The 60,948-nt window shown below is 35.7% G+C and overlaps 1 protein-coding gene across 1 annotated transcript; it reads right to left on the bottom strand.

Annotated features, from left to right (window-relative positions):
* Positions 1-449: 449 nt before the first annotated feature.
* On the bottom strand, positions 450-22,208 carry CALB1 (calbindin 1). Its single transcript, XM_004766982.3, has 11 exons — positions 21,885-22,208; positions 21,296-21,372; positions 17,282-17,356; positions 8,952-9,035; positions 8,785-8,841; positions 5,799-5,876; positions 3,152-3,207; positions 2,816-2,855; positions 2,634-2,687; positions 1,714-1,785; positions 450-1,377 (listed from the first exon to the last, which is right to left on the bottom strand). Exons 1-11 carry the CDS (start codon positions 21,961-21,963, stop codon positions 1,264-1,266), a joined length of 786 nt encoding a protein of 261 aa, XP_004767039.1. The 5' UTR covers positions 21,964-22,208; the 3' UTR covers positions 450-1,263.
* Positions 22,209-60,948: the final 38,740 nt, after the last annotated feature.

The following is a 60,948-nucleotide window of genomic DNA, read 5'->3' as shown; positions in this document are numbered from 1 at the left end:
ACAATCAAAGTGTCAATTTACCACCCATTACATGTCAAGTGTAACCAGTAACAGGATGTTCTAGCTACAGATCTATGAAACTGACTTGGATGTAGGTCAAAAGACCATAAAATCTCCCTTGCTAAATAGGTTAAATGATTACATTAGTATTTCTCTTCAGATGTTATTTTTAACTCATTTGAAACTATTTGCAGATAGAAATAGAGCTATCTTGAATGCTGATCACAATACGAAATATATAGAATTCACAGAATACACAAAATTATTGATGATATAACATTCAACAATCAGGGTGCTATGAATTTTACATTAAAATTTAATTATGTAGTAAAAAATAGAGTTGTTATAGCTAGAAAAAAATATTTTCAGAGGCAGCAGATACCCTTGATGGAAACGGACAGTCCTACATAGGAAGAAAATCCAGGAAGTATGCAAAGTAGACACCAGGATACTAGGCATATATAATTTAATCATAGATCACACAATATGACATAAAAACAGCAGTTGACTAGAATAATTATAATCTGCAACACGTGAAAACAGTTTAGAAAATGGATTAAGGTCATACTCTCTGACAGTAGGCTTCTTGGAAATACAGATGTAGAATCAGACAGATTTGTGTCATCTGTGCTACCTTTCCTTGTCATCAGATTAACTTGAACCAATAGCTTGGTATGGATTCAAGCATAGACGTGTTGTTGATTAATTAACTAAGTCTTGTCTAGTGAGACTGTTAACCTCATAGAGCCACGAATAACTAACTATTGATTGATATTTTGGTATTTTAGATGCAAAAGCACATTCTTCCTAATAACTGGAAATACAGCTTAAGACTATTTTGTGGGACAGACCTGTGATTGTCTGAAATGGTAACTTGTTAGATATAATTCTCCTCATTAGTGACAAATGTGCATTTACACATCAGAGACTAGAATTTTAGAGATTAATCCTAGTGGAATTTTCAGGGAAATCTTGTCCAACTATATTTATGAAAGCAAGAATATGTTCAGTTATTTTTTTGTTCAGTTGGGTCTATTGACTGGCTTAAGCCGAGACTTTCTCCTTTTTCAGTCATGTAGTTACAAAAACTGTACATTACAAACAGTGTAGAAACAAGCTGAAAAGAATGTGCCACACATCCTGGGTAATCATCTAAATGCAGTTAAATTTACAGATACAAAAGAAAATACAGCCTACTCCCTTACAGTGCACAGTTATTGTTAGATACAATGTATCGCTAGTAAATGGTCATGGTCACCAACTCTAGTTGTCTCCAGCAGAGAGAATGAGAGCAAGATCCGTTCGGTACAGCTTCCCCCCATCTGATAAAGCCATTATGCTTTTCTTGTATGTTGGAATATTATTAATATCCAGATCCTGTATAGAATATAGATAGCATTGTTATCCAGCTAAATATGGAAGTTAATTAACCACTGTCAAGTGATAAAATGTAGGATGAAAACTTCTTGTTACATCAATCCATTAAGAGGTAGATTAAATTCTTCCACAAATATGAAAAATCGCAAGGTTGTTTAAAAATCTATTTATCACAGTTACACAGTTTTAGGCCAGTACCAAATCAGGTTAAGAATTGAATTCTACTTCTGCCGCTCTATAAATCTTTAAAGTAGATTTCCAAAAACGGATGTGTGGTGCTTCTAGATGGATCCTTATAGTCTGCTTAAAAAGTGAGTGGCATGGTAACTAGATTACCTGTTTATTCTTCTCACACAGATCCTTCAGTAAAGCATCCAATTCGTTTTCATCTATGTATCCATTGCCATCCTGAGGGAGCAGAAATAAACCAGTATACAACCCACTGCACAGTAACAGGGGGTGTAAGAAAACGGAAATAACTGATTCTTCACAAAGTCTCCCTACTGCATACTTGGCAGATATTCCAACATCTTAATGTCAGACCCTCCAAATTCTTTATTGCTCCAAAGGTCCAAAATACATGTGAATTGCCTCTCATGCAACAACCTTACATTTAAAATATACTTTGAACTTTTTGAAGTACTTTTACATATAACATCTCACTTTATGTTAACAGTATCCCTTCCTGTTGAAGTTATTAGGTTGTCGTTAAGTATGTTCACGTGAATATGGACTCTGAGGCCTGGGGAAGCTGTGTGACTAGGCTGATATCACACCAGGTAGTGGCAGAGCTGTGCCAGAGCCCACAGAGGAGTGATTTGACCCAGGAGTAGGGAAATTAGGAAAAAATAAAGGATGGTAACTACTGACATCACAAACAGCCTTACCTCATATACATGATGTTACCATCTATTATATGGGGAGGATTCTCCTGGATATTTTCAACTAACTTAACCCTCATCCCACCCTGGAAAGTGATCTCCTGTTTACAAATGAGGAAACTGAGGGTTAGAGGAGTTTGGTATCTTATTCAAAGCCTCAAAATAGATCAATTGTAGCATGGGCCTTGAATCAAGAATCACCTAATTGGGAATACCATATGACAAGATACTATGACAAGCGTAAATTGGCTGAGTAATTTTAATCGCTCATGTTTCTTGTAATATGGACCTTGAGTTTTATTTAGGGTTTCTTCCCTGTGAGCATTTTCTAAATTCTTCTAAATAACCAAATTATAGATAAGAAAAAACTTTTACCTGATCGTATAACTCAAAAGCTTTATTGAACTCTTTCCCACACATTTTGACTCCCTGGATGATAGAGAAGGGAGCAAAGGTTAAAGTGTTACTATTCTATTTCAGTGTATTTCCCTTGGCAAATCTCCCACAGTCTAACTTTGCAAGGAAAATATTGTTTATGGTAGGGAAAAGAGAAATACCTGAAATTTAAGAAGAAAATTCTCCTGTACAGGTAGTAACCTTTTGAGAGAGAAATAATAATAGATTAGATTTTTTGGATAAGGATCAATTCATTATAACACCTATGTACTTTTTTTTTCTTTTAAAAAAATGTTCTATTTATTTATTTGACAGAGAGAGATCACAAATAGGCAGAGAGGCAGGCAGAGTGAGAGGGAGGAAGCAGGCTCCCCGCTGAGCAGAGAGCCCGATGCGGGACTCGATCCCAGGACCTTGAGACCATGACCCGAGCTGAAGGCAGAGGCTTAACCCACTGAGCCACCCAAGTGCTCCATCTGTCTACTTCTTAAACTCACCTGGCCATCTCAGTTAATTCCAGCTTCCCATCATTATTTGAATCAAATAATTTCAGCTGAAAGACAGAAGGTTATTATTGTAACCACTGAAGAATGATTTATTATAGGAAAGAGAAGAAAATTCAAAATAAAGTATTTGGAGTTATCAATTACTCATATAGACTGTAAAATTCTAGAAACTAGCTTTTATTAAACTTCTAGTGCAAATTTTCAGTTCTATAAGTTGGGTCAATTGCCAAAGTTTATCAGGATAATATAGAATAGTCAAGGTAATAAAGATCTTAGCTAGATTATGGAATACCGTAATTTATTTTTCTTGCAATTATGTGTATGTGTTAAGATGTGGGAGAGTTGGTGTCTGGCAGTGTAAAGTATATTCTAAAACTTTCCAAACAATAATATGAAAATAAATATTGGTCTCCCTCCTTTATAGCATAAATCATAAAGAGAAGCAACAGGCAGATAGTATGAATAAATTCTTAAGAGAACAGAATTTTTGACTAATTTTCAATTATTTTCCTTGGATAGTAGATACCTCCTCACCATACTTAAATTCACATCATACACCAAGACCCATTCAGATATAAATACACTCATACTCTTATTCAGGAAGCATGAATGTTTTTAGAAAGTAGCAACTATTGTACATGGAGGGCCTATAGACGAGATATATTAAAATAAATATATAGTTTACATGCTACATGCTATTATATATAAATATAAAGTTTACATGCTACATATGTGAAAAAGCAACATTATTTTTGTTTTTTCAAAAAATGTGATCAGGTCATAATGGTTATAGGTTTAGTGAAGTCTCTTTAAGGAGAAAAAGAACAGTCTCTGGTTTGAAATGTTCTAAGAATGCTTTGTAGGAGGCAGATTTTTTCAGAGTCTGATACTGACACATTTTATAAATTGTTGACCATAAGTTCTGATATCACCAAACTGTCTACCAAGACACTGGACACCTGAGCACACAATTTAGTGTCCATAGGGGACTATTTCCCTACATATATATTTAAATCTTAATTAGTACTTGATTAATTTGCCTCTCAGATTTGAACTGGTTTATGACATTGAATCAGATATGCCAGGCCAGTCCAACAGGGGGAAAACTCCCATCTGAGTAGTTTTTAAAAGACTGCTTCAAATTTCTACCTGAAAGGAGTTCTTACTTTAAATAGACATCCCATAAGACTGGCACAAAACAGAAAATTGATAAATGTAGGTTATTGTCCATTTCCCATAAGCTATTCAGAGCTTAGATGTCCCCACTGTGACACATTCATATGCTAGTGCTATGGATTAAAGAAGATGCTTTCTTGCAATGAAAAATTTTTAATTTGAAATTAAAGATTAGTCCCGCTTTATAATATCATTCTATAGTGAATAAGACAATAGTAAAGTTCTAGTGTTTTTTTTTCCCCCTCTGCATAAAAGTAGACTCCCAGTTTGAAAGTAAACCTCATAACTGAGGTTTATAATCAAGACTTGTATAAGATGACTTCCCAGGGTAACTAAAAAGCCTAATTCCTTTATCAATCTAATAGAACATAATTTTTATAATATGCACTATTGTGGGGGTATTTATGTAAATCTGTAAGGTAAGAATTCACTGTTCCTTTACAGTACTTAAAGCATGTATAAATATATGTACTGATTTGGACAATTTTAAAAATTTTGCCTGAATTTCAAAAATTATAATGTTGCCAAAATACTGATCCACAGCTGAATCAGTTTGGCAAAGACTTTTCCTCATAGTTCTAATGCTATGCATCAAATGAGGAAACTACCTACTTGAAATTGATGAACTTCATGGGCATTGGATTATTCTATCCAGAACTTCATAAATTTGTTCATTCCTAAAACATTAAGGGTCTATGTGTGAAGCAGTTTCCTTAGCTCATTATCAACGTTTTATAAGATATCTTGGTTACACTATTTATCATAGCATCAGGCTCAGGATACATTTGGAACTTCTCAAGCAAGCACCAAGACCATATTCTAAAATACCCATTTTTTTTTAGTCACCCAAAGAATAAAGTAGTTGTAAGTTCTGTTTAAACTCTTACAAAATTAATGATTTTGTGGGTCATGATAAAAACAAATTCAGAACCTTCAAAAAATGTTTTTAGTTATCTAATTTATGTATCTACAATGTAACTTACATGTGTATAAATTATATAATTACACTGGCTTTGTAAGAAAAATGATATATTTTTTTAAGATTTTATTTATTTATTTGTCAGAGAGAGAGAGAGCACAGGCAGAGTGGCAGGCAGAGTCAGAGGGAGAGGCAGGCTCCCTGCGGGGCAAGGAGCCCAATGTGGGACTCGATCCCAGGACGCTGGGATCATGACCTGAGCCGAAGGCAGCTGCTTAACCAACTGAGCCACCCAGGCATCCCAGAAAAATGATCTTTTGATAGATATAAATTACCTCCACAAGAAAGGAAATGCTCATGTGTTGAGCCTTAAACCAATGATGACAGCACTCACTTGGCCTTACTTTTCAAGGGAAATGATACCTAAACGCATGTGATGCCCACATGGTTTATTTATCTCATCCTCCATAGCCTTGAGAATTAATAAGAACACAGTAATACTTCATAGGTTCTTGGCTACTATCTCTCCAAGATCAGTCTTACCATTAGGTCTGTATATTCAGCTAGCTTTGTATCATCAACAGTCTTGTTTGCTTTTTCCAGCAGGTCCTTTAGAAAGTTCTGTTAAGAAAAAGAACACTCAGGTAAGTGTCATAAATAACCTATAATCCATTTCCATTTCAGCCTGCCTTGAAATGGAATGTCCTGAGAATGCAAAGAAAGCCTCCTTTGGAGGATAGAACTGGGTGAGGAGAGGACCTCGGAAGGGAGATTATGGCACTCGGTTCACTTGGCATTCCAGCCACGATGCTGCCTCTGACAGGTAAGATATATGCATTTTACTGAGACCTGATCTGTTGTGGTCTGTGTTGCACTGCTTTTATGACTTCAATTAAATGTGTATCTGGATTGTACACTGTGTAGGAATCTGAGTACAAGCTTGTATACCAGCCAGCCCAATGGGTGCATTTCTACATAATGATATCTTCATAAAAGCTCATATGGCTTTCCTGTAAGAAAGCCCCCTTTTCTGCCATTGTAACAAGAGTGAAAATTATTAGCAAGCCAGATGTAGAGCTACCTATCATTTGAAGTGCATTTTCTGTGCTCACAAACTGTGAGGTTTATATAGATTGTAGGAAGCTTGTTTCTCTGAAGGGCCAGTCACGTAGCTTTTGGGCTGGATGCAGTCTCAAACACCTTGGTTAGAAAGCTTCAACTGGCTGTTCAGTCAAAGACAGTTGGCCACAGATGATGTTCTCTAATCCTTGAAGGGTATGTGAATCACATTAAAATAGAGATTATTGTGGGAAGGATGAAAAAAGATCATTATTAATTTGACAGTTGGAGGTTAGGAGGGAGTTAAGTTTTTTTAAACAGAAATAAATCAAAAGTTTTCTAAAAACCACATAAATGACAGTGTGAACACTTAGGCATATAATATTCATTTTGTCTAGAGCTGTCCATTTACGACTCCTTTATTTTTTTTCCAAAAATGAATTAATGCAGTTATGGAAAACTAAGCAGGTACTGTGTTTGGATATATTGAAGGATTGGGTTTCTTTGGTTCTGCAGTGGTTTATCTTCTTCCCAAATGTATGAATTCTGCTGGGCTGGTTTAACTTTATTCTTTTTGAGGAAGGAGACCTTTTTCTTGGTTTGATTAAATGCATTTTCTTTTCAAGCATTCCATTTCAAATCCAAAGTGAAGCATGGAAAATTCAAAGTTATGTGTTGGGGGTGAATTTTATTTTTGAGCCTTAGGAGTCTTTTGTCAGAGATTAATTGGGTTAAAAAGCTTCATCAGAGACTAAAATGGTGGTCACAAAAATAGCCTGGGAGAAACCTGGGGCCGCTGAGATTCAAAGTCGTGTCTGAGAGCAAGTGATGTTTTACTCTATTATGGATCTTAAAATTAGCTTTCTTGAAAGATCCATTAAAAAAGAATACCAACTTATCTTCAAAATTCCCCAGAGAGGAGGACTTCTATTTAGAATCTCTTTCTGAGAATAAAATGTAGAACAAAGAAGGTCAGTATTAGAAATGAGCTAAGGTTTTCATGGTGAATTTGAAATGATTTTTAAAAGATTGGTTTTTTTTTGTCCTATAGAATAAAGACACAATAGCTTAACTGTTACCTCATGAGCTCTAGGTTGTTGTGCTGCAAGTCTGTATAAAACATATTGTTTTCATGTTAGAAATGTTTATATTTCCAAGAGGCTGCTGTTGACTGTGTTTGAGCAATTTTACAGTGGTGCAAATGTCCTAGTTCCATCTCCAAAATTGTCTGTGACTCAAGCCACGTTAAACCATGAGAAGGAAACTGAATTTGATATTCCTATTTCCACACTTGACAAGAATCATTATCAGATAGTCTAGATTCTTTCATGAGCAGCTAGGTAAATTTGAAAAATTGACTCTCTCTAAATTTCTGTCTCTCTGTATAATGGAAATGATAATACATGCCTTGCAGGTTTTCTGAGAGGATTAAATCTTAAAATACATTTCAAGTACCTAATACTATACCTGCCACATAAGTATATTAATTTGCCTCCTGTTTAGTTACTCTCTATCCCGGAGACTGATAAAATAGGGTCTCTGGACTGAGAAATCTTGGGGTCAGTTTAAGGAAATGACAGAAAGAATGTAGCCATACTTCTGAAAGACTACTAAATTATTGAGTTAATGAGTAATACAATGTATTGTGCCATGTGTATTTCACAAAATCTTTCATATACAGAATTTCACTCGAGCTTCACAGTAAATCGGAGTGAAAGGTATTATTATCCCCATTTAAAAGAAGAAAAAAGTATCAATAACTTGATTTTAGATCTCTTTGGCTTCTCCTTCATATCTTTTCCTCCCCCACCAGCTCTTCTGTACACCTGGGGGAGATGAACTGACAAATTCAGTTTCAAAGTTATAATTTTTCAGAAGTTTGATTATAGTAGGACTTTGTTGTTGTTCTTGTTGAGAGGCAGGGGGTTTTATGGAATGGGTAGGGAACCTGGAGGCAGAGGAGTTTGGGTTTAAACATTGCAACCCAGCATCGTCTTTCTGTGTGGCCTCACTGTATCACTAAACTCTTAATCTTTTTCCTCATGAAGGTAGTAGTGATTTCTGAACTCACATGAAGATTAGATAAAATAATGTGCAACAATTGTTTCCTTGTCTTTCTCTTGAGAGAGAAATCTGTTTATATTCGTTTAATTTATAAAATAAAATGGCAAATTTCAATGAAAAGGAGCATTTGGCCTAGAATATTATTGTTCTATCTGTCTATCTAGTATAACAATTTGTTTATATCACAGAAAATGCTAATTTTTTTGCATTCCTGAATAGAATTTGAAGAAGTACTTGATGTCTCTTTTTTAATCTGGTACTTCATTAACGATGTGGAAGAGTGGGTGAAAATGTGCCATTGCTCAATGTAAGTTTCTTTTGTGGGAAGTTTTTTAAAAAGTTCCTAATTAAAAGAGTTCATAATTCTATTCAAGAGGAAAAAAACAACAGGTTTTTATTTGCTTACCTTAAGTTCCTCAGTTTCTATGAAGCCACTGTGATCAGTATCATATTTTCTCCATGTCTGTAATAATTTTGGATAAGGAAAACCAAATAGATTAAAAAATACACAACAATTTTCCTACACTAAGTAACTTTCTGAAGACCTCACTCATGGGCAGAGCTCTATTTTACCTTCATGAATTCCTCACAGGACTTAAGCTGCTGGCATCGGAAGAGCAGCAGGAAGTTCTCTTCTGTGGGTAATACATGAGCCAACTGAAAAAGATTGAAAAAGTTGTAAGGGAAGCAACCCTTATCATTACTTCCTGCTCAGTTTTCTTGAATATATTAGAAGAAGTTTTATTGCCTAGAAAACCAGGAGAGGAAAAACGCTAGGACTGACCTTCCCTTTTTAATAGTTTGTTCCCACAGAGAAGCATTGTCTTCTCTAATGCGTGGGTGTCCCTGAGTGACAGGGCTGCCTGGTCTGTGAGGTGGCTGCAGCAGGTGTGTTCAGAAAGCTCAGATAACACAGGTCTGACCATTCCTTATCTGCTGGACATCCAAGTAGATTCATCCCGGTGGCTTGAAGCCTTCATCTCTTCCGTGCCACAGAGCACTGCTGCTCTTTTCAGGGTGCACAGAATGTGGTATGTGTAGAGATATACATGACACGGAGAGGCAAAGAAAGTATGAAAAATGCAAATGGAGGGTAAAGGAAGGAAGGAAAAAAAATGCATCCCTAGATCTGAGGAGAAAGCCCAAGAGATGCAGGGAAGATAAACTGAAGACAGGGGCGCCTAGGTGACTCAGCTGGTTAAAAGTCTACCTTCAGCTCAGGTCATGATCCCAGAGTCCTGGGATCACACCAGTGTCAGGCTCCCTGTTCAGTGGGGAGTCTGTTTCTCCCTCTTCCTTTCCCTCTACCCCCACCCCAATAAATAAATAAAATATATATATTTTTTTAAAAGGATAAACTGAAGACTATTGTAAGGCAGTGGAAAGAGAGGGGGAAAAACCATTCACAATGAAGAGTGAAAATGGAATAGTAACAGGAAGAAATAGTTCTCACATTGTTGGTTTTAGCTAAGAGGATATCCACTTCAGATCCAGGGCTTGGGTTTAAGACCCTATTTATGACCCTATGACCTGTCTCCTTAGATCTCTTTAGAACCCTCTTCCTCCTCCTCTTTTTTTTTTTTTTTTTTTTAAAAGGGTTCCAGATCCCATTTTAAGATGACTGTAATCTGTTATGTGTAGGAGGGAGGGAGCTGGATTGATGGCCTCACTGCGGGCCTGGGTTCTATTCCTGGCTCAGCTGCTAATTAGCTGTGGTCCCCAGCAACTCCCTCAGCCACTTCTGGAACTTAGTACCTTCATCACTAAAATAAGGAGTTATGAAGTAGAAACCAATGTCTCTTAAATGTACTGGGTTCAAAATGATTTTGAGACTTTGTTAGAATCACTACATCTTCACCATTAAAGAATGAAAGTACACATACAATGTTTCACCTAATTTCCTTGAAGTTCAGGCATGGACCCTCATCCCTGGACTTTAGACCAAGCACCTTTGGTATGGATATACCTCAAGTTCAGTATCTGTTCCAAAATTTCTACCAAATTATAGGAAAATCTATCTCCTCATGTCCCTTTAAAAAAAATTTCATCCATTTAGGTATATTAAAGCTTTTTAATATAAAATGTATCTTTTCAAATTTATGTGTTTTTATGTCTTTAAAATAATACCTCAAATTAGATCCATTCAGCTTATGAAACTGAGGAACGGAGCCATATATCTTATTAGAATGTCAATATGACTCCTCAGAAGACCTTTTCTTATTTTGAAACAAAGGTCACTAGTATAGTTGTTCATTTACATAAGCATTCATTTTGGAAATAGGAAATAGCTAATGCCAATTCTTTTAGTTATTGGTATGTAACTTGTCAGATACCACTTTGTAAGGTGTTGTTGGCCCATCCATTTCTGGAGGGCAGGGACCATGCTTTGTCTGAATCTCCTATATGCCTAGGGTGGTCCTCAGTGCATTATATGCCTGACCTAAATGCTAGGCATTGGTTGATAATTTTACTTCATTAAAAATACCTACTTAACATGATTTGTAGTATTTGTTTTTACTATCTTCATTGCAATTTTCTATATTGCTTGAATTTTAATAGCTGTGTTTTCAACGAAATCTAACTTTTCTTTAAAAAATTACACACAGAGGGCGCCTGGGTGACTCAGTGGGTTAAGCCGCTGCCTTTGGCTCAGGTCATGATCTCAGGGTCCTAGGATCGAGTCCCGCATCAGGCTCCCTGGAGCCTGCTTCCCTCTATCTCTCTCTCTCTGCCTGCCTCTCCGTCTACTTGTGATCTCTCTCGTTCAATTAAATAAATAAATAAAATCTTAAAAAAAAAATTACACACAGAAAAAAAAAGAATGAACTAGTAAGTAATTACTAAGTGTAAAATAAGGGAAAATTTAACCATCTTTGTCTCAAAAATTAAAGTTCATATAACTGGCATAAAATTTAGAGGTCTCTAGAATGTCAAATATAGAGATGGTAAAATTGTTCTGCATATATAGTAAAAATGTGTATTTTTTTTCCCATGTCATTTTGGGACATGTTTCATTTCTTTTAAAACATTACAAACTATATTTACATGCACATTTTGAATCTGTAAGTTTGAACTGTTAATGTTAAACTGAATATACAGCCATCCCATTTTAACCATTAGAAAAGCATCTCAAATATGTAAAAGATTATAATAAAACAAGCTAACCATTAAAAGAGAAACAATGAATATGTGTGGATAGGATGTAACTATAGTGAACATAAATCATCTTTTTAAAGGTGTGTTTCACCTTTGGTCCTTCTGTTGATGCTTCCATCAATATACTGGGAGTCAAAGTTCAAATATCAGAGCTGGGTGCAATAACTCTCCAGCACTAGTGTCTTAGAGCATTTCTACAAATAGGAGAGGTCTTTTATTGAAGATGTCAAGTAAGGTGGCTTTATTCTCAGATTTGTTAAGTCCCTGCTGTCCATGGAAATATTCAGTATTGCCTGATCCAAGGTTACTGGTAATTTCTTAATCCTTGGGCTGCCTCACTGTTCTTTTATGAACTCACAAAACTTCGTTAAGGTTTGGAAAAGAGGGAAGAATATCAAGGCAATAATTAGAAGGCAGATGATAGTAACCAGAATTCCTCAGCTTCAGGTGTAAGCACTGGTATCTGTCACTCAGAGTGGGGAAGTAAAATTTGCCGGTCTCTCCTAGATACATAAAAACTACACACATCTTGAGGATAGGGTCTGCGTCTTATTACTGTTTCTTTGCCCAGCACCTGTAAAAATGTCAGTAAATACCTTACTGAATTTATGAAAGAAGGCAATGGTATATGGCCTAGGGTCCCCGTAAACTGTAGCTAAAGTTCCTTTGGAGAGAATTCAAATAACTTATTACTGAATTGTGGGTAGATTTGGGGTGGATATTGTGATCCTCTACTCAGAGGTTCCTTTAAAAGGTGCTGGGAGTGTTACTTTGGGAGAGCCTCTGGGGTGCCTTTGGGAGATTATCTAGGCTGAAGAGCACTGCCTTCCCAAGGATACTGTCTGGGGGCCATTGCAGCTTTCAAGTCCGCTGTAGGGTCGACTGAAGCCTCTACTATATAGTCCGAGACTATATCATGGACCACTGTCTCCCTCTGCCCAGTCCTCTCTTTTTATTTCCCCTCAACAGGTATTGGTCCTAAGAGCACCCCCCAATAAATTTACTTATTGCTCATTTTTGGCTTAGATCTGCTTCCCAGGGAACTGAACATGTCACAGGGTTTTTACACTTTTGTTCTATTCCTAGGCATAATGTAGAACCCTCTTCTTATGTCTTAGAGCAGGCTGAAATTCTTTGCTGTAGCTCACAGAGCTATGTTTCAGAACCTACTAGGCACTGGGCTAGATACTGGGGATTCATAGTCACTGTGGGTAAGAACCTTCTAGAGAAGCAGATAATTTCAAACATTATTTCCCACAATTTCAAAAAAGGAGATGTAGTGATAAATTTCAATATTAGTTACAAAGAGAGCACACACAATGGGCAATTTTACTAAAAGCATAAGTGACTGAGCTACGTAAGTCAAAGCACACATGAAGCATAATTCTTAAAGACATTGGTGGTGCATGTTAACCTCCTTCAACACATATTAACAGAGCATTCACTTCTTTCATTTGGAAACCAGAGAAGTATTCTTCCTAGGCAATTAAGTGATTCCAAGAAATTGGGAAAGCAAATAATCTTACATAAATTTAAGGCCAGTTGAGTTTAACAATTTTAATATGAAAAATTATATAAGAAGTTGTTAAAAGTTTTGGTTTTCAGAAGAATGGTGTAGATTTTCAGTTTTTTAAAAAATAATGATAGCAACTACTACAGTGTGCCAGGTTGATGTATTTGTTTGATGTTTCTCACATTTGATGTTGGTACTTATATACTATCCCTCTTTACAAAGAAATAGGTAGAGAGGATAAATGAATTGCTATCATTTAGTGTGAACCAGATTTGAAAAATCCGACCATCTGACTTTCTTGACTTTTGAAGCCTTTGGACCATCTGACTTTCTTGACTTTTGAAGCCTTTGTCTTTAACCATCATGCTCTATTAAAATCTCCAATCAAAAACCTTTTCCTCATTATTGAAAATTATTTATCTGGAGGGAAGTTTTTAATCTGATTTTACTGTTCATAATTTCCCCAAATTCTGAGGTGAAAAAGTAGTCTGCTATGAAAAATTACATTCACTATAGCTAAACTTACATGCTCAAATCCTACTGTGGAAGAAAAGAGGGAAAATAGTGTCTGCCTCCCTGGGAGAGATGTTACAGTTTTAGGATTAAAATAGCTTTTAGATCTATTTTTTTTTTTCAGTGTTATGTACTGACCTGGACAAATACAAAAAAAAAAAAATTGAAGAGGATGGTAGTTTCCCACACGTTGCCCAAGGGATTAAGTGAAAAACTTAGAGTTGATATCCTACTAAGGGAGATATCTGTACTTACTAGAAATTTCTTTTCTGGCACTTATATTATCTGCTGAATCATTCAGTCTTCCTTTCTAATTATTTTAACCAGCCTTCCCTGCAATAAAGCTATTAGCCTGAATAAATTTAGAACATTTTTCGACTGTCATGGTGTTTGTTAAAGTATCTCAAAATTTCAGTGCTCCTGTTTTGAGTTCATATTAACAACCTCTTTATAACTGTATTTATGTGAATTTTAAAATCTAAAGACATGAAATTTTAAAAGTTCAGAAGAACGACATCTATATACTACCCTTCATTTTACGTATTTCTGGATCTCAAAAGCAAGTTATTTGCAGGGTCAGTCCATTTCAGGATAGAACTCTGAAAATTAATCACTACATTTTTCTGATCTTTTGAACAACACATTTCAATTAAAGTCAAATCACTTTAGCTCATTTCCATAGGAAAGCAGACTACCACATGAATATCATTTGGTTTGCCTTAATTAGGTTTTTGAGGATCCCATCTGTATGCCTATTAAATATATAGGAACAACTAACTTCTTCTCCCTTTGATCAATAAAGTGACATTATCTTGATGTGACTAGGTAGATTATCATAAATTTTGGAAAACATGGGGTTTCCCATTCGATCATGGCTGGCTGGAGTGTGTGTATTTGTGTCCCATGTTATATATAGGATTTCTTAGCAAGTGATATATGTTCAGTTGGGGGAAAAAAAAAGATGAACTTCATTTTATTCAACTTCCTAGTGGACACACCAGGATGTGTTATAAATTTGGGCATTCCCACTCTTCCTCTCCTCGTTTAGGACACATAATCTCTAACTTTCAATTTCTTCTTTCCAGTGATTTTCAGAACCTCTCTTTACTCTCTTCACTCCTACTTACCCACTCTAGACCTAATCAGCATGCCTATGAACTCCTGCAGTGATCCCTCTTTCTGCTCTCCCATTCTAATGTTCTCTCCAACCAATCCCCCATTCTACCCCTCCTCTTGCCTGTGGCTGATAACTCAGATTAATGAAAAGAATTCTGGAATCATGGTCAGACCTAGGCTTGCATACACCTGTTGTCACTCCCTGCCACTGGGGCCATGGACACAGCATTTAAGCTTTCTGGGTTTCAGTTTCTTCATCCTTAAAATGAGGAGTTTTGGCTAGTTTTCCCCAGGAGTCTCATCGGGCAAAAAATTCTGTGTCCTGGGATAGTTAGTTAAGTGAGACACATAAGAATTTATTTGAAAGTTTTTCTCCCTTTAAACTCTGTCTTCTTCAGCTGTTCTGCAAGTTGTGCTCAAATCACGTTTCAAATGCTTTGGCTAGATAACTCCTCTATGTTTCATGCATCCTGTTCAGCCAAGCTAAACATAAAGCCTTTCCCTAAGTAATCAACCAACTGAAGCTTGGAACTATTTTCTTTTAATGTAGAGATGCACAGGTTATATATTATTTTAAAAAAGTAGAGTAGTTTAGAGGAACATGATTGAATTCTGGCTGTTTCACCATTTCTTTCTTATTTTTTCTTTGGTCAAATTCTATTGAAGCCACAGATTCCCCAGCTATAAAATAGGTCCTTCTACTATAAATTAGACTTCCTTTATTTTGTCACAGGATCAAATGAGAGAATGCATTTTATAAATTGTATATTGTCATACAATGTAAATTTTCTTACTGTGATTACTATAAAATTTCTCAATTCTTCATTTTAGCCTCCATTAGCTTCTTTATCCTCGACTATTACCTGTCTTTACTCACACATAAAACTTTTCTATAATAGTTTATTATCTCAAACTTCTAGAGAAATTTCTTTCCTCAAACTTCTAGGACAATGCATCTGCTAGTGGCCCCCAGGCTCTCATTCAAATATGGCTTCAAATTATAATTCGTAAGTGGTGATACTCTACCCTGTATAGTAAAACCTGGATTCAAAATGGATTCATTGAGTCCTTTTAAAAGTGTGAAATGCATGTGAATTGGATCATGATTTTTTTAATACTATTGTTTAATTTACTCTCACTGAAGAAATTAAGTAAAATAAATAGCTGAGACCACTGGAGTCCTTTAAGGTAAAGTATGTTAAATATCAGATGATGGTCCTTCCTCTACTGGAATTATAAAATATGTCAAGCTTTGAAATAACCGCATCCATAATTTCACTGATTTTAGATTTTCCAATTCATTTTGAATAGATTTACCTCATCTCATTTATGGTCTTTTAAAAGTTATTTTCTTTTCTTTAATGATTTCGTATCTTGATGAGTTTACATCTATGTGAATCTGTAAGTCCCAGTACCGTTAATTTATTATTTATATTGTAATGAGTTATACAAAGGCAAAGGGGAAAGTGTATACTCCAGGGAAATGTTTTAATTACAAAGGTAATAATAGTATGTCCTTTCTTAACTCCTTTTGTAGGTAGCTGCTTAAAAATAAGCATTTCACATTGAATGACAGATGTCCTATAAGATCAATTAATTGAAAGCCAAGTTAATTCTCTGAATCGAAGGTAAATTATGACTACATGTTGTTGATGGCCAGACTACATCACAACCTAATACACTAAGAATATTATAATAATATAATTATACTTTTGGTTTGGCATATTTTAAAATATCACCTATTAATTTTTCTGGACAAAGCTGTCCACTCAATTTTTCTAATAGGTTGCAGAGATCAAGTAGCTGAGACACCAGAGCTTCAGAAAGCACAAGTAAGGAAAACAACAGCTCTTGTACAAATCTGAGAATGCTGAAGAGCTGATGCATAGTCAAAGTCTGGCTGCCTTAACTCATAAACAAAATTTGTCCTCCATAGGAATAGTCCTCATCAGAAGATAGGATTTGACACCCACAATTTTATCTTTCAGAGACTCAGAAGAAATCCTTACCTATAACACATCATAAAATATTCATTAACTTTAGTTCTTTGTTTTTACTAAGGTTAACTGCCAATCTTTAAAATAGAATTTCAGGAACCAGGATGCAGCTTTCTGCCATCGTCATAGTGATGACAAATACACAGAAAACTGTATGCTGTTAAGTAAGAAATACCAGTGAACCATGTACTTGGTAGGTGTTTTATCCAAGTGAGGCAGGGTAATGTAATGGCAAAGGTACTTTGCCAGGTGTCTGGGACCTGGGCTTCTAACTGTACAGCAGGTGTCTGGGACCTGGGCTTTTAACTGTACCGATGCCAGCAAAAAGGCACATAACCAAAGGCAAATCATTTCACCTCTCCACATTTTGGTTTCATAATGTATTATATTTAGGCTCTGGATTAGGCAAACTCTAAGGTCTCTTTCTTAGCATTTTGATTTTATCATTTTGAATAGAAGATAACATTTTACTTAGGCAAAATAAGCCTCTCCAAATCAAATCAAATCAAATCAAATATGATCTTGTCATATCCTGTCTGAGTTGGATTCAAGTATAAAATAAAGCTCATTTATTAAAAAATATATCAGAAAAATACTAAGTTCCTTACCTCTACAATTCCTATTTTTCCATCATCTCTCTGCCCATACTGATCCACGAAGGTTTTCATCTCTGGTGATAACTCCTAAAATTATATCAAAAGGTAAGAAGTTTATTTAAAAAAAACTACCAGTTATGCTTCTGATATGTTAATAACTTCTGCAAAGAAAAACTGGAATTGAAACCATTTAGAATTATGCACACTGATGAACTATTCTCATGAAAACTGAAGATATAACTGATACACAGTATTTACTGGTTTCAAATGAAAGGGTTACTATTATAATTTCTTAATTAATTACTGATTTATCTTCTTTAGTTTTGAGAATATGCTATCCTTTGAAAAGGTAGTCAGAATTACTGAGTTCATAACTGTTAGTGAATTTAAATATAATGTACTTTAAACATTGCTTCCTTCAGGAAATATTCTTGTTCCAACTAATTGCCCTATAACATTTTCCTTATTTTAACATGTTTATCCATGGGAAGTAATAATAGGTGTTTTCAGTTTGGACAAGCAAGAAATGTGAATGTTGGAGTGCCTCACATTGTCACTCTTCAATGTTTCTAGTATCTTCAGGTTCCCAAAACAGAATGGCATTTACTGATTAAATACATTGAACAACTAAATTAAAAAAAAAATTCAGATAAAAAAATGACTTTACCAATTTGTACTTTCATTAGAGAGAAACAATTTTGATGATCTTATTGAAAGCTATTGGTTATATGTTCAGGATCTTTGCCTCCCAGAATAACTTAGAGAGTAATTTTCCAGTGTTTCCATTTTTTCCTGAGATGTTTTCTCTCCCATGTATTTTAGTACAAGAAGATATATTTAAGAGGGACAAAATGAATGCTTTCATCTCATTTGAACTATTTTGTCCAATCTATTCTATTGCTTACATAATCTCTTCACATATTGACAGATTAGAGGGCTATGAACTGTAAACTAGTGATCTGAATATAGACCTAGTATTCAGGAAGTTGAATTTATACCCTTGGGTCTCCAACATAGCCCATTTTAGATAGCCCTGTTGCATCAACTGAAGCCAATTTAAAATAGGTCAGCCTTTACTAATATCCTATTCTATTCTATGTCCTTGGAAAAGTGTATTAAGGTCTCAGTTTTTATCATAACAAGATGATGGTATTATCTAGCCCATGAGTTTGCTTTAGAGATAGGTAGGTTAATATAGTTCGAGACTCATATTGAAGCTGAATATCATTACTACTAGTTATTGCAGAATTCTTTTTGAACCAAAGTAAATATTTTTAGAACTGAATTAACAAATGGTAATCAAGCAATTTAATTATAAAGTAGTCTTTGAAACAAAACTCTTCTATGGTTTAATTATAATTTGCGTTTATTAAATTTTATTACAGCAGTAAGAGAAGGAAAGAGTTCATCCCTTGGCATTAGTGGGATCTTCAGTTTAGTTTTTTGCACATACCTTAAAGTAAACAAAAACAAATTATTTGATTTTAAATCTCAAAAATCACATGTACCACTAGTTTAACTAGCAGACATGACATTTAGTTTGTGAACTTCTTGGGTGGTAATTATGTCAAAATCTAGGTTTTAAACAGTACAAAATGTAAGGACAATGATAATAAAATCAAGCTTTATAAAAATGCAAATTTAAAGACAAACTACCATGTTTAGTATAAAAGGGTAGCTTTGAAAATCTTTTGGGTTTTTATATTTCATTAACGTTATATTCAGTTGGAGTATGTGGGTGGCTCAGTAGGTTAAGCATTTGCCTTCCACTTAGGTCATGATCCCAAGGTCCTGGGGCAAAGTCCCATGGCTGACTCACTGCTCAAGGAAGCCTGCTTCCCCCTCTCCCTCTGCCAGTCCTCCTGTTTGTGCTCTCGCTCTCTCTCCCTTTCTTTCAAATAAATAAAATCTTTAAAAAAATGTTATATTCACTTATAATTAGTGAAATTTTCAAAATTTCACAGTAATAATATGACAACCCAAATAGTGCTTCCATTAATACAATGAAATTTGTTATCCTGTGGCCAGAAATGAAAAGAAACCTGGTTTTTAAGATTAGTCTTTATGTTCTACAAAAAAAGAAGAAAGGGTTTACTACAATGACGCCAGTAGTATAGTGATGATTGTCCAGTACATGAACCTCTCAGTCTAGATCTCAATTTAGATTTTAACTATCCGAAGCCTATACACATAACCCAGAAAAATACTCAGCAATCAACATATTAAGCAACTTGATATAATCTCATACCTGTGCTCAAGTCTGCTATTTTTGGATTAATACCTAATAATCAGAATTTCCAATAGTTTAAAACTGGAACCTGGGCAGTAGAAAAAGACTTTTAAATCTTTAGAACTCTAACATGAAGTTATTTGTTTACAAAACAGTACAAATATTTAAATGGGAAAAGAAAAATCTCAAAAAATATAGTTTCTAAATATCTGAATTTCTAAACTGAAAATAAATCACAATATTAAAATTCTAAAAAAATAAAAATATAATCATTTAGCTACTAGAAGTGTCTTGCAATGTTTTAATTTGAAACTGTATGGCAAGTAAGATTATTCCAAACAGATATTTTAAATGAAACAAGGAATTGTTTTTGCTTTATTAGTCAAAGATATATAGAACTATAATATTACATGAATTTATTTATGATAATATATAAGGAGGGGAGGGTGTAGAGAGAGTGTATAGAGCATTTCCTATTTTATTTGATCCTTCCAGGTTTATATAATATCAAATCTGGGTATAACAATCCTCAGAGTGTTATCTGGTTTTAAATTCATTCGGTCCATGATTTTAGAACTGATAGCTCTGTAATATATTATAATACATTTTAGAGTCCTCTGGTAGTCTTTTGAATATGTTGTACAGAGATGTGTATTACACAATTTTCAATTTAGTTAGAAAAAAAGTAACTGTGTTAGTAACATATTTATAAAATATCTATACATACATCAGTGCTTAAGGTGATTTGCTAAATTTCACATACATCTGTGTTTTTCTCTAAAGACATAAAAATTATATATAATATGTAATGTAAAATCTCTAGCCAGTAGTTAGTTAAAAGGCCAAAATCATTAAGCTCTAACTAGCCCAAATCCAACACAGTCTTCTGAAATGTAGTCTTACATAAACCCCAGTATACTAGTAAAATTCTTGTCCTATTTTCCTCTGTACAATCATCCCATCTATGTTCTAAGCCCGGGTATACTTTATTTTTATGCTGAGAACATCTTAACAGGTAAATTTAAGCCCACAGGAAGTTATTCATAATTGGTAAAAATTGTCATTTATTTAATTACCTAATGGCTTAAATCACAAATATACCTTGCTTTCAAGACCCCATTAGTTGTTTTCAATCAGAGTATAGCTTTGCTTTTTAAAAATATATGAAATTCTTAAAATTGTTTTACTTTTTACATCTCTGACTTTTGGGTTACGAACATCTTTCTTGTTAAGTTCTTGCTCATTATTATGTTACAAATTTTCCAACTTTCCCCCAGTGAGAAAGGTCAAGATAGAACATTTTCTTATCTGTCCAACCACATCAAATCTCAAAATAAGTAGCAATAAAACAAGAGATCCATAATCTGCAGATCTGTTTCCTGACCACCAAGGGGCAGAAATGTATTTCTCCGCCCCCCCCACCCCCCACTTCTCACGCAGTTAAAGAGAAGTTAAAAATTACCTTGTAGAACTCGATCGAAGACGAGGTGATCTGCTAAAAGGACTCATGCACACTCACTTTTAAGCATTATTAAAGCAAGTACAAGTACAGAATCTATATTTTAAAAGCTCTAATTTCATAGTGTAAGGTTTTTCCCTTTAGGGGATTTCTTTCTGTCCCCTTTTCATCCCCCCTCCCCCACAGTTCGGAAAGGTGCTTTTCCTCTCCTTTCTCAAGTCAATAAATCTGCATTCCCTGGAAGCCACTTGATCTCCGATGGCTCATTATGAAAACTTCAGAATATTTATGTTTTAAGGCTGAAGGTCTTTTTCCTTGGTTGCAAACTTAAACCTACCAATCCAGCTTTCTTCCGTGCTTGCTGGAGTTCCTGAATCAAGTTCTGCAGCTCCTTTCCTTCCAGGTAGCCACTTCCTGAAAAGACAAAGAGCCACCCAGGTATCAGACATGAGTTTCTTCCCCTTTCAATTTCCATAACAGCTAAAGTTCTGGCAACCTGCAAAGCTCTCTCCCCCCGTACATTAATTAACTCTGAAAGGATGCGGAAAGGGTAGCGCAGCCCTCTCCTCGCGTCAAAGTTTGGACCCCCTAAGGGAAAGAAGGATGGTACGGATGTGAAGTATAGCCAGAGAAACTTTAGGGTGTGGTGTCCCCTTACTCTGCTCCTTCTCTCTCACTCTCCCCCCCCCGCCATTAGCATTCTTGGAGAGAAAAAAAAAGTTGAAGGTTTTGGGCTAACATAGAAAAACATATAAACTTTCAAGTTGATGGTTTGAGAGGAAGCGGGAGAGACAAGATTAGGGAGGTGGGGGAAGAAGTAAAGAAACGAGGGAAAATAGGATTAGGAGGCTCAGCGGAGGGGAAAAGGATAGAAAAGGGCAGAGACAGGGGGTCTTCAAACAGTTAAAAAGAGAGGAGATAATCACCGTCTGCGTCGAAATGAAGCCAGATCTCGAAAAACTGTGAAGCTGTGATCAGGGAGGATTGCAGGTGGGATTCTGCCATTGTACAGCCGAGTGTGTGCGTGTATGAGTATGCGTGTATGTGTGTCAGTGCGAGTGTGGGGTGAGCAAAAACCTTAGGGTGTGTGTTTGTGTGTGTGTGGTGTGTGTGTGTGTGTGTGTGTGTTTGTGTGTGTGAAAGAGATCTGCGGAGGAAGACGGGGGCGGGCGCTGCCGGGAGCTGTCCTCGGTGCTGCTCTTCTCAGGCGGTCTTCCCGAGTTCTCTCCACACCCCGCACCCAGTTCTCAGTATTTATCCTGACAGCGGAGCTGGGCCACGCCTCCTCCTGCCTCCCATTCCTCATTCCCGCCTCTAGCTCGCATCAACCTTTTTCCCCTCCCAGTTTTCTCCTCTCCTCGCAGGAAAGCTTGCTGGAGCAGGAGTTTTAGAGTGTAGGAAGCAGCAGGTGGTGGGAGATCCTTAGCTCAGAGACTGAAGCCTAAAAACAGACACTCTTTCCCCCACATTCTCCTAATCCATAAACTATCTTCGTTCCTGAATAATATAGTGAAATAACATAAAGAGGTTTTGATTTTCAGATGCAAGGGGAAAGCTGATAAACAATACCACCATACAGATGGTGTGTGTGTGTGAGAGAGAGAGAGAGAGAGAGAGAAGAAAGGAGACTTCTCTGAGACATTTTGGTATTTGAACAAAGTCAGGTGAAAGTATTAGGCAAGTATTTGGCAAGTATTAGGTTACTTTGATTAATGTGTACAATTAATTTATTGCTATCAACCACTCTATTTTGTACTGGAGCGTCATCCTAGGAATGTTTCTTAAGATGGTTTAAATGAACAAGACCTGCCAACATGATGAAGTAGGATTATGTGGGTTTTTTTTTTTTTTTCAACTTGAAGTAGACTTATAACTGGAAAGTGATAAAATTATAAAATCTTAAAATGTTAGAGAAAGAAGTGATCTTAGAAATATTATGGTTTACTTCCTATGAGCTTAGAAGGAACAAGCCCAAGCAAAAAGAAACCAAGATTCTGGTCTAAGTTTATACCTAGGTGAGTTACTGACACAGCTAACACACTATTCAGGGCCTTAACACATATATCTCTTCTTTCCATGCCAAGCAATATTTGTTGAAGATTTTTTTGGGAACTGGAAGTGACCATTGGAGTTGGAAAAAAGAAAAACCTACCTAACTGAATACATGTTACATTTTTAATATGTAATAAGTATAGATAGTTTATTAAATAAATACTTCTAAAGTGTTTGGTTTTGAATCTTTTGAGATCTTGAGGTCCTCTAAAGGCATACCCTATGTATCTGATTTACAATGGTACAAAAGCAAAATGGAGGAACAAGAGAAAATCCAAATGCAGCCAATGTAGACTTAAAGTGAATTAAAGTGAATTTACCAAGCTCTATTTTTTTAACCTTCTGAATTAACCATGAGAACCCTCAAATTTGTGTTTCTTGAACTACAATTCTACCCAGTAGTGGATTTATGGAATATTTTATGTGGATCCTTTTCAGAGACCCATTATTTGAAAGTTGATCTCTTTCAATAAACTTCTCAATGGAGTTCTCTCTTCTATAATACTTGGCAGTACACAAATTATTTTCATTTTAGTTATTTTATCTGATTCTCACTTTTAGTGACTGAGAGTGTTATGTGGAACAATAATATTATTCTTATTTTACACAAGAGGAAAATAACTATTCTTGGAGTAAATAGGGTACATTCAATGCTCAGTTATTTGTATTTATATTCATCCAGTGAGCTTTTATTAATACTTGCTATGTCAAGCACTCTGCTGGACATTGGAAACCAAAAGACATGGTGGCTGCCTTCTTGAAGCTTAGACTTATGGGTATATGGTTACATGCATACAGATGACTGTTCATACGGATATAATAGAAGAATGCATAAGTTAATATGTCTGCATAAGCCTCCTTGTTTTTCTGCTGTGAGAGTTGAAGCTTACGTTTTCTAGCTTTACTTAGATAAGCACAGAGAGAACTTTCTTCCATGGAGGGCCCTTCAGGTTGTAAGGTGAAATGGTCATGAGAGTGAAAGACCAATTAATTGATGCAAGCAGTTGATAACTCCTGGAAAACTAATTCTAAGAAATGTCCTGGTTGCCACCATATTAGCAGCAGAATCTTTGTATGAAAAATATGGTATGTAATCTTGGAAGCAAATACTGGTAGATAAATTTTGAAAGGGAAGTGAGAAAGTCTTGACTATGGAATGACTTGAAGAAGCACTCCGATCCTTCTTGGTATTGATACTAACAATGTCTAGACTCTGGGGTACAGCTCTGAGACAAAAAGGCTAGGAAAAACCCCCACATGAATTAAACAAGCCAATGAAAAGAAAACTAACGTTTATATGCTTTTTGTTATTTACGACTAATCTCCTTCCTGAAACCCACTTCTTAACCCCCTGATGGGTGCAAAGGCACACACATGCACACACGGTAGCATAAATTCTTCAATAGTTCCACCACAACTTTTTTTTTATGAGTTTCATTTAAAATATTACATGGATTTTTAAAAAAGATGTACATGAGAAGGCCATCTCTTTTCCATTTCATTTCTCTAAAGCTATGATGACTTTAGAATTTCCATGTGGCAATGTTTAGGTGCGGTGATTTCAGGGTGGGAGGGTGAGAAAGGAGTGGGTGTCTTTCTTGTAGCTGTGTACAAATAGCAAGCACACTTTTTACTTTTTATGTTCATGTGGAGTGGCTTTTAAGGGAACTAATGTAGATTATGGAGATCTAAAGCTCCCTTTTAAATCACCTCTTAGTACTGTCACTACCCTGAGGTAATCAGTATTAAACGCCATATGCTTATACAAACATCCAAATACACATATATGGGTTTGTTATTGTTTTTATTTGGTTTCACAGAAAAGAGGCTATATTCTGTATATCACTCTAAATTTCACTACTAATTCAAGGACCTCCCTCTTATATTAACATCAGCATCTAACTCATACTTTCCTAACAGTCTAATATTTTTAATTAACCATAATTATAGATGTTTAGGTTATTTCTATTTTTTTTTTACTGTGACAAATAATGCTGTGACAAACACCTCTATCCATTTATCTTAGATACATGTGTTCGTAATTACAATAGGACAGAGTCCCCGATAGTAACATTATTAATGAAGCAGTGTATTTAAATTTTTAACACATTTCCAAATTATTTTCCCCAATTTGTAGCAACTCATAGTCAAATGAATAGAGTCTGAGGATGACTTAGACTCATTTGTAATGAGCGTTATTGCCTTTTAAATTTTATGCTAATCTAATGGGTAAAAATAGGTTATTATTTCTCTTAATTTGCATTCACTATTATTAAAATTTACCTTCTGTTTTTCTAAGGGATAAAAATTCCTCTCTTGAAAAAAAATCCTCTCTTGTACATGTTCATGCTCACTATATATATATATAGAATTTTTTTGATAGGAGAAATATATAATTCCATAGACAATATTTTTCCTTGGGACTATTATTGGTTTAAGGTCCCAGACTATCACTTCAAAAGAATATCTCTTTTCAGACTATATTCAGCCATTTCTAGATTAAATTCTACTTTATAGTGCCAGTAAAGTATATATTTTGTATAGATTTGAAGAAATGAGAAATTCTTTTTACTACTGTTCCCAAATTCTTTGGTTCCTTAATTAAGGTAAGACGGATCTTCTAAGGGGTGCCTGGGTGGCTCAGTGGATTAAAACATCTGCCTTCGGCTCGGGTCATGATACCAGGGTCCTGGGATTGAGCCCCATGTTGGCCTCCCTGCTCAACGGTGAGCCTGATTCCCTTCCTCTCTCTCTGCTGCCTCTCTGCCTACTTGTGGTCTCTCTCTGTCAAATAAATAAATAAAATCTTTGGAAAAAAAAAAAAAGAAGGATCTTCTAAAATTCATGGGAATCCTTTCATGTCTAGGATTTTTGAACTACAAATGATTTTAATAGTAAGAGATTTTTCCATAAGATTGGGGTTTCTAAAGTCAGCATTGCTCACAAAGCATTTTTATGACTTGCTTTATAGTCCTGTTACCCAACATTAAGGTGAATGAGTTCGTGATCCGGTATTGTCATAAAAGTAGAAGTAATTTATTTGCAAAAATATTCTCCAGGGTAATTAAACTGCATTTCCCATTTCATGTTACTGAATTACCTCATCTCCATTCATATTCAGGCTACTGCAGTTCCAATTCACTATGCAGATTGGAATACTCAGAACTTCCCAGGTTTAATGAATGTACTTAGCTTCCATTCAGAAAAGAAAATTCCCAGAAATCTTTTAGTGTAGATCCAGTTGCAAGGGCAATATCACTTTCTCTGCATTCTACCCCCTCATAGAAGTGTCTTTAATGAATGAATTAAACCTTCTTGCAGGGAGTTCATGGTTTTACCCACTTATATTCTCTGAAGGACACCTTATCAGCATCATCTTGCTATTTGATGTGCTGTCCCCAAGTATTGCAGGATTTTGCGTAGATTTAGTCATGGAGAATTCTGTACTTTGGGTTAGCTAGGCGACAACGGGAAAGAAGTATATTTCATTCTGGGTGCCGCAGTTTTAGAAAAAGAAGTGATCTGAAGTAGCTCATATAGGGGACAGTAGAACGTTTTGGAAACCATGGCATGTGGCAAATTGTGGAATGAAATAGCAAAGTTTGGCTGGGAGAAGTCACCTGTAAGTATTTGCAAGGCTGACATAAGGAAGAAGGGACAGACTTTACCAGAAGGTACCAGAGGTGGCTTTTAGTGCAGTTTCAACAGACTTCTCTTTCGATTGGAGCTCTCCCCCAAAGATGGGCACTGGTACGTGGTGGCACAATTCCCCCACAATAATGCTCACTCACTTGTTCAGAAATATTTCCTGACCTCAGTATATGATTTAAGAGGCTACAGTGGTAAGGCAGACAGTGTCTGTTTTCACGAGGGTTGCTGTGTAGCAGGAAAGAATGTGCCGGTGGAAACTGAATGGCAGCCTGTGAGGAGGGTTGTCGAGGGGATATATGCACTGGGGAGAATTTTACTCTATAACTTCTGTCATCCTTCCCAGCTCTCTCATTTGTTCATACTGTGCTTCTGCTTGGCCTGTTGTTTTTGTGGTTAGTAGTGTGCATTTTCAAAATAGATACCAAGTGGGAGTATAGGCTATGGCCTTGAGCAAAAATGATTTTTCTTAGTGATTAACTGGCCTACTTAGGATAATGCTGAAGTCCATGGCCTCATTAAACCCATTATTTAACCTCTTGAGCTACAAATACTAGTAAATACCATTCAAATATTTTCATTTTCTTTAACAGTCTTTTTACCTTTTCAGACACAGAATCCTTTGATTTATGAAGAGAAAGGGATATAAAACATAGAAGACAGATTTTATCAAGTTTTTTTTTTCCTACCTAGATATCTAAAGTTATCAGGCTTCAGCAATTGATAACTTACATCAGTTCTAAACTTCATATTTTTTTACATTTTAATATCTCTGCTGGTATTCCACAATTGGCAAGTTGAGACATGATAATCAGGTATCTTAAACCAAAGGTATTTTAAAATTGATGCAATTTAATTTCCATGACGCAATTTTAGTGGGTACCTATTTACATGAAGGATAGAATTTAAATCCCTCAGCCTAGAATACAAACATCTCTACAATATACTCGGAGTCTTATTTCTAACACCATTCCCATAATATCTAAATTCTACAGCCACAAAAATCTACATAGCTGCAGCGTATCTTTACTCATGTTATTCTCTTTTGAGGGGGCAATCTTTTCCCTTCTTCAGTATTTCCCTGTTGGAGTGCTGCCCATCAGCAGCTCCCCACGGCTGTACATCTTGCTGGGCTGCTCTGTCCTGGTCTCTCACCAAGACATAATACTTCTGTCTGTAAAGTAACTTTGAGTAGCTTACTGTTCTCTATCTTCTCTGCCTGGCCTCTCAACTGGATTAAGCAGTTATTTATAAAGTGGTTTTAAAGGCCCGGATAAAAGGAACTATATTCAGAAACTACATTTGGCTACTAATAGGCAGGAAATTTATCACATCTTGATTTTAATCTGAATTAATACCTGACTAGAAGAAAGCTATTATATGTTAATATCTTTGAATTTATAATTGTACTTTTTCCCCCAATGGACCTTTGTAACATTTAAAAGTATGCAAGGTGGAAAGTTCTCAATACATGCAAGGAATTAAAAAATTAGCCTTTAAAAAATGTCCTAGGAAATTGAAAATGGATAACTAGTTAATCAATGAAATGAGTATGTACTGTTCAAGAATTTCAAAGTCATTAACAACATCTGATATCTGACTTTTTTCCTAGAATAAATTTCTTTCCAGCACACTTGTTCTATTATGTTTTGTGCCCCATCTGTATTGAATCCTTTTTAGTTCTTCAGGACCCTTTTTCTCTAGGATATTTGCATATGTGCTTCACTTCCTTTGCACCTTTCCCTTTCTTCTCCTTTTCTTTTTTTTTTTTTTTCTTTCTTTCTTTATTTATTTTTTTAATTTTTATAAACATATATTTTTATCCCCAGGGGTACAGGTCTGTGAATCACCAGGTTTACACACTTCACAGCACTCACCAAAGCACATACCCTCCCCAATGTCCATAATCCCACCCCCTTCTCCCAAACCCCCTCCCCCCGGCAACCCTCAGTTTGTTTTGTGAGATTAAGAGTCACTTATGGTTTGTCTCCCTCCCAATCCCATCTTGTTTCATTTATTCTTCTTCTACCCACTTAAGCCTCCATGTTGCATCACCACTTCCTCATATCAGGGAGATCATATGATAGTTGTCTTTCTCTGCTTGACTTATTTCGCTAAGCATGATACGCTCTAGTTCCATCCATGTTGTTGCAAATGGCAAGATTTCATTTCTTTTGATGGCTGCATAGTATTCCATTGTGTATATATACCACATCTTCTTGATCCATTCATCTGTTGATGGACATCTAGGTTCTTTCCATAGTTTGGCTATTGTGGACATTGCTGCTATAAACATTCAGGTGCATGTGTCCCTTTGGATCACTACATTTGTATCTTTAGGGTAAATACCCAATAGTGCAATTGCTGGGTCATAGGGCAGTTCTATTTTCAACATTTTGAGGAACCTCCATGCTGTTTTCCAGAGTGGCTGCACCAGCTTGCATTCCCACCAACAGTGTAGGAGGGTTCCCCTTTCTCCGCATCCTCGCCAGCATCTGTCATTTCCTGACTTGTTGATTTTAGCCATTCTGACTGGTGTGAGGTGATATCTCATTGTGGTTTTGATTTGTATTTCCCTGATGCCGAGTGATATGGAGCACTTTTTTCATGTGTCTGTTCGCCATCTGGATGTCTTCTTTGCAGAAATGTCTGTTCATGTCTTCTGCCCATTTCTTGATTGGATTATTTGTTCTTTGGGTGTTGAGTTTGCTAAGTTCTTTATAGATTCTGGACACTAGTCCTTTATCTGATATGTCGTTTGCAAATATCTTCTCCCATTCTGTCAGTTGTCTTTTGATTTTGTTAACTGTTTCCTTTGCTGTGCAAAAGCTTTTGATCTTGATGAAATCCCAGTAGTTCATTTTTTTTTCCCTTGCTTCCCTTGCCTTTTTTTGCGTTGTTCCTAGGAAGATATTGCTGCGGCAGAGGTCGAAGAGGTTGCTGCCCGTGTTCTCCTCAAGGATTTTGATGGATTCCTTTCGTACATTGAGGTCCTTCATCCATTTTGAGTCTATTTTTGTGTGTGGTGTAAGGAAATGGTCCAATTTCATTTTTCTGCATGTGGCTGTCCAATTTTCCCAGCACCATTTATTGAAAAGGCTGTCTTTTTTCCATTGGACATTCTTTCCTGCTTTGTCGAAGATTAGTTGACCATAGATTTGAGGGTCTATTTCTGGGCTCTCTATTCTGTTCCATTGATCTATGTGTCTGTTTTTGTGCCAGTACCATGTTGTCTTGATGATGACAGCTTTGTAATAGAGCTTGAAGTCCGGAATTGTGATGCCACCAACGTTGGCTTTCTTTTTCAATATCCCTTTGGCTATTCGAGGTCTTTTCTGGTTCCATATAAATTTTAGAATTATTTGTTCCATTTCTTTGAAAAAGATGGATGGTACTTTGATAGGAATTGCATTAAATGTGTAGATTGCTTTAGGTAGCATAGACATTTTCACAATATTTATTCTTCCAATCCAGGAGCATGGAACATTTTTCCATTTCTTTGTGTCTTCCTCAATTTCTTTCATGAGTACTTTATAGTTTTCTGAGTATAGATTCTGTGTCTCTTTGGTTAGGTTTATTCCTAGGTATCTTATGGTTTTGGGTGCAATTGTAAATGGGATTGACTCCTTAATATCTCTTTCTTCTGTCTTGCTGTTGGTGTAGAGAAATGCAACTGATTTCTGTGCATTGATTTTATATCCTGACACTTTACTGAATTCCTGTATAAGTTCTAGCAGTTTTGGAGTGGAGTCTTTTGGGTTTTCCACATATAGTATCATATCATCTGCGAAGAGTGATAATTTGACTTCTTCTTTGCCGATTTGGATGCCTTTAATTTCCTTTTGTTGTCTGATTGCTGAGGCTAGGACCTCTAGTACGATGTTGAATAGCAGTGGTGATAATGGACATCCCTGCCGTGTTCCTGACCTTAGCGGAAAAGCTTTCAGTTTTTCTCCATTGAGAATGATATTTGCGGTGGGTTTTTCATAGATGGCTTTGATGATATTGAGGTATGTGCCCTCTATCCCTACACTTTGAAGAGTTTTGATCAGGAAGGGATGTTGTACTTTGTCAAATGCTTTTTCAGCATCTATTGAGAGTATCATATGGTTCTTGTTCTTTCTTTTATTGATGTGTTGTATCACATTGACTGATTTGCGGATGTTGAACCAACCTTGCAGCCCTGGAATAAATCCCACTTGGTCGTGGTGAATAATCCTTTTAATGTACTGTTGAATCCTATTGGCTAGTATTTTGTTGAGTATTTTCGCATCTGTGTTCATCAAGGATATCGGTCTATAGCTCTCTTTTTTGGTGGGATCCTTGTCTGGTTTTGGGATCAAGGTGATGCTGGCCTCATAAAATGAGTTTGGAAGTTTTCCTTCCATTTCTATTTTTTGGAACAGTTTCAGGAGAATAGGAATTAGTTCTTCTTTAAATGTTTGGTAGAATTCCCCCGGGAAGCCGTCTGGCCCTGGGCTTTTGTTTGTTTGGAGATTTTTAATGACTGTTTCAATCTCCTTACTGGTTATGGGTCTGTTCAGGCTTTCTATTTCTTCCTGGCTCAGTTGTGGTAGTTTATATGTTTCTAGGAATGCATCCATTTCTTCCAGATTGTCAAATTTATTGGCGTAGAGTTGCTCATAGTATATTCTTATAATAGTTTGTATTTCTTTGGTGTTAGTTGTGATCTCTCCTCTTTCATTCATGATTTTATTTATTTGGGTCCTTTCTCTTTTCTTTTTGATAAGTCAGGCCAGGGGTTTATCAATTTTATTAATTCTTTCAAAGAACCAGCTCCTAGTTTCGTTGATTTGTTCTATTGTTTTTTTTGGTTTCTATTTCATTGATTTCTGCTCTGATCTTTATGATTTCTCTTCTCCTGCTGGGCTTAGGGTTTCTTTCTTGTTCTTTCTCCAGCTCCTTTAGGTGTAGGGTTAGGTTGTGTACCTGAGACCTTTCTTGTTTCTTGAGAAAGGCTTGTACCGCTATATATTTTCCTCTCAGGACTGCCTTTGTTGTGTCCCACAGATTTTGAACCGTTGTATTTTCATTATCATTTGTTTCCATGATTTTTTTCAATTCTTCTTTAATTTCCCGGTTGACCCATTCATTCTTTAGAAGGATACTGTTTAGTCTCCATGTATTTGGGTTCTTTCCAAACTTCCTTTTGTGGTTGAGTTCTAGCTTTAGAGCATTGTGGTCTGAAAATATGCAGGGAATGATCCCAATCTTTTGATACCGGTTGAGTCCTGATTTAGGACCGAGGATGTGATCTATTCTGGAGAATGTTCCATGTGCACTAGAGAAGAATGTGTATTCTGTTGCTTTGGGATGAAATATTCTGAATATATCTGTGATGTCCATCTGGTCCAGTGTGTCATTTAAGGCCTTTATTTCCTTGCTGATCTTTTGCTTGGATGACCTGTCCATTTCAGTGAGGGGAGTGTTAAAGTCCCCTACTATCATTGTATTATTGTTGATGTGTTTCTTTGATTTTGTTATTAATTGGTTTATATAGTTGGCTGCTCCCACATTGGGGGCATAGATATTTAAAATTGTTAAATCTTCTTGTTGGACAGACCCTTTGAGTATGATATAGTGTCCTTCCTCATCTCTTATTATAGTCTTTGGCTTAAAATCTAATTGATCTGATATAAGGATTGCCACTCCTGCTTTCTTCTGATGTCCATTAGCATGGTAAATTCTTTTCCACCCCCCCCTCACTTTAAATCTGGAGGTGTCTTCGGGCTTAAAATGTGTTTCTTGGAGGCAACATATAGATGGGTTTTTGTTTTTTTTATCCATTCTGATACCCTGTGTCTTTTGACAGGGGCATTTAGCCCATTCACATTCAGGGTAACTATTGAGAGATATGAATTTAGTGCCATTGTATTGCCTGTAAGGTGACTGTTACTGTATATGGTCTCTGTTCCTTTCTGATCTACCACTTGTAGGCTCTCTCTTTGCTTAGAGGACCCCTTTCAATATTTCCTGTAGAGCTGGTTTGGTGTTTGCAAATTCTTTCAGTTGTTTGTTTGTCCTGGAAGCTTTTAATCTCTCCTTCTATTTTCAATGATAGCCTAGCTGGATATAGTATTCTTGGCTGCATGTTTTTCTCGTTTAGTGCTCTGAAAATATCATGCCAGCTCTTTCTGGCCTGCCAGGTCTCTGTGGATAAGTCAGCTGCCAATCTAATATTTTTACCATTGTATGTTACAGACTTCTTTTCCCGGGCTGCTTTCAGGATTTTCTCTTTGTCATTGAGACTTGTAAATTTTACTATTAGGTGACGGGGTGTGGGGGCCTATTCTTATTGATTTTGAGGGGCATTCTCTGAACCTCCTGAATTTTGATGCTCGTTCCCTTTGCCATATTGGGGAAATTCTCCCCAATAATTCTCTCCAGTATACCTTCTGCTCCCCTCTCACTTTCTTCTTCTTCTGGAATCCCAATTATTCTAATGTTGTTTCGTCTTATGGTGTCACTTATCTCTCGAATTCTCCCCTCGTGGTCCAGTAGCTGTTTGTCCCTCTTTTGCTCAGCTTCTTTATTCTCTGTCATTTGGTCTTCTATATCACTAATTCTTTCTTCTGCCTCATTTATCCTAGCAGTGAGAGCCTCCATTTTTGATTGCACCTCATTAATAGCTTTTTTGATTTCACCTTGGTTAGATTTTAGTTCTTTTATTTCTCCTGAAAGGGCTTTTATATCTCTCGAGAGGGTTTCTCTAATATCTTCCATGCCTTTTTCGAGCCCGGCTAGAACCTTGAGAATTGTCATTCTGAACTCTAGATCTGACATATTACCGATGTCTGTATTGATTAGGTCCCTAGCCTTCGGTACTGCCTCTTGTTCTTTTTTTTGTGTTGAATTTTTACGTCTTGTCATTTTGTCCAGATAAGAGTAAATGAAGGGGCAAGTAAAATATTAAAAGGGTGGCAACAACCCCAGGAAAATATGCTTTAACCAAATTAGAAGAGATCCAAAATCGTGAGTGGGGAGAAAGGGGATAAAAAGAGGTTCAAAAAGGAAGAAAAGAAAGAAAAAAACAAAAAAAAAAGAAAAAAAAAAAAAAAAAAAAAAAAGAAAAGAAAAGAAAGAATTTTTAAAAAAAGAAAACACCTAAGAAAAATGTAAAAAATATATATATATATATATTAGATAAACTAGTAAAAAATCGTTAAAAAAGAAAAAGGTAACAGTTAAAAAAAAAATTTTTTACCCGAAGGCGAGAAAAAAAAAAAAATGAAAAAGAAAAAATTAAATTAACTGCAAGACTAAAAAAAAATCACAGGAAAAAAGCCATGAGTTCCGTGCTTGGCTTTCTCCTCCTCTGGAATTCTGCTGCTCTCCTTGGTATTGAAACCGCACTCCTTGGTAGGTGAACTTGGTCTCGGCTGGATTTCTTGTTGATCTTCTGGGGGAGGGGCCTGTTGTAGTGATTCTCAAGTGTCTTTGCCCCAGGCGGAATTACACCGCCCTTACTCGGGGCTGGGGTGAGTAATCCGCTCGGGTTTGCTTTCAGGAGCTTTTGTTCCCTGAGCGCTTTCCGTAGAGTTCCAGAGGACGGGAATACAAATGGCGGCCTCCTGGTCTCCGGCCCGGAGGAGCCGAGAGCCCAGGGCCCCACTCCTCAGTGCGCCCTCAGAGAACAGCGCCCAGTTACTCCCGTCTGCCTGACCTCCGGCCGCGCTCCGAGCTCACCGAGCCTGCGACCGGTTCAAGGTAACACGGAGCTGCGAGCTTACTGTCGGCTCTGTCTCTGTAGCCGGCTTTCCCGTTCCAATACCCGCAAGCTCTGTGACACTCAGACACCCCCGATCCTTCTGTGACCCTGCGGGACCTGAGGCCACGCTGACCCCGCGTGGGCTTCGCCCCGGTTTAGCCTCTGGAGCGATGTCCCTCAGCGGAACAGACTTTTAAAAGTCCTGATTTTGTGCGCGGTTGCTCCGCCGCTTGCCGGGAGCCGGCCCCTCCCCCCGGGGTCTATCTTCCCGTCGCTTTGGATTCACTTCTCCGCCGGTCCTACCTTTCAGAAAGTGGTTGTTTTTCTGTTTCCAGAATTGCTGTTCTTCTTCTCTTCGATCTGCCGATGGATTTTCAGGTGTTTGCAATCTTTAGATAAGCTATCTAGCTGATCTCCGGCTAGCTGAAGCAGTCTCAGCTTGCTACTTCTCCGCCATCTTGACTCCTCCTCCTCTTCTCCTTTTCTTCTATCTCCTTCCTTTCTCCCTCTCCTTTTTTCTCTCCCCCTTACCTTTGCCTCTCCCTCTCATTGCACCTCTTAGAATCTCCAGCATAACTTGAATAGATCTGGTGACAGGAGATATTTCTGCCTTGTTCCTTAGGAGGAAAGTGTTTAGTATTCCTCCATTAAGTATGAGATTAGTTACAGATTTTTTTCACAGTTATCTTTTATCAGTTAAAGTAAGTTCATTTTTATTCCTGCTATGATGAGTTTTTGCAATCATGAATTGGTATTAGGCAAAGAAGATGTGGGGTATGTGTGTGTGTTGGAATATTAGTCAGTCATAAAAAAGATACCTTGCCATGCAACAACATGGATGGACCTAGAGGGCATTATGCTAAGTGAAATAAGTCAGACAGAGGAAGACAAATACCATTTGATTTCACTTACATGTGGGATCTAAGAAAAAGCAAACAAAAAAATTAGAAACAGAACCATAAATATAAAGGAAAAAACTGATGGTTATCAGAGGGGAGTGGGAGGTGCCAGCTTCCTGTTATGGAATGAACAAGTCAGGGGGGTGAAAGGTACAGCATAGGGAATACGGTCAATGGTATGGTAATAGCATTGTGAGGTGACAGATGGTAGCTACATTTGTTATGAACATAGCATGATGTATATAGAGTTATCAAATCACTGTATTGTGTGAAACTAATGTAACATTGTGTGTCAACTATACTGCAATAAAGAAGTCATGAGTTGGTTTTGGATTTTGGAAAATACATTTTTGTCAATTGAGATGACCCACATAGACACACAAACCACACATGTGGTTCTTAGTCCTTTGTTCATTAATATGATATTTATATTGATTTTTTGGATGTTAAACCAACTGTACTTTTTTTTTTTTTTTAAGAGCACATGCATGAGAGAGAATGAGAGAGAGTGAGAGTATAGGAGCAGGGGGAGAGGAAGAATCAGACTCCCAGCTGAGTAAGGAGCCTGATGCAGGGCTCTATCCCAGGACCCTGGGATCATGACCTGAACTAAAGGCATTCGCTTAACTGATGAGCCCTCCAGGCACCCCACCAACTTTATATTCTTAGGATCAATTCAAGTTGTTCATATTGTATAATTGTTTAATATATTGTTTAGTTCAGTTTGCTAATTAAAAAAATATTTTCTTTATTTATTTGACAGAGAGAGGCACAGAGAGAGAGAGGGAACACAAACAGGGGAGGGGGAGAGGGAGAGGGAGAAACAGGCTTCCAGCCCAGTAGAGAGCCTGAAAGCAGGGCTCGATCCCAGGACCCTGGGATCATGACCCCGGGTGAAAGCAGATGCCTTAGTGACTGAGCCACCCAGGTGCCCCTCAGTTTGCTAATATTTTGTTAAGTTTTAAAACCTTATTATTTTATATTTTTGTGAATGTTTTTGCATTTATATTCATGAACAATATATTTTATGATGTCTTTATTTGTCTTAGGTATCAGGGTCCTTCTAGCCTATAAGATGATGAGTTCGGAAGTGTTTTCTCCTCTGTTCTGGAAGAATCTGTAAAGGATTGGTATTATTTTTTATTTAAATATTTTCTAGAATTCATCTATAAAGCCCCTTCTGAGATTGAGATTTTCTTTTGGGAACACTTTTTCATTATGGATTCAACTTCATTACTTATTATAGAACTATTCAGATTTTCTGCTTTTCCTTGATAATTCTTTTTGTAATTTGTATCTTTCTAGGAATTTGTCTATTTCACCTATATTTTTTAATTTGTTGGCAGAAAATTGTTCATAATATCCTATTATAATGCTTTTAATTTAGGTAGGAATGCCAGCAATGACCATTTTTATTTATTTTTGGTAATTTGGATCTTCTTCCTTATTTTCCAGATTAGTATAAGTAAGGGCTCACCAATTTAGTTGATACTTTCAAAGGACCAACTTTGGAATTCATTGATACTTCTCTATTGGTTTTCATTTTATAGTTTAATCTAAATTAATCTTTATTATTTGTTTCTAATTTAATCTTTATTATTTTCTTTCTGCTTGCTTAATTTGCCTTTTCTGGTTGTTATGATAGAAGTTTAGTTTGATATTTTTTTTCTAATTAGATATTGGTGCTTAAAACTATAAATAGGACATGTGGGTGGCTCAGTTGGTTAAGTGTCTGCCTTTGGCTCAGATCATGACCTCAGGGTCCTTGGATTGAGCCCCACATGGGGGGGGGTCCCTGCTCAGCAGGGAGCCTGTTTCTCCCTCTCCTTCTGCCTGCAATGCCTCCTGCTTATATTCTCTCTTTCCCTGTGTCAAATAAATAAAAATCTTAAAAATTAAAGCTATAAATATCCCTCTAAACACTTCTTTAGCTGCATCCCAGAGGTTTTGATATGTTGTACTTTTGTTTTCATTTAGTTCAAAATATTTTAAAATTACTTTTGTGAATTTTTATCCCATGCATTACTTAGAGTGCATTGTCTAATTTATAAATATTTTCAGTTTTATTTTGCTTTTGATATCTTATTTAATTGTATGGACATAGAATATATATTGTGTAAATTCAGTCTTTTGACAATTATTGAGACTAGCTTAATGGCCTATTAGATAATCTATCCAAAATATTCCATATGCATTGAAAATGCCATGTATTCCACAGTTGATGAATAGTCTGCTTTAACGTAAGTTTGGTCAAGTGGTAGATACTGTTGTTCATATCATCTGTATATTTGTTGAATGTCTATGTAGATGTTCTTTCAATTACTGAAAGTGGGTTATTAACATATCAACTATTTGTGTTCAGTTATCTCTTTTTCTTTTTAACTTTGTCAGTTTTTGTTCATGTATTTGAACAATCTCTTCTTGTGTGTATTCCTTTATGATTGCTATATATTCCTGATATATTGATGATTTTATCATTATAAAACTTCCTTCCTTGTCTCTTATAATATTTCTTATTTTAAAGTCAATTTGAGGAGCACCTGGGTGGCTCAGTGGGTTAAAGCCTCTGCCTTCAGCTCAGATCATGATCTGGGGCCCTGGAATTGAGCCCCACATTGGCTCTCTGCTCAATGGGGAGCCGCTCCCTTCCCTCTCTATGCCTGCCTCTCTGCCTACTTGTGATCTCTGTCTGTGAAATAAATAAATAAAATCTTTTTTTTAAAAAAAGTCAATTTGGGGCACCTGGGTGGCTCAGTGGGTTAAAGCCTCTGCCTTCGGCTGGGGTCACGATCCCAGGGTCCTGGGATCGAGCCCTGCATCTGGCTTTCTGCTCAGCAGGAAGCCTGCTTCCTCCTCTCTCTGACTGACTCTTTGCCTACTTGTAATCTCTGTCTGTCAAATAAATAAATAAATAAATAAATAAAAATTTAAAAAAAAGTCAATTTGATGTTAATATGTTACTCTACTCTTATGGTTACTTTTGCACATTATACGTGTTTTTGCACATTATACTTGTTTTCTATCCTTTTACTTGCAACCTATCTGTAGTTTTTGAATATAAGGTATTGTTCTTTTGGACAGCATATTGTTGGGTTTTGCTTTTTTAACCAGTCTGACAATTTCTTTCCCAGTGTATAGTGAGATTAAAAATAAATCAACTTCTTTTTACTGTTATTTCATTATTCATTAAATGATAACATATTCCTTATGAGGAACTGTAGGATAATAGGAAAAGCACAGCCTTCGTAGTTAGGAAGACTGGCTTAAAATCCTGATTTTGCTACTGTTTAATTTTGTGACCTTGGTTAAGACTAGTTCTAAGATATGTAAAAATGGTGATATCTATCTCATGGTATTGTGAGATTAAAAAAGAAACCACAGATAAAGAGCCTGAAAAGGTGCTGGCCAGATCAAGTAGTTAGTAATTAATACAGTTATAATAAGCATCTATTAAGGTTAACATATTAATGTGTTCAATTAGAGTCAAGATTCTTATCTTAAGATGCATTCATCCTGATCCATTATAATTGACTGGGGAAACAATTCCCATGTCCCTTATGATAGCAAAATTCTATGGCAATTTTATTGGTGCATGATTGTTAGATGGTTATTTTTAATTTCCACTCATGGGCCACAATTCATTAACTAGAGGTGCTGTTTTGAATGATGTTTGGATTTCTGCATTGCAGACAATGCCAGTGTGAAGTAAACCATGAAGGTGAGGGCAACTGATCATAATAAGAGCTCTTCATGTTTTTGAGGTACTTAGTGATTATTAAAGTTGAGTGCAGTCTCAGTTACTCTGAGGATATCCCCTTCCAGTTAGCCATGACACAAAAATCAAGAAATTTCCTGGGGAAAAAAGTTTTCATGGAAGAGGTAAAAAGAAGTATTTTAAAGCCCCTACAAAAATGAGAGTAAAAAAAGATAATTAGTAATGAAACAAAACAAAAGCAAAGAAAAAGAATCCATCTTATACAAAACAAATTTTATTCTAGCACCTTGCTAGTATATCTACTGGAAAAGATCATTAAGAATGTTCCCTAGTAGCAAAAAAAAAAAAAAAAAAAAAAAAAAAAGAATGTTCATGTTCTCTAATAGCAGGGAAAATTTGAAAAATGAATTCTGTTTTGTTTCTTGGAATAATAGAGCTTTGGTATAGTAAGGGCTAAATCAGACTGAGAGATTTTACATTATGATCTTAATTTCCTCAAAGAAAATGCTGTTAAAAATTCCCCCCCCAGAAAACATCATGTATGTGCCCAGGGAGAGCAATGATGAGCAGTAAACAAATATCTTGATAGATAGATGGAAGGAAATTAGAATCTACTTAGAGATACTGTACCCAGCACTATGGTTTTTGGTCATGAAAATGCAAATTAACTAAATCACCAATAATCATAATGTTAATGATGATGAGCATTGTTTAAAAATTATTTGAAGATAAGTAGACAGAGCTTTATCTATAAATAGGCACTAAGTATGTATATGTGTGTGTGTATGCAAACATATGTAGTTAAAGAGTCATTTTTCTCATTATGAAATATATTTGTGCTAATGAAGTTGATTTAAAATGATTTTTAATGAATCAAATCCCATTTTCTAATCTATCCCATTTATATAATTGGAAATATTTTTCCATGGAAAATAGTGAAACTGAAAAGCAAATACTGGCTTGTAATTTGTTAATAAAGGTGTTTTTTAACAATCATTATGTGCCTTCCACTGTGTAGAAGCTGGGATGCAATGCTAAGTCATAAGATCTCTATTTTCAAGGGGTTTATTCTTTAGTTAGAGACACAGAAAAGTAAACAAGGAATTTCAACACAATATAATGTGTGTTATGAATAGATAATGCTGAGTACTATGGGAGAGTACGGAGTGTACTCTCAGTCAGTTGGGGCAGAGAAAGATTCCTGGAGGAGATGTGTATAAGCACATGAAAGAAATTACTAGATAAAAGTAGAATTGAAGGTAAATATGGGGGCCTTATGATGGTGGTGGATGCAGGGGGATGGTGGTGTTGGTATGTTGGTAATGGCAGAGGGTGTCCAGGGCAGAAGGAACAGTATGTTTGAAGGCTCAGAGGCCAGAGGGAGCAGAACAGTGATTATTGTCTAAAAGTTTACTGTTTTTCTAGGCCTTCCCCCACCTTTTTCTACTGCTCTCATTGGTATTTCGGGATTGCTGGATTCTTTAGCCCTTTAAATGTCCTATACTATCCGCCTGCCATCTTGCCTTTATTAAAAAGTTACTTTAGAAAGCCAAATGGATAGAAAATTTAGGAATTTTAAAGTGAGAAAAATATTAAAAGTCAAGACTCTCCAGAAATGGGATCTTGGTAGATAGATATTCTATATCATGGGCCACTGAAGATGGAATTCAGGAAACAAAAGAAGGGTTGGACTAATTGGCATTTAAGGTACCCTCTAACTCTAAAAATTGTATGATATTCTGAAACTAGCAGCTTGGAAAATCTTCCCCACTGAAGGGGATTGTGACATGGGAGCACCACAACTTGAATGTCCATTCCATGATCTTTCCATATGGAATTTTCTTTCTCTTTTTTTTTTTTTAGACCTATTTACCTTTATTTTATCTCATAATTTGAATTTTCAAGCATAAATTTTAATTTATCCACATAGTCCCTATAGGAGAAGTGGGGGAAGAGGGTGGTGAGGGAGACAGAGAAGAGCATTCTTCATAAACATAGAATGAATATATTTAAGTAGTGTTTAAGAACTCGAGACAGGGTTCTGTTATCAGCATGTTTACATTATGTTCAGCTTGCTGAGATCACTGTGACTAGTTACAAAAACATTCCTAATATTTAGCCCATATAAATTTTGTATATACTAGATAATCCTCAGGACAAAAGAAGTCATTGGCTTTTATGTAAAATAAATGTGTTTGTTAATTTAAAACAAAAATTATTTTGAGTTCAGAACATTTGGATCTCAACTAATGAAATAAAAAGTTTTGCTTACATGTACGTAATTCCATTAATGTATTTGTTAGTATCCAAGAGGTCATAATTATCCCTTGAGAAAAATCGTCATTTTAGTAACACATTGGAGCTAGAAGGATCTTTAATAAAAAGTAATGGCCCTGAAATGAATACTGGAAATTCTGGATTGTGTAATTCTAAATGCTTCTACTATGGAGATAGGTCAATTACATGTGATTCAAAAACAAATATATTATATGATGGGCATCTCAATAAAGTGTTACATGGAAAAAAGCAGTAACTAAAATACAGATCCTGAAAAGGTTAACTAGTTCATCACTTGACCCCTGTGAACTTGAACTAGGTCTGTACTGCCATGGGGGATGATAGGGAAACTAGTTAGCATAATTAGAATGTGCAAGTGCAAATTTGTTATTCAGCTGTGGAGTTACCACCAAAAGATTAATTTACCATGTCATCACCTATACTTATTTTCAGCTAGCCACTTTGGGGACTCCAGTAATACGACGAATTTGGCATTTTCATTAGCATTAGTGGGTGTGAAGTGTAAATAGTGAAGAATTATTTCCTTTTGCAGTTATCAGAAATTGTAAAATGAGAGCCCTCGCAAAACAACTGAAATAAGTTACTTTTTATTTGCTGAGCAATACTGGAAGAGTTTTGTTTGTTAATAGTTAGAAGACTAGATTTTTCAATATTACTTTAAACCCAAACTGTGAACCTTTTATTAGTAGTAGTAATGTTTTTTTATGTAGGCAAAGATCAAGTGATCAGAAATCCTAGCCTGGTTAGGAATTTTGTTGGATATTAAGTGTGTCCTAATAATGTAAAATTTAGGATTCAGTGAGAGGGGATTAACATGTGATGAAAATTAGAATGAAGAAGATTTATGTACCTATTTAATCTGTACACACATATGAAGTATGTATGTTTATGTATATAAATATATATATCCATATAGAATCTATATATACATGTATACCTAGAAGTATACATGCATATATGAGTGTGAATTGTTAAAATGTAAACTGAAGCATTAACAATTTTTAAAGATTTAAAAAAAATTTATTTGATAGATAGAGTCACAGTGAGAGAGGGAACACAAGCAGGGGGAGCAGCAGAGGGAGAGGGAGAAGCAGGCTTCCTGCTGAGCAAGGAGCCTGATGTGGGGCTCCATCCCGGACGCTGGGATCATGACCAGAGCCGAAGGCAGATGCTTAACAACTGAGACACCCAGGTGCCCCATCATTAACAATTTTTAGAGTTGGTCAGACTCTCTTAAGGTCCTGGGGTTGGAATAACCTTTTGGTTTTTCAAGTTCCCTCTTTGTCTTGGGTCTTTCCTACAGCCTATTCCTGGAATTTGTCAATTTCCCCCAGATCAGCAGTGGGTTGTCCAATATGATAAATATCTTGTTCCATGACTGGGCTCAGCACAGATTGGCATCCCATACTAGGTGGTAGGAGCAGACTGCAATATCTTGGCTTTCATTCCTAAAGTAAATGATGCTGGAACAGCACCTTCAAAGGCAGAGTTAGAGATGGCCTTTCTCGTTCTTCTTCTTCTTCTTCTTTTTTTTTTTTTTTAAAGATTTTATTTATTTATTTGACAGACAGAGATCACAAGTAGCCAGAGAGGCAGGCAGAGCGAGATGGAGAAGCAGGCTCCCCACTGAGCAGAGATTCCAGATGCAGGGCTTGATCCCAGGACCTTGAGATCATGACCTGAGCCGAAGGCAGAGGCTTTAACCTACTGAGCCACCCAGGCACCCCAGCCTTTCTCATTCTTAACCAAGAATTTATTGTACTTCCTCCATAGATTTTCAGGGTACCACATGCCCAGGGAGATCCTCCTCATTGCAACAAGACTTCCTGCAGGCTAGAATAATCCAGTCTGTATGTGAGTATCTTGAGTCCCCTGAGTGCCATGCACTTGGTGCCGGAGGGCAGGGTATTTGACAATGTTCCCGTCTTCTCTGCTTCCTGCCCAGTTACAGAAATGCCATTGTCCTGCCATATTCCATAGCACACCAACCATGCCTGAATATTTTCCCTGGCCTTTTCCTTGGAATTCAGCAGTTTTATCATGAAGCATTGCAGGAGTATATATTCTCTCATCATGAATGTTTCCTGAACTGGAGCTGTCCCACTGGCTGGGGTTGATATTACTGTGCTTTTGCTTTCCTTTGTATTAGTGATTGGATGGCATGGGGCATTTTGTCCATTTCACTGCTCATCACAACATCCCCTTCTATGCTCTCCTCACTTGCCCAGGAATTCCATCTTTTAGCAACCCATTCAGGTCTTGTCACAAGCACTCAGACCTTAATTCAAGGTAGTTCGTACTCTCCTAGCTTTGCAAAATGACACAGTAAGGTCTCCAATCTATTTTCCTGCTCTCCTACCTATCTGCCACCCCTGAAATAGACAGATTGGGGAGAGCTGACTTTGATGAGAATTCTTGCCCTTTGCTGGCTTCTGCCAGTTTTCTCAAGATCCTGTCTGCAGGCTTTGGTGTGATTGGGGGTGTCCCAGTAGGTCTCATCCTAATTACCAGAAACCGTAGAGGAGGAAAAATAAATTTCCTTCTACACTTGATGGTGAGTCTTTGGCTGAGACTTCCTTTTCTCTAGGGTACCTCATAAATGGATAAGCTTATCTAGGTTAAAAGTTCTCCACTGTGGCCACTGTAATTAAAGATTTTCTTTGGTAAAGTTAACTTGCTCACTTGGCCTTAAAATTTTACTCATCCTAGGCCTCACACCAAATAAAGTCCAGCTTAAATTGGACCCCTTCCAATTTCTAAGTTGGACGCAGGCTGACTCAAGGCCCAGTCCAGTTTCCCAGTCAGACCTAGTCCATCTTTGGATCCAGTCTGATTTCCAAGTTGGACCCATTCTATCTCTGGACCCGGTCTGATTTCTAAGTTGGCCCAGTCTGACTCCAGCCAGTTTCTGGACTCCGTTTGGAAAAAGAAGTGCTCGATGTCTGATGTTCATAATGCAAAAGCTGTGGAGCTAGGATCTGAATGGGACTTACCATGACCTTCAGAGGCAGTGAGAAAACAGCGAGCTCCAGGGGCTCGACAGGTACCTACATCTGGTTGCTTGATGTTCCTGGGGACCTTCGAGAGTTTTCTTTGGTTCCCTCTTCTGATACCAGAACTGTTAAAAGATAAACTGAAGTATGTTAAAAATTTCAAGAATGTATTTGAACAGAAAGTTCTCCTCACAGAAAGGAGCTCTGAGTTGCTGTACAAAGTGAGACTTGTAGGGAGAAGGAATCAGGAACCAGGAAGTTATACTACATAAAAAAAAGCAGGTTGGTTATTGTAAGATTACTCTTCTTTAGAGGATGGCAAAAGTCTATCAGGCAGATTAGCTAACTAATGCTGATTGGGCAATTCCTGAGTGATTCATTTAAGATTACATTTTCAGGAGAGTGGAAACTACGATCAAGTTAAGTCTTGGTTTGGCGACATGGGTTTAACATAAGGATTCCATTGTGGGCCAGTTGTCTTGTTTCTAACAGGATACATATGTAACTTTACATATATATAAAACTTTCACCTGAAGTTTTCTTCCTGTTAATTTCTCACTTTTGCAGTGAAAATACTATTTTCACTTATTACTTTAGTCTTACATGTTAAAATAATTTTGTTTCTCCTTGTGAAGTTCTGTCACAAAAGAAAGGCATACTTTTAGACTTTTTTCAATTTCCCATTTCCATTGCTGTGAATTTTACTTCAAGAGCTCTGATTAGATGGATTCCTTAATAGCAGTCTGAATTATCTTTATTCCAAATAATAACATGAATTCAAATTTAGATTAGATGAATCTTATTGCTGACTCTTTTAGGGGCCCATCCATCAAATTAGAGACAAAATCAACTCTTTGACTTAGCTCTAAAAGTTAACTTTAAAATTTGATGAAGTAAAAATTTGAAACCTGTGCTTTTGTATATCTTTAAATTTGGAATTCGAAGTCATTTTTATTTAACACAAACTCCTAAATTGAGCACGCTATGCCAGTGGCATATAATCAGGTCTCTGAAGAATAAAGATTCATATAATAATATTAACAGGAGTAATACTTGTGTAAAGAGAAAAGGGTAAAAACAGAAGTTATAATTTCAGTGTTTCCTAGAGTGATAAAACATTGTGATTTTTCATCAACTCTCCAACCCATGTTCCCCAAACCACAAGTTTATTTTTTGTCAACTATAATTGAAAATGTGTTTTCCAAGGTGAAAAAAATTTAAGTTTGACCTATGAATACTAATTCATAGTGATGCTCAAATTAATGGTATGGTCTTGCACGGTCATTTCGTTCCTCTTTCTCAATTCTCTTGCTTATAAATTGAAGAAATAAGAATGGTCCATTCTTTATGTGTTGGTGCAGACTAAGACTTTTTAAATTTATAGGAGTTGATGGTTCTTGAACTGTAACTGAATCCTTCCAGGGGATAGAAAGTCTATTCTGTAGTTAAAAACACCTCTTTGTTCTATTTTGTCCTTTTTCTATCCTTATTCCAGCATTTAATGAACTTCATTTAAAATAAAAGCTTTATTACAAGTAGAATTTAGATCTTTTCCTTCTGCTCTTGCTCCGCTGGAGAAAAGAAATGCATAGACTTGAAAATCAGAGTGTCTCACATCATTGCTAGAAAAGATTAAATGGTTTAAAGTGTCATTAATACTTGGTGATACTTCACTATCATGGCACGGTTAGGGCAAAGGGTGTCCATGTAAATAAAGTAAGCAATTGCTGAGAAAAAGTACATTTAGTGAAACAGTATCTTCAAGTTTTAATGATGTTTGTTTATATATCTTCCAATCTACAAAATGTAATTGTCAATTCTCCCTATCATCATTAGTGCAAATTAGGAAATGAGTTTCTCCAACCTGTGATTTCTTATTAATGGAAAAGTTGAGATTACATTGCTTACTGGGAAATAGGTAGAATACTGCAACCATAGGAACCTAGAATAATAGAGAATACAGTACTGTTATTCAAAAAATTCAAAACAAACCAGTGTACTCGGAGCAGTAATTAGGGTAATGGAAAAACTGTTCCCTATAACAAGATGCAGTAGCTCCTTTATGCGAGTAGAGTATTAATAGTGCCCTGGAAGAAATAGCAATAAAATGCTCAGTATTTTAGATCCTTTCTTGCTGAGAAAACTGAGTTTGAGGCAGACAAAGCAATTTTCCCCAGCCTACTTGGAAGCTGAATCGACTACCCGATACACCTGAAACAGGAAGTTTTATCTTCTTAATATTTTGTTCTTTGTTCTTTTTTTTTTTTTTTTTTGGTCACTATAGAGAATTTAAAAGATTATTAGCTAACTGCATGGAAGAGATGGGTTATTATTTCTAAATCTTATAGTCCGAGCACCTGGGGGGCTCAGTTGTTTGTGGGCCTTTAGCTCAGGTATGATCTCAGGGTCTTGGGATTAAGCCCCACATCAGGCTCCCTGTTCAGCAGTGAATCTGCTTCTCCCTCTGCCTGCTGCTTACCCTGCTTGTATGCTCTCTCTCTGTCTCAAATAATAAATTAAAATCCTTTAAAAAATTAAAAGTAGGGCTCCACCTACTTGTACTAGTTTTTAAAAATAGAGTAATTCATATGTAACATTCAAAGAGATTTGGAGATAAAATAAATTTATATTGCTGAACATGTCTACGTTGTACTTACAGACTGGTTTGATCTCTGTGGAAAAAGCATAGTGAAGAGGGAAAAGCTTGGTTTGGGCTCAGAAACTTGGGTTCTAAACTTGAATCCAGCATTTATCACCTTTGTGGATTTGGAAAAATTATTCTACTTCTCTTATGCTTTTTTCCTTATTTGTAATATTTCTATTCCTCCACAATGTTTCTTAAAAATTCAACCTAATTAATCATTTTATCCTGAGACAATTAGAGTTAACCAATGTGAGAAATTTGACAGTGGAAATTTACTCAAGAACCGTATTGCTTTGGCTTTTAAAATCAAATAACTGTTAGTTGATTTTTTCATCAAATTGGCTGCTTTTTCCACTTTTAATCAAAATGACAAATAGGCACTTTGGTTATTGAGTAGACTTAGGCGTTAGGAATATTGCTTCTGTAACCTGGGGTTGCATCTACAAATTAGTTTACTAAATAGAAATCATCAACTAAGATTTTGTTTATGGAATTAAATTGTTCATCACACAAAATGAATTCAACACAGAGTCCCATATCTTCTAGATAAAAATATTCTACTCAGTATTTCTGCTCTGGAGAACATGTGGTAAATACACTGTTTCAAATAGATATTCTTTATATTTGTCACAAAATCCCTTTTATTATTCTATCAAGATGAAACCTGAGATTGATATAAAGGATAGTTATATAACTATGAACTTTCAAAAACTGTAAACATTATTTATGTAGTACAGTGCTCTTTTTACTAACTGTTGTGTTTGAGGAGGTAACTGTATGTTTGGAACATAAAAATATTTTACACTGCTAGGCATAGAATATTTATTTAAAAGATGCACTTGGTTGACTGACTGGTTTGATTTCATGGAATTGCATTTAGGTTAATATACAGTGTGTTAAATGTATTCCTTTGTGTATGAAAAAATGTGCATACCTTTTTGTTGTGTTAGTAAGATTATATTATGAATGAAAATGTTACAGTATTGTCATGATGTATGAGCAGACTAACAAAATATAGTCACTTGGCATACAAATGTTATTCTTTCTTTCCTTTTTTAAAAAGTTTATTTAAGTAATCTCTACTCCCAGTGTGGGGCTTGAACCCATGACCCTGAGATCAAGAGTTGCAAACTCTTCCAACTGAGCCAGTCAGGCCCCCCTTTATATGTGTTCTTTCCATTAAAACCAACGTGTGTCTTTGCCAGCGAGAACAAATCCAGCTGCTTTTGATAAATCTAATGAAAATTCATTATTTTGATCTTGTAAATTACCCCCATGAGTAGCTAGAAGATGTAAATGAGCAAATGAATACTTATGCCGAAACTAGTTGACAAGCCTCTGATATTAAATTCAGTCATTGTTATCTATAACATATTAAGTCACTGACTGTATTTTATCTTCTGCCAGTTTTTGTTCAATATGAATCATCAAATTCATCAAAAACATAAACCTAATTATTTTTTCCTTTGTATATAGAGTTTTTTTGGTAAGAATTTCAGATACTGGGGCGCTTTCTGCTCAGTGGGGAGCCTGCTTCCTCCTCTCTCTCTGCCTGCCTCTCTGCCTACTTGTGATCTCTGTCTGTCAAAAAAAAAAAAAAAAAAAAAAAGAATTTCAGATACCTTGCAGCTATAGAGGTTGCTTTGTTAGAAGTTTTTTCTTAAAACCATCAAAATTCTGCTTTATTGTGGCTCCAATATTAAAAGTTTACTTTGCTTTAAATCACAATTTTATTCACAAGCTCTAAAAAGTCATCTATTTTACTGCTGCTCATAGATGATATAAATATTTATTTAGGTCAGTGACTTCATTGGAAAGACAGGAATAAAAATCTGAGTCAAATGACTCTGTTCAAAATAATAAAATTTTATACTTATTCCTCATTTTTGTTTCAAAATGGAAAATGTTTTCTTAGTAATATAAATCATGGTAAAAATTATAAAATGGAAAAATTTGAAGTTCTCCTATAATCTCACCTTATAAAGCTATTTACTATTAATGTTTTAGTAGATTTCCTTCCATCCTTTGAAATTATTCATATATATTTACATATAATCATAACTATACATAATATGTATATAAGGATGCATGTGCTTATTTAACTTAAAGGTATTTTGTAGACTCCTTTCCAAGTTAATACAGAAGTGATTGTTTTAAGAAGTTATTTAGTATTATTTCCATGATGAACATTCCATTTTTTCCTTTACTATTGTAACATTTCAATAAATATCTTTGTATTTACACCTTTGTTCTATTATTTCTTTGACTATTTTTTCATATATTGCTGAATCAAATAGTATGTAATTCTAAAAAGTAATGAGATGGCTCTCCTGAAAGAAGTTTTCAAACTATGTAGCTATCAAAAATATTTCTGGGGTGACTGGGTGGCTCAGTCGTTAAGCATCTGCCTTCAGCTCCGGTCGTGATCCCGGGGTTCTGGGATTGAGCCCCACATTGGGCTTCCTGCTTGGCAGGAAGCTTGCTTCTCCCTCTCCCACTCTCCTTGCTTGTGTTCCCTCTCTCACTGTGTGTGTCTCTGTCAAATAAACAAAATCTATTAAAAAAATATTTCTGTGTCTATTGTCTTACACCATGTATCTTAAAACTTTAAAACTGCCAATCTAGTAGGTTAAAAGACAATATGGTCTTATTATTTTTATATGAATTCTTAAAATTAAGGAATTTTTCATATTTCTTTTCTTTTTTTAACTGAGATTTAATTGACATTTAACATTGTATATGTCTAAGGTATAAAATGTGTTGATTTGATACATTCATATATTGCAATATGATTTGCCACCGTGGTATTAGCTAACAGCTCTGTCACAGAACATAATTATCATTTCTTTTCTGTGGTGAGAAACATTTAAAATCAAGTCTCAGGCTCTTTGAATTATATATAGTCAGAGTACTTTTGTCTCTAGTCGCCATACAGTGCATTAGAACTCTGGAACTTCTTCATCTTTTAGCTGTAAGTTTGCACTTTTCAGCAACACCTCCCTGACTCCCCTGTCCCCCAGTCCCTGGTAATCATCATTGCACTGTCTGTTTCTATGAGCTTGGCTTTTTCAGATACTACATATAAGTGATATTATTCAGTATTTGTCTGTCCGGCTAATTACGTTTAGCACGATGCCCCAAGTTCCATCCATGTCTCAAATGGCTGGATTTCTTTTTTCTTATAGCTGAATAATATTCCATTGTGTGTGAATAATGCTGCAATAAACATGGAATGTTTATTGAATCCCTTCTAACAGGTGTGATGTGATAATCTCATTGCGTTTTTGATTTGCATTTCCCTGATGATTAGTAATGTTCAACATCTCTTCATGTATCTATTGGCTATTTATATGTCCTTGGAAAAATATCTATTCAGGTTTTTTGCCCATTTTTAATCAGTTTTTTTTTTATTTAGTTGGATATTAACCCTTTATTGGATATATGGTTTGCAAATATATTCTCTGTAAGTTACTTTTTCATCATGTTGTTGTTATTGTATTGTTTTCTTTGCATAAACATTTTCTTTTATTCCTTTCTTTTTTTATTGAGGTAAAATTAACATTGCTTTCATATGTGTAACATGATTCAATATTTGTATATATTATTAAATGATCACAATAAGTCTAGTTAATATCTGTCACCATATGTACATAGTTACACATTTTTTTCTTGTGATGAGAACTTGTAAGATTTATTCTCTTAACAACCTTCAGATAAACAATACATTATTATTAACTATAGTTATCATGCTCTGCATTACATTTTTCTTACTTATTTTATACCTGGAGGTTTATACCTTTTGACCCTCTTTTCTCATTTTGCCTACCCCTCCCATCTCTTAACTTTGGCAACCACCAATCTATTCTGTATTAATATAACATAATCCTAACGTACATAATATTAGAATCTTATATACATTGTGATGTATTTCTGCTATCTTTTAACTTTGTTCATAATGTTTTTGACTTAAAAGCTTTTAAATTAATATACAGTTATATAAATTTATAATTTTGGATTTCTTATACCTAAGTAGTATCTCTTTTTTCTTAAATATTAAAATAACATAATCCTCTGTTTGACTATAATAATTTTATGTTAAAAAGAACTTAAATGTTAATACATCTGTTTTTTGTCTGAGGCAGAGACTCATATTTTTCCAAGTGTTTACCCAGCTGTTCAAAATTAGTTATTATATTTATTCATCTTTTTTCCAGCTGATTTGAAATGATACATTTATAATATGAAAGTTTTTATATATTTATGGATTTAGATCTTATTTAGTCTTTTTAATTTCTGTGTTTATTCCTCTGCCAATAATACGTTGTTTTAATAATTGTAGCTTTTAATAAATTTTGCCCAGTAGAACAGATCCTCCTTATTTTTCTCTCTTGAAAATTTCTTATTTCAGGGTGACTGGGTGGCTCAGTTGGTTAAGCATCCAACTCTTGATTTCAGCTCAGGTCATGATCTCATGGTTGTGAGACTGAGACCCACATCGGGCTCCATGCTGGTCATGGAGTCTGCTTAAGATTCTTTCTCTCCCTCTCTCTCTGCCCCTACTGCCCTTCTCCTGCCCGCCCCCCATGCTTATCCTCATAAATTTACCCTTTTTCATGAGATTTAACCATAGTTTTGGTATATTCCATACCATTATTACATTTCATTTCTATTAGTTCTTTAGGAAGTTAATTAAAAGTACATTGAATTTATAGATTGTATTGGAGAAAACTGAAACCTTTACAGTACTGAGTTCTCCCATCTGGGAATCTGGCATCATCCACTTTATTTAGAAAGTCTTTATTAAATTCTATTTAGAAAGTCTTTTTATGTGTATCAGTAGTTTTATAGTTTTCTTCACAGGGGTTTTATATGGTTCTTTTTAGGTTTATTTCTATGAATAATATAGCCTATATTTCAATAGGACTGTGACTACAGTGATTGCATTCAAACATCTAAACAATTATTACTAATGTTTAGGATTTACTAATTTTGTGTATTAATATTATAATTTAGCCATTAAATTTTGTTATGGATTTCAAAATTTTTACTCTTGCCTTTTCTTGGCTAGAAAATTGTATCATTTGCAAATCATGATAATTTGCTTCCTTGCTTATCTATGTGTACCTGTCTTTTTCTTGTTTCATTGTATTGACTAGAAACTTCAGAGCAATATCAAATAATGGTTATTTAGAACAGATCCTCCTATTTTTCTCTCTTGAAAATTTCTTATTTCAGGGTGACTGGGTGGCTCAGTTGGTTAAGCATCCAACTCTTGATTTCAGCTCAGGTCATGATCTCATGGTTGTGAGACTTATTTATCCTTATGTATCTCTGACTTTAGTAGAAGTGCTTTTAATTTTTCACTGTTAAGTACAATGATGCTCATTTTTTTCCCTGTTAGACTGAATCACATTAAAGGAAGTTTTATTCATAACATAGGAATGGATAAATCACAAGTAATCCTTTTTAAAAAATCATTTTTAGAAATATGTGTTTTTAGGGGCACCTGGGTGGCTTAGTGGGTTAAACCTCTGCCTTTGACTCAGGTCATGATCTCAGGGTCCTGGGATCAAGCCCCACATCGGGCTCTCTATTCAGCAGGGAGCCTGCTTCCCCTCTTTCTCTCTGCTTGCTGCTCTGCCTGCTTGTGATCTCTCTCTCCCTCTGTCAAATAAATAAAAAAACATCTTAAAAAAAAAAAGAAATATGTGGTTTTAATCTATGGATCTGTCAACATAATGAATTTAGAATTGAAATTCTTAAGTTCAGTTATTTTTATTTCCCTGGAATAAAATCAACTTGGTCATGTTGCAATATGCTTTTGTTTTAATGGTGGATTTGATTTGCTAATATCATAATTAGAATTTTTTCCCATTATATTCCCAAATGAGATTTCTTTGTAGTTATTGAATATGCGGGCAGCTGTGAGCTCACAGGTGGGCATACAAAGTCAATTAGTTTTTTATTAAAGTTATACTAGCTTTGTAAAATCAAGTGAAAAACTTCTATTTTCTATACAATTTAAAGTCATAATCTGCTCTTTGAATTTGTCTAGGATATCACCTTGGTCTGGTGATATAGGGGAAAGGTAGGTGTTTGATAATGTTCTCATCTTTATAATTCATTATATCAAAACTGCAATTTATTATTTAAGTCTCCTGATCTGTTATTTTATGCTTACTTGGCCTATCAACTTCTGAGGAACTTTTCAGTTTCCAAATATGGATGTGATTTTCTTTCATATATTTCTGATAGTTTTCTTTATAAATTTTGACTAATTATTTGGAGAAGAAGTGTTATTTTAGCTTGGATTCAAGGGCAAGCAGTTTCTAGAAAGTATAGGTAAAAGAATGGGGAATTGGGACAAAGAAACTAGGGAGGCCACTAAAGGGTGCCTTAGCAAGTGATTTACCATTGTGAACAAAAGTAGCTTACTGCCTCTGGGAACTCCCAGGAGCCAGTGTAGAAAATTAACTTCAGAGTTATCTTTGCCAAGTTGGTGAGGGAGCTGGGATATTTATCCGTCCACTCTTGTCAGTTAGTAGTTGAGGCCTACTCTCGGGCTGGCAGGCATTAATTCTCCAGAATTTCTAGCCTATTTCATCTGCAGTCAGTGTGAGCTCTGGTAACCAGAGAAAACCCGCAATAAGAAAAGAAAGAAACAGAATTCAGGTACGGGCAGGTGGAATTCAGTCCTAAGAATGAGGAGAAACAGGATTTGCTATAAATGTTCACAATTGTTATAGGTTTGTGATACTTTGTGCCTTTCAACGAATTCATTCATCTTACAATAATTCATTCTTTTATTGAACAAATGTTAGCTTTCACACAATAATAATAGTTTACCGGTACATAATTATAGGATCATAATCCTTTCCTCAAAGGAAGAATTTCTCAAGGTCTGATTCATAGACTGGGTTTTCAGAGAAATACTCTTCTGAAAAATCATTACTTCTATTGATTTATCTATTTAGCCAATCTTTTTTAGACTACTGAATGTCTGCCTTCTTTTTTAAAAAAATAGATGTTTACGCAAAAAACCAAATACAATATTCTCACATTTCATTGAGAATTCTACTTAGGATTTTTTAAAAAAAATGTTCTTTCCTGTTTCCAGAATTACACATTCACTGATAGTTATTTGTTCTAATCCCCCAGCTTGGTCATGTTCTTTTCTGACTTCTGGTTTTCTTTTCATTTTTAAGTATCTTCTGTTGTCATATTGATAATGATGAAATGATTAACTTAGATTCATAATTAACGTTAGCAGGTAGATTAGTAGTTCTAGACCTTTACCTGAAAGATCCAATTTTTAAAATTGGGGAAAGACCTAGTAGTGTTAATTTTTATATTTAACATATAAATTAATTGAAAAGCTATTGTCTACTATTACAGTTGCATAAAAGAAAGGATATTTTAGGGCTGCCTGGGTGGCTCAGTGGGTTAAGCCTCTGTCTTCAGCTCAGGTCATGATCTCAGGGTCCTAGGATCGAGTCCCACATTGGGCTCTCTGCTGGGCAGGGAGCCTGCTTTTTCCTCTCTCTCTCTCTCTTTCTCAATCTTCATGCCTCTCTGCCTGCTTGTGATCTCTCTCTGTCAAATAAATAAAATCTTAAAAAAAAAAGGGATATTTTAATCCCTCTGAAGTAGGAAATATATACAGTCTCTCAAATAGTGCAAGTTTGGCTATATACATTCTTACAACATTGATTTTCTCTCTTCACAGTTTAATGGAAGTTGTCTCTCTCGAGAAGTAGGGAGCTACTCTGCTCACAGTTTCACCCTCAGGCCTCACTTAAAATTGTCTGCCCCATGAATAGTAGAAGATGCTTTCAGGTGGCAAAGCTCTATTTCATTCAGGTGCACATAATTATGTGAAGCCTGGGTGCAAATACCGTGGTTACATTCTTTACCTCAGGGGTTTTGATGGGTTTCCCCAAATCTATTAGTTTATTCTCTTTAGTGATTCCTCAAGCTTATTTTGGTCAGAAAAGATACTCTCTGAGTTTTTTTTTTTTTTCCCCCAGCTCCACAAAGCAGGACTAGGGGAAGTTAGTACTGCCCTTCAGAATGGTCTCCATTTACCTTTGTGGCTTAGCTCTGAGCTTGTGAAGTGGAATTTACTGTCTAGGTTTGGTAAAGTTTTTATTCATTGCTGCTATTTTTTTAAAGTTATCATATGAAATTGGGGCCTTTCTTGGCTTAAGTATGGGTTAAAGTCTATTAGGTTCTTTTTGGTGGATATTGTTGAGGTGTTTATGTTTTCTATAGATATTTACAGGTTACTTACCTCTGGCCTTTATAGTTACTGGGATTGAAAGGTCTGGATATTTTTGGCAATTAAGAACATGTATTCAATAGGAAGGAGAGGAGGAAGGAAACTTACTGTTAGTTCCTACCAGGTGCCAGGAAATGCTATGTTCTTCAGATTTTTCTAAAACTCAAAAAGTAGTCATTTTGAGGTAGGGATTGTTATTACCTTTGACAGAGGAAGGAACCGGAACTCAGTTTAAGCACCTTGTTCTTTTCATGTTAATTTGTTGCTGACAGGACCTGGAAAAAACAGATCTGTCTGACTACTTAACCCATATATTTTTTTCAACGTTGCAGTACCTTTTCTAATGAATTTATTGCACTGCTGTAATTCTTCACTTTACATTTAGTGAGGACCCAGCTAAATAATTACCAATGACTTACTTGAAAGTTTTTTTTTAAAAAATAGGGTTTGTTTATTTTATACTCAGAAATAGTAATCAAATTCTTCCTTTGATTCTAGTACCTAGCATAATAATAAGCTTAAACCAGTTGGTATTATTAATTACTTTAAACATGTATATATAATTTCAGGGACTTCATGAGTCTCTCTGTTGCCCTTCCATGAACCCAATAATAAAGTATTTATTGTCTTAGAAGGAAGGGGTTATCACATTGGTCAGTTCTTATTGTATGACATTATGTCTCCCTTGAGACTAAATATTTAATGATGTAAGAGAAGATATTGTTAGATCCTAGTAGTAAATGGAAAATGTAACTTTTTAAGACCTATATTTTATATACTACTTAATATGCTCCTTCTGAGACAGTTAATATATATATGAACATACAGTGTCAACTGTACTTTTTATTCCTTATATTTTAGTTCTCAAAGCTCAATTACCTGGTCTTTCCTTAAGATTTTCTCTCCTGGACGACATTGGCCTAGATGTTTACACATTAAATTACAGTTGAGTTTGTTGACCTTACATATAACAAGTTATTGAATCATAATAAACTTTCTAGCTTAGCTATTTGGAGAAGAATTTCAGGTGGCCAAATCCTTGCACAGTGGTTTCTCATGGGATACAAAAGTCAGATATTCTTTGTGCTTGTATATGATGTGTAAGAACTAATGTGCAGACTTTAAAAATAAAAACTCTTCCAGTTGTTTTGACTGCATGTGATGAAAAAAAGGTACTATTAGTTTTAATGGGGGAAGAACAGTATGTTGGTTTTCTATCCATTTGTGAGATAGGTTGTCTGGGCCATTATTGCAATACTGTTTTTATTAAAATTCCTTTACACATTGAAATATTTCAGTGTCTGTTGATGGTCGTACATTCATGTAGTATAGATAAGTTACTGGATGAATCCATTGTCTCACCATTTTTTTAAATGGCAAGCAGTGCTTTTGATGGATAATGGATTGCTTAATTGATTTGCTTAAGAATTTATGAGCTCAGGCTCTGCAGTCAAATGTAAGGTTAGGAAGATGTAGGGTAGTTGGACAAGGGTCTGAATTCATGTGATATAAAGACCTGACTCAGCATAGAGACCACAAACCAGCCGTGGGCTAGTTGCAACTCTGGGCTATTTTGTTGTTTGGAATGAGCAATGTTTTGAAAACAGTTTGAACTAGTTCTCAACATGTAAAAACTGGGTAGTTTTACAGAAAATCCTGGTGTTTTACCTTTCATTGAAAAATTAGAAGCAGTGCCATCACTGGCTGGATCTCTTGAGCTCAGTATCAGCAGCTGAATGAAACACAGTTTCCTTTTCTTTATGTGATAGAGTCATAATTTCAATTGCCATATATCATTGCAGTTCTATTATTTTCTTTTGTAGAGAAAAAGATGAATGATTTCTTGTATTTTTATCTTTATCAAAAGTGGGGAAAATGATAAGCTGAGAGGGTAACATACGGGAGAGAGCATACTTATTGGCAAAAGTGAAGATTATTCTTATGTGTTTAATGTGGGAAATGTGCTTTTGGCCAAAAAATACAGCTTAAAATGCCATTATGTAAGCAGCCATGGTAAGAAATATGATTGATCTGTGGAAAACTTGTTCGATGAGAAACTTAAAGATCTGGGAAGATCCCAAATTTTTTATTTTTATTTTTTTACTAGACTTGCTTTTAGATTAAAAAAAATCTGAGTAATATGCCATAAAATTCAGTTAAGTAGTACCTGTGAAAATATAAATTGGCAGCAAGATGTAATTCCAAAAAGAAATGTTAGCTCCGAGTGTCAAAGAAATGGCTGATACCTTAAAAGATAAGTTGGAGGAAGAAGTTAAAATATTTATGTCACGTACTGTTGCAGCTGACAAAAGCCTAGATGTGGCAAATATTATCTGATAAGCAGTATCTGTACATGTTACAAATGAAAATGTACATGAGACTGAAGAAATTTTGAATATAAAGCCCATAAGAGGCATTAACACCAAAAAACAAACTGTGTTGAGGAAAGTCTTGAAATGCTTAATGGAGACTGGCTAAGAAATATGAGGAAGTGACTCTCATATAAGGTGACACGCCACAGAAATCCAGGTTAGCATCAAAATCCTTCTGAGATAAAGATCTCAGATGATAAAAATTGGAGGGACACATTGTAATTTGCCAGGAATTACTTATACCAAATAGTTAACTTAATCTCAGGAAACAAACTGAAGGTTGCTGGAGGGGAGAAGGGTGGGAGACATAGGGTGGCTGGGGGATGGGCATTGGGAAGAGAATGTGCTATGGTGAGCGCTGTGAATTTTGTAAGACTGATGACTCACGGACTTGTACCATTATATAAATAATACATTATATGTCAATAAAAAAAATGGAGACTCTCTTGGTTGGAGTAAGTGACACTTATTTATATTATAAATTGGAAGTTCTTCTGTGGTTTGAAATGGAGAGAGCTCAGTGCTGGACTTGATGCTCTAGAATCACAATTGGGTAAGTTGTCTATTGTATGCAGAGGCTAGGTAACTCAGTTGTGACATGTTAATTACATTGTAAAGTTTCTTATTTTCGAGAGTTGGAAGAAATTGGTTTGCTCATGTCATCTTGGGAAAATTTCTACTTCAGCTCACCAGAGATTCAGGCATGAATCTTAGGCTTTTTGGTTAATGTAACAACCTATCTAACCCCTTAAAAGGACCTTCACAAAGGGTTACCAATGAATTTATGTGCCCATATCAGGCATCAGTTGTGTCTGCAAAATGACAGGGAGTATTGCCATTTATGTTCCTTTGATGAAAGTGGCTCCAGAAGTAACAGTTATGGCTTAAACTCTGTTTCCCTGATTGGAACTGAATTTCAGAAGATATTCTCTGATTTCAGAGTTTACAAACATGTGCTAACATTTAGTTTTAATCAAATTAAGCTCCCTCCATTAACCTTAATCATGAGAACAGAGAGCTTCAAATGAGTTTCTGAATTGCAAAAATGTTTTCTGAAAACAAAATAGAAGTTCTAGAATACTAGAATTCTACAAATGCCTTTGTACAGTAATTTTCTTGAATTGTAAAAAAAAAATTGTGCAAACACTTTATACATGTCCAGACGTGCTTATGTTTGTGAATAGCTATTTTCTTTTCTGAATAAAACCCCCTACTAAAGGCTGAATTCTGTAACAATCTTGGTGTAGAAGAGAGGATGAATTTTCCAGTTCTAAATCAAAGAAGCAATTCATTAGGAAAGACAAATTTAATACTTAATAGCTTCTCTTTATTAAATATATATATTTAAGGTACAATTTAAAATATAATCCCAACTATAATACATGTTTGCATTATTATATATACTCAAACTGTAATTCAATAAAAATAAACAAACAATATTTATTAGCAGTTAATGCCTTTTTTTTTTTTTAAAGTCAGGCTTACTTTACTCTTTTATTACTTTCTGGAACCAAAAGGACTTGAATTTGACACCCTTTGCTCAGTGTTTCATCTGAGCAAATGAAAAGCAGAAATTTGGCTTTGCCTTCTACACAACTTTCAAGTAATGATTGGAAGCTTCTGCTGATTGACTTTTCTCAAGGGGCACAGGCTGATACTATGTTTACCATGACAGTGGACTTTGATGAGGTAGTAGACTACTTACTTCTTCATCTACCTTTCCTCAAACCTGCTAAAATTGTTGGCGTTCCTTTTAAAATGCTATACATTTTAAGTAATTTGAAGCAAGTCTTGAATCAAGTGTAAATAAATGATAAATTCTCACTAAAATGAACATATTCTAATTTTGTGATTTTAGAAAAAAAACATATAAATAATACTGTCCTTAATTTTTTTTTAAAGATTTTATTTATTCATTTGACAGAGAAAGAGATCACAAGTAGGCAGAGAGGCAGGCTGAGAGAGAGGGGGAAGTAGACTCCCTGCTGAGCAGAGAGCCTGACTCGGGGCTTGGTCCCACATGTAGACAGATCCAAGAGAGAGGAAGAGAGAGAAATATATATGTAGAGAGAGCCAGTGAGAGAGAGGGAGTCACCATGTATTGAAAGGAACCATGAAAAGAAAGGGGCCACATGAATATTTGAGTTTCAAGCATCATTGGAGGTGCTCAATGAGACCTGAGACCTGAGACCATGACCTGAGCAGAAGGCAGAGGCTTAATCCACTGAGCCTCCCAGGCACCCCTGTCCTTAATATTTTTAATACAATATCTCCTGTATTTGTCAATGTTATGTATACTTAATCATTGTTAGTGATTTTGATTTTCTTGGTTAGAATATCAACTCCACAAGGACAGTTTACAAATGTTAACTGATACATTCTAAATACTCTGTCGACTTCCTGGCCCACACTAGATACTCAGTAAATGTATGATGAAATGTTTTTTAAAGACATTTGGAAAAAACTCAATATTTGAATAATACATATTAACCAGACTAGGCTTAATTGCATTCTTGTTAATAAACAACCTCCAAATACAGAAGTTTATTTCTTGCTTCTGCAACAGGTCGCTATGATTGACAAAGGGCTCTGCATCTAGGTTGACAAAGGCTCCACAGTATTGTAGTAGCACTATCTAGAACAGAGGTCTCCATTCAAGCATCATGGCAGGAGAAGAGAGAGACTGGAGAATCACATACAGGCTTTTTCCCACAAATATCTTTGGCCAGAAGGTGTTGTATGTCTTCACTGAGGTGCAGAGAGGCTGGGAATATAATACATAGATATAGATAATTTATAATAAATAAATAGAATATTTTGATATTTGGTGTTGCTGCCTCTGCTACAACCTGATAAATAAACCAGTGACTAATTGTTACCTGAAGTTGCTGCATGTCACTCCCAAGACTGTTGTTAGACTCTTCAGTACAAATTTCCAGATATGAAAAGAAAGTCATCCCCTAAGAGGACTGTAAGGCAGACTACTATTATCACTCATTAGGGACTCCTGGAAATTTACAGTAATGTCACATTGTGTAAAGTGACAACTTAGAGTGTTCTCTGAACTATATTCGATTGACAGTATCACGGCGGCAGATTGACCCAAGGTATTGAATTCTGTCCAAGACTAAAAGGGTAGGTCTCCAAAGTGGATGTAGAAGTGAATTCTGAGGGATTATCTCCCCTTTTTCTAGGAAATCTCCTCTTTCTTTTCTTAAGTAGGGATCTCAGAAGTGAGTTTATAGAAACTATGTCTAGTTTTGGATCATTTTGCTGGTTCTGCCAAGGATGCTGGAATTATTCTCCATACTGATGATAGTTTTGGGGTGCTGGTCCATATTTTTTTGAAGGTAGTCAAGAAT

The sequence above is a fragment of the Mustela putorius genome, unplaced genomic scaffold (genome assembly GCF_011764305.1).
Source record: "Mustela putorius furo isolate JIRA1106 unplaced genomic scaffold, ASM1176430v1.1 tig00003846_pilon_pilon_pilon, whole genome shotgun sequence".
Classification (NCBI taxonomy): domain Eukaryota; kingdom Metazoa; phylum Chordata; class Mammalia; order Carnivora; family Mustelidae; genus Mustela; species Mustela putorius.
This window is presented reverse-complemented; position numbering and strand designations above follow the sequence as displayed.

Excerpts from the sequence above, each read along its gene's own strand:
- CALB1 (XM_004766982.3), bottom strand. The coding sequence starts at position 21,963 with ATGGCAGAATCCCACCTGCAATCCTCCCTGATCACAGCTTCACAGTTT. Across the intron at positions 2,688-2,815 it reads ATTTTCTTCTTAAATTTCAG|GGAGTCAAAATGTGTGGGAA; the intron begins GTATTTCTCTTT and ends TCTATCATCCAG. Across the intron at positions 1,786-2,633 it reads CTTTTGAGTTATACGATCAG|GATGGCAATGGATACATAGA; the intron begins GTAAAAGTTTTT and ends CTGCTCCCTCAG.